The sequence below is a fragment of the Folsomia candida genome, unplaced genomic scaffold (genome assembly GCF_002217175.1).
Source record: "Folsomia candida strain VU population unplaced genomic scaffold, ASM221717v1 Fcan01_Sc014, whole genome shotgun sequence".
Taxonomy (NCBI): domain Eukaryota; kingdom Metazoa; phylum Arthropoda; class Collembola; order Entomobryomorpha; family Isotomidae; genus Folsomia; species Folsomia candida.
In genome coordinates this window covers 3,230,590-3,302,678 of record NW_019091206.1, presented here as the reverse complement: position 1 = coordinate 3,302,678, position 72,089 = coordinate 3,230,590, and the positions used below count along the sequence as shown (strand labels likewise).

Sequence of the window (72,089 nt, the reverse complement as noted above, 5' to 3'; positions counted from 1 at the left end):
TTGAGTTCATTTGCTTTATGTAATTTTATGATTATGACCATATTCTTATTTATCATTCATTGTGTATGTAATTCAGATTTTGACTGTAGTTGACCATTTTCTCAACTTTGCCAGCCAATGCGCTCAGTTTAATTTGCCTATCTATCAGCAGTTCAACTCTCTTTTCCAGTCCAAATCATTCACTCTGCTCAAGTTTATTTTTACTTTTGTCCTTTTTGTAATATTCCATTACCTTGAGCAGTCTCCTATAAAAGGAGGTCATTTCTCCCTCCTCGCTGTCATTCTCTTTTTGTACGTACCTTGACCACGTCACTTTGTCACTCAAGTCCACAAGTCTCAATTTTGCCCCAATTTGTACATCAATATATTTTTAACTGAAGTAAATGTGACTATTTTGATTGTGATAACTTGTGCTCATCATCACGACTGATTCTCATCTCCAACACTCATCCACCACTCATTCATCCCCTGCTTCCACGGTCACCTACGGCAACATTTCCATCCAACGAGTTCATTCACACAAATCCCCACATTTTTTGGTCACGCAACCCGGATTCAAGATCCTCATCGTAAGTGTGCTTATAGTGAACTCTAACCTTATCAGTGCTTTGAATTTGTAAAGCCCATTCTCGTGTGGACTGCTGGACGGACGTTCGGAATCGGCCAGAGCTCATCAGCAGCAGGCGCGGATTGAACGCCAGCAGTAACAGAGACATGGCACCCTCAGCGCTCGATAAGGCCGAAAGCGACCGCGAAAGCGTCAGTGATACCTTAGACTATGTGGAACTTGAGCTGACTGATCATGCAACCACGCCCCTCGGTGAAAGATCGGTGATTAATCAAATCAACATCCTAAAAACTGCTCAAATCGACATTATGGAAACACACAAGAAAATCATATCAATTTCGCCCCCTGACATGAAACCCCATCAAGTAGAGTATATGAGACTCTTACGTAAAACAGATCGACTTCTCTCAGCATTCACTGGAATACGGATGAGTTTTCCAAATAGCTCAACCTCAATCCCAATTCCGATTCCAGGGACACCCGTTCAGCCCTCATCCGTGGACATCCGGCTCCCACGCCTTGAGCTCCCAACATTTGACGGGACACTGAACGATTGGGTATCATTCCGCGATTTATTTGTCACTGCTGTTCATGACAATAAATCGCTAAGTAAGTCTCAAAAACTTACTTAAAGTCGCAAGTCAGGGGTGAAGCATCACGACAAATTTCAAGCATGATAATAACTGATGGCAATTATGATATTGCGTGGAATTCTCTTCATGACAGGTACCAGAATGACCGGGAGATTTTATTCGCAATTCTCCGCAGATTCATGAACCAGCCAGTAGTTCAACAACAATCATCATCATCCATTCGCCAACTTGTTGATGTATCGCAGGAAAGCATCAGATCCCTGGACGTCCTAAAACTCCCCACAGATCAATGGGACGCCCTACTCTTATTCATCATTTTATCAAAAATGGATTCGACATCCAAGGAGTTGTGGGAGCAGTCGTTGAAGGACAGCTCCATCCCTAAACTCAAATCTCTCTTCGACTTCCTCGAGCAGCGCGCCCGAGCCCTCGCCGCAAGTGGTACGGAAGCCACACCCAGTAAGACCTACAACAAAAAGTCTGGAAATGGTAACAATCAAAGCAATCATCGACCCCTTGTTCATCATACCAATTCTCCATCTCATTCTTCTTCCCCATGCAAGGCTTGTAATAATGAATCGCATTATCTTTACAAATGTGAAGTCTTCCTGTCCTGGTCACCCCAACAGCGAATCGACTTCGTCCGGAGGAACGGTCTTTGCTACAATTGCCTCAAAGACAATCATCGCGTCACCGAGTGCAACAACAAGTTTGGATGCAAGACATGCAGCTCAAAGCATCACACCCTCCTCCATAAACCAGTAGCAAATCGACCCGTCAACCCCCAACCACAGCAGCATAACCCCACGGCAGCATCGGTCCCAGCCCCAGCCCGTGTCAACTTCACATCGATTCCCCAGCCAGTTGCAAACGAGTTTGATACTCTGCTGGCTACCGCATTGGTTCAAGTAGCTGATCGCCATGGTCAGTACCACACATTTCGAGTACTTGCCGACAACGGAAGTAACACAAATTACATCACGGACTCCTGCATCAAACGGATCGGAGCTCCATTGAGACGTTGCCACTGGGTTGGGAGGAGCATACGTCGCGAACGCCACAGGAATCACGCAGTTCACTGTGAGTTCACATCTTGATTCAACCGTAACTCATTTCATCTCCAGGTGTCTCGTCACGAGCAAAATCACAGAAAAATTGCCAACTTCGTATTTCGATCACACCAAGTGGTCTCATCTGCAAGGGTTGCAACTAGCCGACCCCCTCTACTACAAACCTTTAGATGTGGACATGCTCTTAGGCGCTGAATTCTTCTTCGCTATTTTGGAGTGCGGAAAAATAAGTGGACCACCCAACAGCCCTGTCGCTATCAAAACCAGCTTCGGTTGGTTGATTGGTGGTGGTTCATCCGACATCCCACTCATCCAGCCCAGAGTTAATGCCACACTCGCTCAATCTTTATCCTCGACAACAACAACAATTGGCTGTGATCCCACTGACGAGAACCTAGACGCCACACTACGCAAGTTTTGGGAAATGGACAGTGAGCCATCTCATCGACTCCCAACCCAAGAAGAAACTACAATTGAATCCCACTTCAAATCTACATATACCCGCGACCATGCAGGTAGATTTACGGTTCAGCTCCCTTTCAAGTCACCACGACCCAAACTCGGCTCATCACTCAACATTGCAATGAAGAGACTTCTTTTGCTTGAACGGAGACTTCATTCAAATCCAGATGCACGCAAGCAGTATGTGGATTTCATGAAGGAGTATGAATCACTCGGCCATATGCAGGAAGTCCACCCCATGGATTCCGACCCCAGCCTGGTCTGCTATGTGCCACACCACTTTATTTTGAAGGAGTCCAGCTCCACAACCAAGTTTCGTGTGGTTTTTGACGCCTCCGCGAAAACCTCATCCGGTGTCTCTCTGAATGATGGATTAATGGTTGGTCCAAATATTCAGGATTCACTTGTCGATATTCTCTCTCGTTTCAGACTCCATAAGATTGCATTCACGGCTGACATTAAGAAGATGTACCGACAAATAAGAGTGACCCCTGAGGACTCGAATTTGCAAAGGATCTTATGGCGAGACGACCCACCCAAACCGGTGAAGCATTACAACCTTCAAACGGTAACCTACGGCACAGCTTCAGCCCCGTATTTGGCTACCCGTGTGCTGGAGGAAACAGCAGTCGTCAGTCAGCAACAACTCCCTCGAGCCGCGGAAGTCGCAGGCAGGGATTTTTATGTAGACGATTTGATTTCTGGCGAACCCACCGTCCCAGAAGCATTCCAAACTCAACAAGAACTACTCAGCCTCACAAAGGATGCAGGTTTTGAGTTGTGCAAGTGGTCATACAATTCCCAAGATGTTTTTCCAACCCCCACAACTCATCATTCACAAGGCTCATCAGAAGCAATTGCAGAGGAGAAGCAAGCAACTTCACTCCACACCATTGTCAAAACTGATCAATTGCTACTTGACCGGTATTCATCATTTCCAAAGCTACTTCGAGTAACTGCCTATGTATTTCGATTCATCAAGAATCTCAAAGGTCACAAATACACCCCGTCTCCATTATTCACCGGCGGACTCCGTGCCATTAGTGACACCACGAACCTTAGTCCTCTCATCGCACCCACTGAAGTTACTTACTCTCCTCTCAGCCCAGGTGAGATCAATTGCGCCAAGCTATATTGGATAAGGCTCGTTCAACAACAAGAATTTCCCAGGGAGATTCATGCCCTCCAAGCCGGGCAACCTGTAAACTCTAAAAGCAAAATTGTTTCGTTCTGTCCTTTCCTAGATTCTGACGGTGTGCTGAAAGTTGGAGGCCGACTCAACCATTCGGATCTTCCGGCAAGCCAGAAGCATCCAATTCTCCTCACATCCCACAATCCAATTACTCATCTTCTCATCAACCATGAACACATTATCAATTTCCATGCGGGTCCCCAGCTTTTAATGTCCACTCTGCAGCGACAATACTGGATCCTGCGACTGAAGGATGCCGTCCGACGTCAAATTGGAAAATGTGTGACCTGCACCAAACTCAGAGCAAAAACCATGCAACAATTGATGGGAAATTTGCCCTCATTCCGTGTTATCCCTGCCAGAGCATTTCTCAAAACCGGTATCGACTACGCCGGCCCATTCCTCCCTCGACCCATTCAGTCCCGCAGCAAAACAACAATCAAGGCATATTTGGCTGTCTTCGTTTGTTGTACCACTCGAGCCCTACATCTTGAAGTGGTCAGCAGCCTCTCCACCGACGCTTTCCTTGCTGCACTTCGAAGATTCATCTCCCGCAGAGGCCGACCCACGGACCTTTACAGTGACTGCGGCACAAACTTTGTCGGTGCAAATCACGAGATGAAGGATTTTCTCAAACTGGTCATGTCTCGCCCCCACAACCAAGCCATATCCGACCATTTATCCAAGGATGGGATTGATTGGCATTTCAATCCCCCAGCTTCCCCCCACTTTGGCGGACTCTGGGAAGCCGGAGGCAAATCCGTAAAGTTCCATCTCCGTCGCGTCATGGGAACTCAACGACTTACGTTCGAAGAAATGACCACGATCACATCCCAAATCGAATCAATCTTGAACTCGCGCCCATTGACCCCAGAAAGCAATAATCCCGATGATTACAACGCTTTGACCCCAGGACACTTCTTGATTGGAGCCCCACTTAACTCTATCCCCGAACCCACACTTGAAGATATCAAGATCTCCCGCTTATCACGCTGGCAACTTCTCCAGCAAATGGTCGAATCATTTTGGAAGAGGTGGTCCAATGAGTACCTCACTCGTCTTCAGCAACGTCCAAAATGGATGTCCAAATCCCCCAACATTTCAATCGGTGCCATGGTGGTTATCAAAGATGAAACACAACCACCGCTTAAATGGAAACTAGGACGGATCGAATCTCTTCATCCTGGTCCCGACGCCATCGTCCGTGTAGTAACAGTCCGCACATCAACAGGCATATTCAAACTCCACTCTAACGCCTACCATCCCGTCAACTCCTACTTAATTTTTGTTGAAAACAGTTTTTCAAGGCGCCCGGAATGTTTGAGTTCATTTGCTTTATGTAATTTTATGATTATGACCATATTCTTATTTATCATTCATTGTGTATGTAATTCAGATTTTGACTGTAGTTGACCATTTTCTCAACTTTGCCAGCCAATGCGCTCAGTTTAATTTGCCTATCTATCAGCAGTTCAACTCTCTTTTCCAGTCCAAATCATTCACTCTGGTCAAGTTTATTTTTACTTTTGTCCTTTTTGTAATATTCCATTACCTTGAGCAGTCTCCTATAAAAGGAGGTCATTTCTCCCTCCTCGCTGTCATTCTCTTTTTGTACGTACCTTGACCACGTCACTTTGTCACTCAAGTCCACAAGTCTCAATTTCGCCCCAATTTGTACATCAATATATTTTTAACTGAAGTAAATGTGACTATTTTGATTGTGATAACTTATGCTCATCATCACGACTGATTCTCATCTCCAACACTCATCCACCATTCATTCATCCCCTGCTTCCACGGTCACCTACGGCAACATTTCCATCCAACGAGTTCATTCACACAAATCCCCACACAGTCATTCATCTGAAATGACGAAATCTTTCAATCATTGTCATTCAAATCACAGGAAATTCATTTTCATTCATTATCATAATTAGTCAAATGAATGAAAGTGAACAGGTATGCTTTCTGATGCAAATAATCTGCGCCAAACGTGCCCATTGGGGGATCGTGTCTTTCGCAAATTTCATCCTAACTAAATTAGTGATCGATTAACGTTATTTTGCACACAATTGGAGAGCACACGCTGGGAGACCTCCATTCTTAGGAAATATAATTTTCTCACAATGGCCGTAGAAGCTGCGGGGACATTAACATTGTAGGATAGGGGGTGGGAAAGGTTTACATAGCATGGGCAGATGATACGGACATCGATCAACCGTGGGGACATTGTCCCTCTGTCCACACCCTTCCGCGGCCGCTGTAGAGGAAGGAGTGTCAACGAATAAACAAGTGTAAAATACACATTTTACGAAGTCAGAGAGGAGTGGTCGTACACAGTGGACGCGGAAGCTGTGGGGTCATCTAGGGACATTACCATTGTAGGATGGGGAGAGGGAGGGGTTTGTATAACATCCGCGGCCACTGTGCAAGTCGGTGGGACAGTTACGATAAGCAGTACAAAAATGGAAATGAGGAGAAAAGTAATTATTAATTCGGTTAATCATTTAGCTGACAAAATTAAAATTCGGTGAAATCACTTACATTAGAATAATTAATCAAAATAAATAAATAAATAAATAATTTATTTTTTAACAAATATTGTAAACAAAATTTAAAATACACAAACATGATTACGTAACAAATTTGAAATTTTAAAAATTTTAAAAATAATTTTGAAAACCAACTAGAACAATTGCGAGTACACTCATATTTGATCTATTTTTCAAATAAATCTTCTCCGGCGACAAAAATTTGATGCGACGCGTAACATTAACAAATTCGTGTTAATTAAGAAATAATAAATTTAATAAAATTTTGAGTCATATTCATATTAAAAAAGATGTAATTTTTTATGGCAATTTTTGGTAATTATAAAAAGACGTTTAATAGTTTCAGAATTTTTAGTTTTAGTTGAAATTGAAGTTTTTAATTGAAATTTACTTTTATTCCAAAAAATAAATTTGATCTACGATCGATCTATCTATTATTTTAAATTAATTATCCTCGCTGACAAAAATTTTAATGCGACGCAAAATATCAACAATTTCGTTGTAATGAAAAAATAATTAATTGTAAACAAATTAGACGTACTATTTATTTTAAAAAAATTAAAAAACAATTATCGATTATTAGAAAAAAAAGAATTTTACTTTTTCAGAATTTTTTTATTTGTGGAATTTATGAAGAAATAATTAATCTTAAAAATTAAGAGGTACGATTTATTTAAAAATCTTAAAAAGCGTTAACAATTATTTATTATTAGAAACCAGCGTTTTACTTTTTCAGATTTTTTTTTAATTTTTGGAATTCATTTCTATTTCAAAATCGAATTGAAACCTATGCGAGAACTGGATGATTCATCTATTGTTTAAAATTAATGCTCCACATTTTCAAAAATTTTAGCGTGACGCATAATGTCAACAATTTCGTTGTAATGAAAAAATAACTAATTGTAAACAAATTAGACGTACTATTTATTTAAAAAAACAATTATCGATTATTTAAAAAAAAAGAATTTTACTTTTTCAGAATTTTTTTATTTGTGGAATTCATGACGAAATAATTAATCGTAAAAATTAAGAGGTACGATATATTTAAAAATTGTAAAAAGCGTTAATAATTATTGATTATTAGAAACCAGCATTTTACTTTTTCAGATTTTCTTAATTTTTGGAATTCATTTCTATTTCAAATCCACATTTGGACCTATGCGAAAACTGGATGATTCATCTATTGTTTAAAATTGATGCTCAACATTTACAAAAATTTTAGCGTGACGCATAATATCAACAATTTTGCTGAATAATTAATTGTTAAAAATTTATAGGTGCAATTTACTCAGAAATTTTAAAGAAAGAGTCAACAATTATCGATTATTCGAAAAAATTACTTTTAGAAATTCAAAACCAACATATGAAAAAACTTGATGATTCGTGTAAAGTTGATGCTCAATATTTAAAAAAGTTAGTGTGACGGATGATATTAACAATTTCGTTGCAATTGAAAAATAATTAATGTTAAAAAATTTAGAAGAACAAATTTGTTGCGCTTGAAAAATAACAAATTTTACACATTTAATGTTAACATTCGTACTTAAAAAACACATTTTTATAATAATTATTCTTGATTTGGAAAAGGGATTTTACATTTTCAGAATTTTTTTAAATTGTGCACTTGTAATTCAAAAATTTATTTTAACCTACAACATAACTAAGAATTTCATCTATAGTTTCGAAATAGTGCTTAACATTTACAAAAATTTGAGTATGACGCTTAATATTCACCAATTTGGTGAAATTTAAAAATAATAAATTTTAAAAAATTAGTCATATTTACGATTTGAAAATGGCATTCCACATTTACAGATTTTTGAAAAATTGCAACCTCAATTTAAAAAAATCATAATTTTTGCCTACGAACAAAATTGATTCACAGTGATTTATCTGCAACTTGAACTTGATGATCAAAATTTACAAAAATTTTAATTTGACATATTCGTTGTAATACTTGTAATTGAGGGTTAATAAATTTGCAAAAATTTCGTCTTATTAAAGTTTAAAAAAATAAATATTTTGTATAGCAATTATTGGTGATTAGAAAAAATGATTTTTTAGTTTCCAGAATCTTTCAATTTTTGATATTTACTTCTATTTTAAGGAATAATTTTCATCTACAAAACTCAGAGCAGATAGACATTATATCTTATATTTCAAATTGATGCTCAACTCTGATGAAACTTTTAGTGTGACGCGTAACATTAACAGATTTGTTGAAATTGAGAACATACCTGTTCACTTTCATTCATTTGACTGATTGTGATAGTGAATGATAGTGAGTGAGAATGAATTACCTATAATTTGAATGAAAATGAGTGAAAATTTCCGTCATTTGAAATGAATGACTGAGAATGAAGGATTTTTCACTCATCTCATTTGTCACCCCATGCTTAATACATGGGACGAAGTAAGATATGAAGTCAGATGAAGTGAAATGAAATGAATTTAAACGAAAATGACTGAATGTGAATGAAAATCTTCAGTCAGAAATCGGAATGATTGACTTTTGAATGAAAACTGTATTTTTTGAATAGGTATGGTATGATTGAGAAATAACAAATTTTACAAATTAAGAAATTTAAAAAAACTATTTCGTTCAAAAGTCAGTCATCGCGATTTCTGACTGAAGATGTTCATTCACATTCAGTCATTCTCTTTCAAATTCATTTAATTTTACTTCATCTGATTTCATTTCTTACTTCGCCCCATGTATTAAGCATATGTTTAAAACTGAAATGAATGAAAAATCCTTTCGTTCACAGTCATTCATCTGAAATGACGGAATCTTTCACTCATTTTTATTCAAATCACAGGAAATTAATTTTCTTTCACTATCATAATCAGTCAGATGGATGAAACTGAACAGGTATGACTATTAGAAAAAGACGGTTTATATTTTCAGTTTTTTTTGATTTTTGATGAAATTTCACATACTTCTACACATCTCAAAAACTAATGTTCACCTCCGATAATCAACTCAGGTGAATATTTTATCTGTAATTTCAAATTCTTGCTCAAAATTGACAATAATTTCGGTTCGGTGCATAGTATTAACAAATTTCGTAATAATTGAGAACTAATAAATTTTAAAAAATTAATTGAGAAATAATAAATTTAAAAATTTTAATTGAGAAATAATAAATTTAAAAAAATTTGAGACTAGAAATTGAAATAAATGCACGTTAACAATTATTAATTATTAGCAAAAAATTTTCATTTTCAGAATTTGTTAATTTTTGGAATTTATTTCTATTTCGAAAAATAACTTTGAGCTATAAAACAAACTGTTGAGGATCTCTTCATCTACAATTTCTAATTAACCCTCAATATTGACAAAAATTTAAGTGTGACGCATAAAGTTGACATTATTTGTGTAATTGGAAAACAAAAAAAAATTGAACAGGTGTGATTATACCTGTTCAAAAAAACTTTCTTCATTCAAAGTTCCGTCATCCCGATTTCTGACTGAAGACTTTCACTCAGACTCAGTGATTTTCTTTCTAATTCATTTCATCTCACTTCATCGGACTTCATTTCTCACTTCGTCCCATGTATTAAGCATATGGTGAAAAATGAAAAGAGTGAAAAGGCCTTCATTCATAGTCATTCATCTGTAATGACGGAATCTTTCACTCATTTTCATTCATTATCACTCACCTCCATAATCACTCAAACGAATTAAAGTGGTCAGATATGATTAGAAATCGGCATTTCAGATTTTCACAATTTTTTTCAAATTTCGGAAATTACTTCTAATTCAAAAATAATTTTCAGATTTCAAATAATAATTTTAAGCTACGAAAAACCAGTATCTACAATTTCAAGGAGTTTATGCCCAATATTGACAAAAATTTATGCATGACGCATAATGTTGAGATTATTTGTGTGATTGGAAAATAATAAATTTAACAAAATTCATGAAAATAAAAATCATTATTGATTATTACAAAAACCAATTTACTTTTTCTAAATTTTTGGAATTTTTTCTTGATTAAACATAAGTTTCACCTACAAAAGCGACATATCGATGATCTAATATTTTAAATTATTGATCAATGTTGACAAAAATTAGTCTGAGACGTTAACAATTTCGTCGTAATTCAGAAATAATTATTTTTGAGTTTTTAAATTTTGGTCAAATTCATACTTTAAAAAACACGTAATTTTTATAGCAATTATTGATGACTACTTTCAGAATTTTTAAATTTTTGAAATTTACATGTATTTAAAAAAAATAAACTTTTGCTCACGAAAATTTGCGCAGATTTACATTTCATCTATTATTTCATCATATGAATCCTTAACATTGACAAAAATTGATTGATTGATTGACTTCAATTTCAAAAATAAGGCATGTCACATTTTCAGAATTTTGTAAATTTAGTTAATTTTCAAAAAATAATTTACGCCTAAGAAATGCGTGCATAGATTTACGAATCACCTGATATTTCAAATTATTGCATAACATGGACAAAAATTTTGTGCGACGTTTAAAGTTAACATTAACTTTAATTGATAATTGTGTTGTAATTGACAATTAATTTTTTTCAATCTAAGATTGAAAAAAACACGTTGACAATTATTGGGGCTTCACGTCTAGGGGTTAACTACGTTAGATTTGTAAGTTTACACTCTTGACATGAGCGAATTTTTTAAATTGATTATTAGAATTTTTTAAATTTAGTTAATTTTCAAAAAATTTCTTCCAAAGAAAAGTCTACGTAAATATTTGAAAAAATAGTAATATCTTATCTTAAAAAATAGGTAATTTTTATAGCAATTATTACTGATTAGAAAATTACATTTTGCGTTATCAGAATTTTTAACTTTTTAAATCTTATTTCTATTTAAAAAGTAATAATTTTGACCAACAAAAAGAGTCGATATGAATGTTAAACCTAAAATTCCTAATTCATGCTCAACATTGACAAAAATTTGAAGGATACGCTTTACAACAACTAATTTCGTAGTAATTGAGAATTGATATAGATAAATAAAAAATAAAAACATTCATACGTCGGAAATTTGAAGGACGCGTTAGCAATTATTTATTATTAGACATTTTACGTTTTCAGAATTTTATGAATTGTTGGAATTAAAAACACATTCTTGACATAGACAAAAAGTTCTTACCCTAGCATCTAAAATTTCAAATTAATGTTCAACTTTGTCAAAAATTTTATTGTGGCGGATAAATTTAACAAATTATTTGTAGTTGTAAAATTCACAATTTAGAGTCAGAATCATATTTGCTTCAGAAATTTTAAAAAGATCCATTAATAATTATTGATTATAATTCATTTTCAGAAAATTTTTGGAATTTACTTTTATTTCAAAACACAATTTTTACCTACAGCCACAACATTTCAGACGCTTGCATTAATATCTTAATTCAAAAATGTTATTTCAAATTAGTAACCCAAATTTATAAAAATTTCTGTGTGGCGCATAATATTAACAATTTTGTTGTAATTGATAAATAATAAATTTAACAAAAGTTAGTGTCACATTTTACTTTTAAAATTTAAAAAAATCCATTAACAATCATAGATTATTAGACGTTGTTCAGAATTTTAAAATTTTTTGAAATTTACTTCTATTTCAAAAAATAATTTTGACCTTGCAAAAGTATCAAAAAATTCATCTAGCATTTGGAATTGATGCCCAACATTGACAAAACTTTCAGTACGACGCATTACATTTACGATTTCGTTGCAATTCAGAAATAATAAATTTTAAAAATTCATATAGTCATAAATATTCAAACTTTTAAAAAACACAAGTTTTACAGGAATTCTTCGTTATTACAAAATGCATTTATTAGTTATCAAAATATTCAAATTTTTTGAATTTATTTCTAATCCAAGAAAAAAACTTTCATCTACGGTATTCGTTTCGAAGAGGAGCATCATCTGTTATTTCAAATTAATATTCAACACTGATAAAAAATTTAGTGTGACGCGTAAGATTAACAATTTTTTGAAATTGATAGTAATAATTAATTCAGCTAATAATTTGGCTAACGAAATCAAAATTCGGTGAAATTAATTACATAAAAATAATTAATCAGAATACAAAAGCAATTTAGAATAATACTTGCATAAAAATAATTACCAAACAAATTTGAAATTAAAAAATAATTAAAAAATAATTTTTACCCACGAAAATAATCAGGAATCTCTTCGTACGTGACCTATTTGTTTAAATGAATCTTCCACATTGACAAAATTTGAGTACGACGCGTAATTCTAACAAATTCCCTTTAATTAAGAAGTAATAAATTTCACAACTTTTAAACTCATACTAATTTTTTAAAAAGACGTAATTTTATGGCAATTTTTGATAATTAGAGAAACAAGTTTAATAGTTTCAGAATTTTATTAGTTTATCGAATTTACGTTTATTCTAAAGAGTAATATTATCCTTCCAACAAGTGATCTATAATTTTAATTAAATCCTCAATACTGACAAAAATTTAGTGTGACGCGTAATATTCACAATTTCATTTTAATTAAGAACTAATAAATTTAAAAAAATTTAATCACATTCATACTTAGGAATATTTTGTATAAAAACGTTAACTATTAGACATTATAGTGTATTATTAGACATTTTACGTTTTCAATTTTTTTAGTTCTTAGAACCCTGTTCATGTTATTATAGATTTGTGAAGTCAACCAAACCTGTTCTAAAATTTAGTTTGTATTCAAAAATGAGTTAATTCTGAGTTAAGCTTCATTCACATTCAGTCATTTTCTTTCAAATTCATTTCACTTTACTTCATCAGACTTCATTTCTTCCTTCCCCCATGTGATAAGCATAGGGTGAAAAATGAAATGAGTGAAAAATCATTTCATTCATAATCATATATCTGAAATGAAGGAATCCTTCATTCATTATCATTCAAATCACAGGAAATTCATTTTCATTCACTATCATAATCAGTCAGATGAATGAAAGTGAACAGGCATGAGTCATACAAACGGAAATCCCTACCTAACTTTTCCTACTTATCCAAACGTGCAACTTTACATTTTATCTGAAGTAAAACGAGCAAAACTAAGTTATTACCAGACGGAGTATCTATGTGACTCCACCACATGGTAATTTATTTATTATTGAGTGGTAGAAAATTAGTTACCAACTGGTAATATTTTCAAATTTCGCGACCGGGGTTATTACCAGTTTGGTAACAAAATGTCTACCACTCAATAATTAATTAATTACCGTGCGGTAGAGTCACATAGATACTCCGTCTGGTAATAACTTACAATGCGATGACGCCAACGGTCTCGCTCCGATTTTTCCGATAGAGTCATATGAGGGCAGCGGGGAAGATGTATTTGAGAGTGACACCGATGGTTCGTTCTCACAAGACAAATCCTCTTCTCAGCCTCGTACGAAAAGAGTGAGGGCAAAAGCGTCAAAGCCTCAGAAAATAAGTGAGTGGGGTTATGAGAAATGGATTGACGCGAATCTATTAATTAACTCTGTCACCAAAGACAGATTTTTTCTATTTTTGCGGTCACTGCGCAGAGTGAATTATAGTATTAAAAGCAAATATCTTAACCTAGGGCAAGAGATTTTTATAACTACTAAATTCCCCCAAGATCTTGAAGTAATGCTCGAAGAGGTATCATGCACAATACCTAGTAGTGAGTCAGCTCTTCGAACGAAATTTGCCTCCCTTTTAAGCCAGGTCCGTGAGTTTTTAAAACTTGATACGAAAGAGCATCTTAAATTCCAAAATGAACTTGATGACAACTATAGGTCAATGGAGTGGCAAAATTTCTGCCACCTCCATTCAATCCCATTACCTGAGCGGGATAAGTACAAGCCCCCCTTTTTTAACAACAAATATGCCAATTAACGTATGGACTCTGAATTGCCAGGGACTTAATAGTTCTGTGAAGAAACAGGCACTAAAATCTTTGATCAATTCCTTTAACCCAACAGTAGTATGTCTCCAAGAGACAAATTTGAATCCAATTCGTCATGGTGTTTTCAATATTCAAAATTATACGCCATTTTATAACGCAAGTACCACTTTAGGAAGTGGTATTGCTTTTTATATACACCACAAGTGCGCAGTAACCAGCCATGATATAATCGTCCCTGGAAAAATGAGTAAAATTTTGCTCACGTATTTATCTCAAACTTTTTTGATTATTAACATCCATTTCCCGTTTTTAAAAAATGAATCCAATCAGTTTTTATTGAAAATCCAGAGAGAGGTCACGGCTGCGCCCAGTTGTGATGGCATTTATATGCTTGGCGACTGGAACTTTGTGGTAGACTCCAATAGGGACAGATTTGGCAACATAGAAAATAGAAAGGGCCTTGCAAAGCAATTCCAAAATTTTATCCAGTCGAACGGCTTTTTTGATACATATCGTCACCTGCGCCCACAGGGAAAAGATGTTACCTTTGTTTGTCGGATGAACGGTACTTCAGCTAGGTTAGATAGAATATACATTCAAAACTGTCAATTGCCCAATTTAATTGGTCAGGAAATTATTCCGTTCATGAGCGATCATATGATTTTCTCAGTAACCATAGCAACCAATAATAATAGGAATAAATGTTTATGGACATGTCCTACATCTATTTTTAATAATTCTGATTTTGTTTATACGATTGAGTCAATTTTAGAAAAATTTTTATTGTGCGATTTTTCTTTGGAAAATTACGAACTATTAAAAAGCAAAATTACCCGGGTTGCCATGGAGACAGATTTACACTGTAAAATGTCACTAAGGAAAGTTTTCAGATGCACTTATAATAAACTGATCCGTGTTAATAGTGTAAGTAGATCTGAGATTTTTACTAAATTTATTGATAATGTGGAAGCTGCAATTCGTGGCGACGGAGTCTGCAGCGATTTCCCTGACCGTAAAATCACTACCGTGCATAATGGCATCACAGTGAGCGAAGCGTTGTGCGACTTGCCATCTGATCAAAGATTGAAATTGGTTTGGAATTTTTTCAGAGAAAAGTTCTCCTCCCCCCTAATTAATTTATCTGGTCTGGATCTATTCATGGCGCAAATGCCAAAAATTAATTTCCCAGAATTTCTTGATAATGATTTATCTGAAAATGAAATTTTAGAGTCCATAACGAAATCCCCCAATAATAAGGCCCCCGGACTGGATGGGCTACCTTATGAATTCTACAAAGTATTTTCACTCCAATTTAGCAAAATTTTGTCCTTAGTAGCAAAATTATCATGCGAAGAGGGTAAATTTCCTAAATCTTGTCGCAGTTCGGTTGCAACTTTAATATTCAAAGCTAATGACCCCAAAGATCTTAAGAATTATCGCACAATATCACTTACAAACTCTGACTATAAAATTATATCAAGCGCTATAAAATCAAGAATAAATACAACGCTTCCCTCTGTAATTGGTCCATGGCAGACTTGTGGCGTGAAGGGTAGATCGATATTTGACAACTTGTCTTTTATTCGAGATGCTTTTCAAAGCTGCGAACTTGAAGGACTACTTTTTAGTCTTGATCAAGAGGCTGCTTACGACCGTGTCAGCCATGAGTACCTCTACCGAGTCTTACATAATTTTGGCTATCCAAAAAAAATTATTAATTATATTCGGTTATTACACACGGAGTTTTCATTAGTAATTTCTGTTGGGTCTGACCTAACTTCCCCTATTTCCTTCCGTGTAGGTCTGACCCAGGGTGACCCAATAGCATCTTCTCTATACTGTCTTGCGATCGAACCTTTTTTGTTCAATCTAGACAACAAGTTGAGAGATTCAGGTCCTAGCGCATGGCGCAGACACCCAAATATCTACCTCTCGGCTTACGCTGATGATACCAACGCTTTGTTGGGTAATCAAAATCAGATTTCGATTGTCGTATCCGAATATACAAAGTTTTCCGCATTTTCGTCCTCAAAACTGAACAGTAATAAGTCCAATATTCTAATTTTGGGAGCTTATAATCTTCAAATCCCGGTAGAATTCCCAGTAGTGTCTGACGGTTTGAAAATTTTGGGAATCTACTTTGGGCATGAGAGGTATATGGCCCAAAATTTCTTGACCATGATGACTAAATTTGACTCAAAACTAGAATTTTATACGACGAAATGCGCCCCTGTTAGTCATTTTTCCAGAGCTAAAATCGTGAACACTTTTTTACTCCCAATATTCTGGTATGTGCTAAAGGTATTAGATCCCCCAGAAAGTTTTTTAGGCTTGATTTGTTCGAAAATTGAAAATTATGTATGGGCAACATCCAAAAGGTGGGTAGCGCGTCCATACGTCTACCTGCCGATCTTAAATGGGGGTCTTGGCGTGCGCAGTCCAGCAGCGCAGATTGCCACGTTCAGACTTACATTTGTTCAGAAAATCATGGCCCAAAATAATAATACATATTTTTTAACAGAGTCAGAGTTGCAGACATCTAAATTTATAAATGGTGATATGAATTTGTCACCGTTTTTCACTAACATCCAGACCATGACCCAACTGCTTGGACTAAGGCTTACCTCTTGTAGTAAGGACATACTTAATGAGATTCATATTCATAGTAAAATAGTTTTCCATGATCTCAGCAATAATTATATTAGTCGATGTAAGGTAATTAAAATCAAAGATTTATTTGCAGAGCAATTTTTAACAAATTTAGACTCGTTGCCAAGAGCAACGCATAGACATGTATTAGCCGAGAGGGCGAAACATGTTAATGTGGTTGCCATGGTTACCGAGTCCACTAATACTCAACTCGCGTTATTCTCATTATATGACAAGTCCATACTAGTCAGTGTAGTCAAAGAGACCAACTACCTCCACTGTTTACGATCTCACGTAGGTATCAAGTGGGAAGAGCTAGATAATAATTTTTGCTCGCTTCCACAGTGGGAGCATTTAGTGACCACGCCGATATCCAACCCCGAAAAAGATACCGTTTTCAAAATTTGGCATAACGTGGGACTCACTCCATTACTTGCACAATCACTACACATTTACGATAATCATTGTTGCCCATTTTGTGCTTCCGTGCACCCTAAAGTCATACACTATTTATCATGTTCATATGTCACAGATTTGAGGCAAGTGGTTGCCAATCTGTTGACAAAGGTAAATATTTGCACACAAGCCTTCGATGAAGCGTTTCGGCATGGCACCAAGCATGTAGGTGCAAACATTCTGATCTTTTATGCCTATTATGCTATCTATCAATGTTTTATACATAAACTTAATAATTATTCTGGTAATTATGATTTAATCTCCAGTTATCGTCACATGGTCTATGGACGTATACTTATGGAATTCCATGCATGTTACTTAAATAAAAGTATACTTTCTAAGTTTTACAAGAAATGGGAGAAATTTAAAATTTACTCAATTGATAATAATAAAATAAACATAAATTTAGGCTTTTGAATAACTAACTTTCTTTTTATATTTTCTTGCCTGACTAATCCAAATAAATAAATTAGTTTAAGCAAACAAATTATGTATTAATAGAGTAATAATATCTTAAGAGGCCAGAAGATTGAGAATAACAGGCAGTGGCTTAGTTCCTACCCCTGACGGCCAAAAAGTTAAGTCCTGTTTAGAAGACGTCGCCTCAACATATTAATTAATATTTATTTTAATAATTTGATGTGAAATGTACTTAAATTGGAATAAAATTAATTTTGCCCTTGTTAAAAAAAAAACATTATGAAAAATCCCGAAACATGTGTTCAATTATTTACCTAAGGCTACATAATTATCGAAGTTTCATCAAAATCGGAGCGAGACCGCTGGCTTCATTGCATTGTGAGTTACCGGGTTTATTAGAGTAGGTATATGAAATGCATAAAATATACGTTATTTTACTTTACAAAGTTTACGGTGCAAATTTGCGAGAAGGTTAATATGCAAAAGATACAGTAAAATGGTTACGAGGCAAGATGCGACTAAATATGTAAATCATTATGGACGAAGTACAACCTAACTTTTATTACTCGTCGCAAAATGTAATATAAACATTCAAAACGGCGTCACGAGCATTGTCGAGCATACATACCTGTTCAAAAAAACCTTTTTCATTCAAAGTTCTGTCCCCCGATTTCTTAGTGAAGATTTTCATTCACACTAAGCCATTTTCTTTCAAACTGATTTCATTTCACTTCATCCAACTTCATTCCTTACTTCGCCTCATGTATTAAGCATATGGTGAAAAATGAAATGAGTGAAAAATCCTTCATTCATAATCATTCATCTGAAAGGACGGAATCATTTTCATTCAAATGACAGTAGTTTCATTTTCATTCACTGTCATTTACTATCATAATCAGTCAAATGAATGAAAGTGAACAGGTATGGTCACGTCACGAGTATAAAACCCACGCTGTTTTGCCTCTTTGCAAAGTTCACTGGGAATCGGAATTTCATGGAATAATTAATTAAGCACATTTTCTTTTATTAAACCGGTCCAAGCCTGGAAGTCAAATTCATTTCGTTACTTCTCCGACTGGACGACACAGTTCTTAATAATTTTGACCCACGAAAAGAATCCAACATGAGAATTTTATCTATTATTTAAAGTTGATGCTCTTAATTTACGAAAATTTCAATGTGACGCATAATATTGACAATTGCGTTATAATGGAGAATTAATTAATTTACAAAATTTTATAACATTCATGCTTTAGAAATTTGAAAACGTCAACTATTACTGATTATTAGACATTTTACGTTCAAAATTTTCAATTTCAAAATTTTTGCTAAATTTAATCGTGTTCATACTTAAAAGAACTTTTATAGCAATTATTGCTAATTATAAGTAGGATTTTAGGTTTTTGTCAATAATCTCAATAAATCATTTTTTCAAATTTTGATATTCCAATATAAAAAAACGTAATTTTTTGAGCAATTAGTGGTGATTAGAGAAACGCATTTTTTAGCTATCAGATTCTGTTTTTTTACTTTTTGGATTTACTTTTGGAATGTATTATTTTCAACTGCTCAAAATTAACAATAATTTTATTTTGACGTATTATACTAACAAATCCGTTGTAATTGAAAAAGAATAAACTTAAAAAATTAAAATCGTATTCAAACTGAAGAAATGTAACTTTTATAGAAATTATTGATGATTAGAAATACGAAAAGTCTGAAGATATCAGTACCGGTTGATCTTTTATTCCAAATTAATTCTCAACGCTGGTAACAACTTTAGTGTGACGCTCGATATTAACAAATTCGTTAGAAATAATGAATTTTACGTACAATTTTGTCATATTTACACTTAAAAAAAGACGTAATCTTTACAGCAATGATTTATGATTTGAAAATACATTCAACATTTTCAGAATTGGTTTAATTTTTGAAAATTACTTCTATTTCAAAAACTAATTTTTACCTACGAAAAACTCCTGGATATTTCACTCATACCTGTTCACTTTCATTCATTTGAGTGAATATGATGATGAGTGATAGTGAATCAAAATGAATTTCCTGTGAATTGAATGAAAATACTGACTGTGAATGAAAGGATTTTTCAATCTTTTATTTTTCACCCCATGCTTAATACATGGGGCGAAGTAAGAAATGAAATCAGATGAAGTAAAATGAAATGAATTTGAAAGAGAATGACTGAATGTGAATGAAAATCTTCAGTCGGAAATCCAGATGGCTGACTTTTGAATTAAAACTAAATTTTTGAACACGCAATGAACCTGTTTCGATGTTGCTGAACACATATAATATTAACAAATTCGTTGTAATTGAGAAATAATACACTTAAAAATTATTGAGTTATAAGAAAATTTAAGATTCCAAAAATTTGAACACAAAACTAACAATTGAAAAATTAAAATTAAAATTAAAACGTGCTAACTTTGCCTGGATCAAATGCTATCTGGATCTATAAGCTAAAATATTCTAAATCATTAAAAAATCTCCACAGAATATAGATTCTACCAGAAGAATCGATCTTATGTATTCGAGTGACGCTTATGGAGGAACGGGAGAGCCAACCAAATAACTCGGTGTACATTCGGGGTGGGCCAAATGCATCATCATCGCCACATATCCTTGCATCAAAAAAGATGATGAAATCACCATTTTTGTTACATAGGTGGCGGTGGCACCCCTAACTGTGCACCAGAACACACCCTCGTAGAGCATCAAGTTTGTGAAGACGCGGCTCAGAAACTGAAAAGCGTGTGTTCTACGACGGTGTGTTCTGGTGCACAGTTAGGGGTGCCACCGCCACCTATGTAACAAAAATGGTGATTTCATCATCTTTTTTGATGCAAGGATATGTGGCGATGATGATGCATTTGGCCCACCCCGAATGTACACCGAGTTATTTGGTTGGCTCTCCCGTTCCTCCATAAGCGTCACTCGAATACATAAGATCGATTCTTCTGGTAGAATCTATCTTCTGTGAAAAATCTCTACATGGCGTCTAAATTTGTAAATTCAAAAAATTTTAACACTGGAATGTTCCCTATATTGATTCCTTCTGATTTTCAATATTATCTAATTCTCCACAATTAAACAACATCCTTCATTTAACAATTTCTACCCGGCGTCAAGCTTTGCAATTATCGTAATTTCCCATAAATTTACGAAATTTTCGTACTATTCTTTTATTTTGCGTGGGACAATTAAAAATTTTCTGGTTTGCGTAAAAATTTATTTTTGGAATTTACTTTTATTAGTATTTCATGGAATAATTTTCACCTACGAAAACCGACATGTTTGGAATTTGAATCTAATATTTCAAGTTAGTGTTCAACGCTAATTAAAAAAACTTATTGTGACGCATAAGTTTAATAAATTCGTTGAAATTGAGAAATAATCAATTTAAAAAATTCGCTCTCGTCAAGAGTGTAAACTTACAAATCTTAAAACTTTGACGTGAAGTCGCTCAATAATTATTAACGTTTCTTTTCAATTTTAAATTGAAAAAGATTCAATTCAATTCAAAACTTCAATTCAAAAATTCAGTTCAAAATTCAATTCGTTGTCAATTTCAACGAAATTTTTAAAGCTAATGTTAACCGTCATACAGAATTTGTGTTCATGTTAAACAATAATTTGAAATATTAGATGCAACACAAGTTAGATTTTCTTAGGGGGAAATTATTTTTTGAAAATTAACTCCATTTTAAAAATTTTGGATTCATTTCACATTTGGACCTATGCGAAAACTGGATGATTCATCTATTGTTTAAAATTGATGCTCAAAATTTACAAAAATTTTAGCGTGACGCATAATATCAACAATTTCGCTGAATAATTAATTGTTAAAAATTTATAGGTACAATCTACTTAGAAATTTTAAAGAAAGAGTCAACAATTATAGATTATTCGAAAAAAAATACTTTTAGGAATTCAAAACCAACCTATGAAAAAACTTGATGATTCATTTATGGTTTAAAATTGATGCTCAATATTTAAAAAAAGTAGTGTGACGGATGATATTAGCAATTTCGCTGTAATTGAAAAATAATTAATGTTAAAAAATTTAGAAGAACAAATTTGTTGCGCTTGAAAAATAACAAATTTTACACATTTAATGTTAACATTCGTACTTAAAAAACACATTTTTATAATAATTATTCTTGATTTGGAAAAGGGATTTTACATTTTCAGAATTTTTTTAAATTGTGCACTTGTAATTCAAAAATTTATTTTAACCTACAACATAACTAAGAATTTCATCTATAGTTTCGAAATAGTGCTTAACATTTACAAAAATTTGAGTATGACGATTAATATTAACCAAATTTCAACATAATAATTTTTTTTTAAAATGGTGATATTTACGATTTGAAAATGGTATCCCAGATTTACAGATTTTTTAAAAATTGCAACCTCAATTTAAAAAAAAATAATAATTTTTGCCTACGAACAAAATTGATTCACAGTGATTTATCTGCTACTTCAAATTGATGATTAAAATTGACAAAAATTTTAATTTGACGTATTCGATGTAATACTTGTAACTGAAAATTAATAAATTTTCAAAAATTTCGTCTTATTCAAGTTAAAAATAAATAAATATTTTTTATAGCAATTATCGGTGATTAGAAAAAAAATGATTTTTTAGCTTTCAGAATTATTCAATTTTTGAAGTTTATTTCTATTTTAAGGAATAATTTTCACCTACAAAAGTCAGAACAGAGAGACACTTTATCTTTTATTTTAAATTCAAGCTCAACTCTGATAAAACTTTTAGTGTAACGCGTAATATTAACAAATTTGTTGAAATTGAGAAATAACAAATTTTACAAATTCAGAAATTAAAAAAAAACACAATTATTGATTATTAAAAAAAAGTTGGTTTACATTTTCAGTTTTTCTTTAATTTATGAAAGTTTACATATTTACTTCTACACACCTCAAAGACTAATTTTCACCTCCGAAAAGAAACCCTGCTCAATATTTCATCTGTAATTTCAAATTCGTGCTCATAATTGACAAAAATTTCGGTTCGACGCAACAAATTTCGTAATAATTGAGAACTAATAAGTTTAAAATATTTAATTGAGAACATCTAAATGTAACAAAACTTGGAGAGATTAAAAACTAAAATAAATGCACGTTAACAATTATTGATTATTAGAAAAAATACGTTTTTCATTTTCAGAATTATTTAATTTTTGGAATTTATTCCTATTTCAAATAATAATTCTGAGCAACGAAAAATCAGAGTGTGGTTGTGTATTTCATCTATTATTTCAAGAAGTTAATGCTCAATATTGATAAAAATTTTAGTGTGACGCATAACGTTGACATTATTTGTGTAATTGGACAATAATAAATTTAACAAATTTTTCTAAGGTGAGGTAAAAAACTATAGTTACAGTTACACCTTAGTATGCATTCCAACAGGTCTCGAAAACTTTGACCGCGCCCTACAGCCAAGGGGGTGCGTTTTAGAGAAAAAAATAAAGACAGAAAAAAATCAATTACGGACATAATCTAGTGCTATTGAAAGGGATTTTTCGATATGACCTCCCAGAAAAAAGTTTTGATGGTGGTGAATGGTTGCGTTTCGCAGTTTAAGTATGAAGGAGAGTACCTACATAGCTGGGTATTTAAATTTATGAAAGATCGCCCCCACTTTACTATAAGAGGGAACAAGAATTGGGTCGATTGGTTGAAAAACCACTGACTTTTTCTTATAAGGAAAAATTTCGAGTGGTTGCTATATATAGTAACTATATAGTTACACCCTCGCTATGGAGTAATTGACAGTCTTAGCCCGTGCCCGGGCTTATGGGGCCGTCATGTCTGTCCGTGAACACGATAGACTTACAATTTTACCATATGCATATTGGACAAGGTTAGGAAACAAGTTTGAAGGTGGGCGAAATCGGTGGTTGACCCGTAGGGGTCATCTAAGTGGGTGGGGCGCTATGCACCAGATTTAAAAATTGTCTCAGAAAGCTGAAATTTGGCTTATAGATTGTTAGTGGCTCCTAACGGAAGAATATGATATCAGAAAAATTTGCATCTGGAGGGACCCATACTGATTTCTCAAAATCATCAAATCAAGGTGTAATGTGGTACAGTGGTTTCTAGTCGCACCTAATGGAAGAATATGAACTGGAATTAGAAAAATTTGTATGTGGAGGGACCCTTTGAAGTCACGCACACCTTTTAGAAATTGTCACCATTCACTAATGGTCAGCTTTACACATAAGTCGAAGAGCAAATTCGAGTGGGTTAGGCATATTAGAACTTGACACCTTTCAAATGGCACTTTTAAAACGTAAATTTGAACTAATTAAATTGGCTACGATATATGCAAGGCTAACAGTGTAAATGTTTCTTTGCAAATAGCGTGTAATAATAGTGATATTCTATATTTGCTTTTAAAATTCAAACCTAAAAAAGAATTAAGTAAAATATAGCTTGAAAAAGTAAAAAGTTCTAAGGTGAGGAAGTGCACTTAAAAGTACTAAACAATCTCCCTCCGCCACCCAGATAATTTTACTTCACCTGGGCTGTCTATTGCATGCTAAAATATCGACAATAATGTTTCAGCGTCACGTAAATAAGGATTAGAATTAATTTCTTGGTCCAAAGTTAACTTTTTGATTTGGTTAATATCCAGCCAGATTAACATTGCTGGGTGGAAAGGGTATTGGGAATTATGATCATTGGGTGGTAATTATTACATAATACGGATGAACCATATTATGGTTCATCCGTCCCCAAATATTTATTTGTTATTTGTATAACTAGCATCGTGACATCGTGCTCGTTGTACTGATAAACCGATATATTTTAAACATATAGCATATAAGAGAACCATTGTTTTTAGATTTGTTGAGTGACTTATTTACAACAGATATTTTAGCATGGAATAGACAGCCCAAGCGAAGTAAAATTATCTGGGTGGCGGAGGGAGCTTGTTTAGTACTTTTAAGTGCACTTCCTCACCTTAGAACTTTTTACTTTTTCAAGCTATATTTTATACAGTCATGACAAAAATTAAAAAAAAACAAGTTAATAATTATATGAGTTGTAAATGAGTTGAAGATGAGTTGGGCTAAAATGCATTATAAATAGTCATCAACTTGCGCAAAATTTTACCTTTAAACATTTCCAGAAAAATTTGGGTTGGAATGCTACAAGTTTCAAAGAAATACAAAAATTTCGACCTTTCTATAAATAAAAATACATAAATTCTATATTTTATAAATTCTAAATTCTAATTCTAATTCTAAAATCTATAAATCCTATATTCTATTTCTATAAATAAATATATAAATAAGACCAAACTGTTAATGAATTATGAACATACCTGTTCAAAAAACTTTCTTTATTCAAAGTTCAGTCCTCCCGATTTCTGACTGAAGATTTTCATTCACATTCAAACATTTTCTTTCAAACTCATTTCATTTCATTTCACTTCATTTCACTTCATTTCTAACTTCGTCCCATATAGTAGGGTGAAAAATGAAAGGAGTGAGAAATCCTTTCATTCATAATCATTCATCTGAAATGACGGAATCTCTCACTCATTTTCATTCAAATCACAGGAAATTCATTTTCATTCAGTATCATTCTCTATCATAATCAGTCACATGAATGAAAGTGAACAGGTATGGTCATAAATGAGTTGTAAATGGGTTTGAGACAAGTTTTCCTGAAAATTATCAATTTACAATTTTTTCTTTCGTTGGAATTGATCTCCCATTTATTTATCTGGGAGTCCGGAGATGCTCAAAAACTAAATTTTGGTGACTATTTATAGTGCATTTTAGGCCAACTCATCTTCACCTCATTTACAACTCACGGGCAGCACTAAATTAATAATTTACAAAAAAGCATTTTATGTTTTCATATTTTTGAGTTTTTACTTCATTTCAAAAAAAAGTTTCACCTATTCACCTACAAATCAAATTGATCTAATATTTCAAATAATTGATCAACATTGACAAAAATTAGAATACTACGCATAATGTTAACATTTTCGTCGTAATTCGGAAATTTTTCAAATTTAGTTTAAAAAACACGTAATTTTTATAGCAATTATAGGTGACAGGAAATTTTACGTTTTCAAAATTTTTAAATTTTAGGAATTTACTTGTATTTCAAAAAAAATTATTTTCACTCACGAACATTTGCGCAAATTTATATTTCCTCTATTATTTCATCATGTGAATCCTCAACATTGACAAAAATTAATTGATTGACTTTAATCACAAAAAATAAGGCATGTCACATTTTCAGAATTTTTTAAATTTACTTAATTTTCAAAAAATAATTTCCGCCTAATAAGAAATGCGTACACAGATCTATTAATCACTTAATGTTTCAAATTATTGCTTAAGTTGGACAAAAATTTTGTGCGACGCTTAAACTTAACATTAACTTTAATAATTGCGTTGTAATTGACAACAAAAAAAAATTTTAGTTTAAAATTTAAGAAACGCGTTAACAATTATTGAGGGACTAGGTTTTAACTGCGTTAGATTTGAATGTTTACATTCTCTTGACGTGAGCATACCTATTGATTTTCATTCATTTGACTGATTATGAAGGCGAATGAAAGTGAATGCTAACGAATTTCCTGTGACTTGAATGAAAATGACTAAAGGATTCCGTCATTTCAGATAAATGACTGTGAATGAAGGGATTTTTAACTCATTTCATTTTTCACCCAATGCTAAATACATGGGGCGAAGTAAGAAATGAAGTCGGATGAAGTGAAGTGAAGCGACATGAAACGAACGTGAAGGAAGATTTTCAGTCAGATAGAAAAATGATTGATTTTTGAATAAAAAAAAAACAAGAACAAGTATGAACAAGTATGACGTGAAGTCGATTATGAGGCAAGATGAGACTAACTATGCTATTAACCGACGAGCCTAGTCAAATCTAACTTATATTCCATGATACAAATGTAAAGTTGAATGTGTAAAACGGCTTTACGAGTATGCAAAGCGTAAAATCTGGATTGTCTTATTTTGCCAAGGTTACAATAAAATTTTTAATAATAGACAGGTTGAGCAAGAGTACAATATTGTAAAAAAATGATTGTAGCTAGAATCACAATCACAATCTATGATTGTATGTTCTTGAGGTTGAGCAAGAATATTTTATGGGAGGATTGTAATTCTCATTAATTTCCGGCGGCAGATTTGAAATTCCTGCAAGTTGGGTATATGAGTACAATACAATGCTACCTGGAGACGGAGATTTGTAATCCTGAGTTTGACTAAAAGTTTGACTAATTTTGATTTTCCCGCTGTGTTTACAATCGCAAAATACAATCATGTACTCTTGCTCAACCTGTCTAATATGTAAAAGATGTATTAAAGTTTATTACGAGGCAAAATGAGACCAAGTTCACATGATAATTGTAACATGTACACCATCCTATAAAGCCAAGCACGAGGCAAGATGAGACTATCTTATTAATTCATGCTGGAGGAAATCCAGACCTAATTTGTATAAATTGATGCAAATGAAAATTAAAACATGCAAAACGGCGTCACAATATACGCAAAATGCACGTTGTCTGACGCGTAATATTAACAAATTCGTGTTAATTAAGAAATAATGACTTTTATCAAATTTAAAGTCATATTCATATTCAAAAATATGTAATTTTTTTAGTAAAATTTTTGGTAATTCGAAAAAGACGTTTAATAGTTTCAGAATTCTAAGTTTATTAGTTAATGGAATTTATTCCAAAAAATAATTTTGGCCTACGAACAATTGATCTATTATTCTAAAACTATTCTCAACACTGACAAAAACTTTAGTGCGACGCATAATATCAACATTTTAGTTGTAATTAATAAATAATTGAATTTAAAAAATTTAGAGATACATATGATTTATTTTTAAAAATCAAAAAACGTTGACAATTACCAATTTTTCAAAAATTTAGTATTCATTCAAGGTTCAGTCTTCCGGATTTTTGACGGAAGATTTTCAGTAATTTTTGTTCAAATTCATTTCATTTCACTTCATTGGACTTCATTTCCTACTTAGCCCCATGTTTTAATAAGCATAGGGTAAAAAATGAAAGAGTAAGAAATCCTTCCATTCACAACCATTCATCCGAAATGACGGAATTTTTCACTCATTTTCATTCAAATTACAGGAAATTCATTTTCATTCACTGTCATAGTCAGTCAAATGAATAAAAGTGAACAGGTGTGTTTAAATATGGTGATAAATATGTTAGTTGTGATAAAGCTGCTCCTGCTGGTTTTAAAAATTTACCATAAAAACATAATTTTTACTTAAATCATTATAAAAATGCACTATATATCTTCAGATTTTTTTTAAGTTTCAATTTTAATTGGATGGAAGCGTTACCTATGATTTAAAATAATGCTAAACATCGACTAAATTGTCAGTGTGACGCTTAATCTTAACAATTTCGTTACTTTCATGCTTCAGAAATTGAACATATGATTAAAACATTTTATACTTTCAGATTAAAACAAAAATTAGCATATCTGTTCAAAGATTTAGTTTTAATTGAAAACTTATCCCGATTTCTGACTGAAGACTTTCACACCCACATTCAGTCATTTTCGTTTAAATTCATTTCACTTAACTTTATCTGGCTTCATTTCTAACTTCGCCTCATGTATTAAGCATAGGGTGAAAAATCCTTCATTCACAGTCATTCATCTGAAATGACGGAATCTTTCAGTCATTTGCATTCAATTGATAGGTAATTCATTTTTATCCCTATCATAATTAGTAAAATGAGTAGAAATGAACAGGTATGGTTTATATTTAACCCTTTAATTCGTACGGACGATAATAGTCGTTTTTGAGAAATATCCATGGTGCGGGAGGACGACAATTGTCTTCCGAAAAAATAGTGCCATGGTGCGGGAGGACGACAATTGTCTTCCGAAAAAATAGTGCCATGGTGCGGGAGGACGACAATTGTCGTCATGCCAAAATTTTTCAACCATGCGGGAGGACGACAAAAGTCGTTTCATGGGAAAAAATAAATATGCCAATGTTCTAATTATTCGTCTTCGTCATCTTTGCATAATATTTAATTATTAATTAGTTATAATTACAATAAATTGTGAGAACTGCACAAAATCTATTCAAAACAAGAAAATGGAGGACGGCGAATCTCAAGACATGTTTGCAGACTTTGTGGACCAGCTCGGTAAGCCAAGGCAGAACAATAACTTTCTCATCCAGATTTTCATTTCTATTTCAATTTTAGAGTACAATATTGATTGCGATCGGGCTGAAGATTGTACAGCCGAAGGATCTGAAGAAGAGACCGATTCCGGCGAGGATGAGGATATGTCATCTGATGATGAGGATCTCGTGTCTCCTGATGATGCAATTGGTTCACCAAGCCAATGTAATTATTATCATTATCATTAGCAAGGTACGCATTATCACTCTGATTATATACAGCGGAAATCCTCACGACTGCACCTACTACACAAGCGGTACCTTGGATTTGGACACCAGGGTCTCATCACACTCCTGAAGTGCAAGATTTCGATAATTTAGCTTCTGGCTGGGCTCACCTTATCTCAAATTCAGATTCAGAACTAGATTTGTTTCTGAAAATGTTCGATGATGACTGCAGAGAAATATGTCTGTCTGAAACCAATAAGTATGCTGATCAAACTGGAAATTGTCGCACAAAACGATGGGTGAAATGGACTGATGTCACAGATGGAGAACTTCTGAAGTTTATTGCTGTCCGGATGTTGATGGGAATAAACAAGAAACCAGAAATGAAGAAATTTTGGTCGGAAGATCCCCTATTCCATTTTCCAATAATTGGTCAGATCATGCCCCAAGACCGTTTCTTCGAGATTCACAAGAATCTTCACTTTTGTGATAATACTGAGTATGTGGCTGGAAATAGACTCTTCAAGATTCAAAAAATTTGGGATAAAGTGAACGCCAACTTCAAATCTTTTCTCATACCCCATAAGAACTTGAGTGTTGACGAATCCCTCATTCTCTTCAAAGGAAGGCTCTACTTTCGTCAGTTTATTCCGAGCAAGCGATCAAGATTTGGAATAAAAACATACTCCATAGTTGACGCTGAAACTGGGTTCATTCTATTTTCGTACATTTATTCTGGCAAAAACGAAGACCTACCATTCTCGGCAAAAGATTATGGATACGGTGGTGCAATAGTGCTGGAATTGGCGAAGCATTATTTGAACAAAGGGCATCACATCTACTGCGACAATTTCTTTACATCCCCAAATCTTGCTCAGTTTTTACTACAAAACAAGACGTATCTTTGCGGAACTCTTAGGAAAGGAAGAAAAAATGCAGCAGTACCACCACAGAGAATGCAACGGGGTCAAGTTGAAGTTTTCTCGTCGAACGGCGTTTTGAACGAATTTTGGAAGGATAAGAAAGTAGTGCGTATGATCTCAACGGTACATGAACACAACATGGTAGATGTCGAAAAACGTGATGGAACAATTGTTCAAAAACCAAAAAGCGTGGTTGATTATAACAAGAATGCCAGAGGAATTGACCAAGGAGATATGCAAATGCACTTCAATTCGACCAAAAGAAAAACAAGGAAATGGTACAAGAAACTATTTTTTCAACTAATTGACATGTGTCTCTACAATTCATTCAGAGTCTTCAAGTACCTTCACGGAAATGCAAAATTCTTGGATTTCCAACTGCAAATTATCCGCCAGATATTGGACAAATTTGGACTGAAGAAAACCATTGTTCAGGTACCATCGCGAGATTTGCAGCGCTTAGGGGGCCGTCATTTTCCTGAATATAATTCAAGTACAAAAGGAAAGACTCATGGCTCCAGAAAATGTCATTTGTGCGGAATGAAGGATGTCACGGGTGGCAAACGTAAGGAGACTAGGTTTCAGTGTGATACGTGTCTTGTTCCGTTGTGCATTATTCCATGTTTTAAACTGTATCACACGCGTAAAAATTTATAAGTTAATTGGTTGATTCATAAATTGTTGCTAAATTTTCTTAGTTAGTTTTATGAATTTAATGTTACACGCTCAAATGTTCATAAATAAAATGTAAAATTAAAAGTTCGCATTAAAACAATATGACTAAGTTAGTAGAAATATTTTTCTATTGAAAAAATTAAAAAATTCCATGAAAAAGTCCTCCCGCATTGAGGGCAAAGTTGACCCTGTTTCCTCCCCGCAGTAAAATATAGCGACTTAATTTACATCTCCGCATCAAAGATAAGGATGCTTAGAAACAACTTCCAGTTTAAAGCAAATTCATGTATCCAAGTCCACGAATTAAAGGGTTAAAAAACCGCAACTTTTATAGCAATTTTCGCTAATTAGAAACATATCTGTACACAAATTTAGTTTTCATTCAAAGTTTTCAGTCATCCCGATTTCTGACTGAAGATTTTCATTCACGTTCAGCAATTGTCTTCCAAGTGCATTTCATTTCACTTCATCTGACTTCATTTCTTATTTCGCCCCATGTATGAAGCATAGGGTGAAAAATGAAATGAATGAGAAATCCTTTCATTCACAATCATTCATCTGAAATGACAAAATCTTGCACTCATTCAAATGACAGAATTTTCATTTCCATTCAGTATCACTCAAACGAATGAAAGTGGTCAGGTATGATTAGAAATCGGCATTTCACGTTTTCCCAATTTTTTTCAAATTTCAGAAATTACTTCTAATTCAAAAATAATTCTCAGATTTCGAATAATAATTTTGATCTACGAAAAACCAGTATCTCGTCGTACTAATTCTATAAAGACCGAAGTGCAGTCGATAGTTAATTTTATAAAGACCGAAGTGCAGTCAATGCTTAATTTTATAAAGACCGAAGTGCAGTCACTTATTAATTTTAAAAAGACCTAACTGCACAATAAAAACGAGAAAAAGACCTAACTGCAATTCCAGAATTATAACGAGTTAATTGCTTATTCGAACTTGTATTTTAAACTGAAATACGAATACTTTACCAAAATGAGGCTAGTCCTGATATAATTTCAAAATTTGAAACCCACACCCTCAGGGGGTGTGGTTCTTGGCGCCTTAACTAGGTTAAAAAAATCCTGGTAATTAATATATCATTTTTCTCAGCCCAATCATGGAATTCCAAGGGAATATTCTGATCAAAAAACCACACCCAAAGGGGGTGTGGCTCTTGGCGCCTATTTTGTATTAAATAAAATATTACATGCAATATATCATTTTTCTCAGCTCCATGAGGCAATTTCAACAGAAGATTCCAAATTTAAAAACCACACCCAAAGTGGGTGTGGTTCTAAATTTAGCCAAACTAACAGGACATGTTTTCGACGTTGGTCACCTTTGGCGTTGTCCACATCGACACTGAAGTGTCAAAAGTATAAACGGGTGTTATGTTCCTGTTTTGCGTTGAAAATCCGTTAAAATTAATATGTTTGACGCGTTTTCTCATTTTACCCCAATTCCACACCCGCTAGGGGGGAAATGGGCGTGGCAATTATTTCATATTGGCTTATAGTTTTTATTACCGAAAGTGGATTTAAAAAATATTTAGCCGCTCAAAGGTATCATTTATTTTCTCATTTTGTTTTTGGCACACCCCTTGGCCGCGCCCTTCGAGATTAATCACTTTGGAATACTTTACTTATCATAGGTTACCTGTAGTAATGGGCATGCTAAGACAGAAAAAAATAATCCGAAGACTGTCCTGACCACACCCACTATGTTTAAGTTTAAGGGGAATGGTCTGGCACGCCTGTCTTCGAAGTTAACCTTTGCTTTTACGTGAAATGTTTATGTTCGAAATTTCGAGCGAATATCTCCATCCGTTCTTAAGTTATTGCGCGGGCAGACAGACGGACATATCAATCTTATAAAGGGGTTTCACCCAGTAATGATGGACACTACACTTTACAACTTTACATATGTGGAACCATCTTTCAAGACATACCTATGTTTTCTTCCCCTGGAAGGAAAGGGAGAGAAAAATAACCGAGGACTTACCGTCAAGGGTTTTCTTCGAAGGGGCCATTCAGCGGAATGATAAATGGTTTTTAAATTTGGAATCTTCTGTTGAAATTGCCTCATTGCGCTGAGAAAAATGATACATTGCATGTAATATTTTATTTAGTTCAAAATATGCTCCCAGAACCACACCCCCTTTGGGTGTGGTTTTTTGATCAGAATATTCCCTTGGAATTCCATGATTGGGCTAAGAAAAATGATATATTAATTACCAGGATTTTTTTAACCTAGTTAAGACGCCAAGAACCACACCCCCTGAGGGTGTAGGTTTCAAATTTTGAAATTATATCAGGACTAGCCTCATTTTGGTAAAGCATTCGTATTTCAGTTTAAAATACAAGTTCGAATAAGCAATTAACTCGTTATAATTCTGGAATTGCAGTTAGGTCTTTTTCTCGTTTTTATTGTGCAGTTAGGTCTTTTTAAAATTAATAAGTGACTGCACTTCGGTCTTTATAAAATTAAGCATTGACTGCACTTCGGTCTTTATAAAATTAGTACGACGATCTATAATTTCAACGAGTTCATGCTCAATATTGACAAAAATGTTGAGATTATTTGTGTAATTGGAAAATAATAATTTTAGCAAAATTCATTAAATTATAAATCATTATTGATTATTACAAAAAGCAATTTACCTTTTCTAAATTTTTTGAATTTTTCCTTGATTCAAAATTAGTTTCAACTGCAAAATCTAATATTTTAAATTATTGATCAATGTTGACAAAACTTAGAGTGTGACGTATAATGTTAACAATTTCGTTGTAATTCAGGAATAATTATTTTTGAGTTTTTAAATTTAGTCACATTCATACTAAAAACACGTAATTTTTATAGCAATTATTGGTAACTACAAAAGGAAATTTTACGTTTTCGGAATTTTTAAATTTTTGAAATTTACATGTATTTAAAAAAATAAACTTTCGCTCACGAAAATTTGCGTAGATTTACATTTCATCTATTATTTCATCATATGAATCCTCAACATTGACAAAAATTTATTGATGGATTGACTTCAATTTCAAAAATAAGGCATGTCACATTTTCAGAATTTTGTAAACTTAGTTAATTTTCAAAAAATTATTTCCGCCTAAGAAAAGTCTACATAATATATATTCCATCTAATATTTCAAATTATTGCTTAATATGAGCAAAAATTTTGTGTCGCGCTTAAAATCAACATTAATTTGAAAAATTCCGTTGTAATTGACAACTAAAAAAAAATTTTAGTTTAAAATTCAAAAAACACGTTAACAATTAGTGAAGGGCTAGGTTTTAACTACGTTAGATTTGAAAGTTTATACTATCTTGGGGTGAGCATACCTGTTTACTTTCATTCATTTGACTGATTATGAAGGTGAATGATAGTGAATGCTAATGAATTTCCTGTGATTTGAGTGAAAATCACTGAAGGATTCCGTCATTTCAGATGAATGACTGTGAATGAAAGGATTTTTCACTCATTTCATTTTTCACCCTATGCTTAATACATGAGGCGAAGTAAGAAATGAAGTCAAATGAAGTGAAATGAAATGAGTTTAAAGTAAAATAGCTGAATATGAATGAAAATCTTCAATCAGAAATCGGGATGATTGAACTTTGAATAAAAAAAGTTTTTTTGAACAGGTAATATTTGTGATCGATTGACGCTAGTTTGGTTCAAATCTAACAAGGGACACTCACGACCTGTCGTTTGAGTCCAGGGTACCCACTATGTTTTTTAGAATCTACTAGGACCCCTGATGAAGGATTCCTTCATATTTCCGTGTAAAACTCATATTTGGCGCCATGGCGTGGCGCTAAACTTAAAAATTTGCATTTTCGACCAATTTCAAACCCTCATAACTTTTGCAGTTTATGTCGGATTTTAAAAATTTTATGCTTAAAATGATCACAAAAGTCGAAATTTTAGAGAAAAAAATAAAAATAAAAAATTTTAATTTTTGAGATATTTTAAGCATTTTTTCGACGAACCCAAAATTTCGAAATTTTGCGAAAAGTTAAAAGCGATAATTTTGGAAAAAATTTCATAGAATACGAAAGTTGAACTCCTTGTCATGATTTTTGCCAAAAATTTTGAAAATCCGTCCAGGATTTCAAAAGTTATGGCGGTTTTAAAATGTAAAACCATCAAATTTGGCGTATTTGGCGCCACGGCACGGCGCCAAATATGAGTTTTACACGGAAATATGAATGAACCCTTCATCTGGGGTCCTAGTAGATTCTAAAAAAACATAGTGGGTACCCTGGACTCAGACGACAGGTCGTGAGTGTCCCTTGTGAGCAAACGTTGGGAGACCTCCATTGTTAGTTTACAATAAAAATTTGAGTACAATATGTAAAATGAAGTAAAGTTGAGATATATAACGAGGCAAGATGAGACTATGTATGATCTTTGATTCCAATTAGACCTAGATTTTATTACTGATTGCAAAAATAAAGTTAAACGTGCAAAACGGCGTCACGAGTATGCAAATAAACACATAAAATACAATCCACGTTGTTTTGCCACTTTACAAAGTTCACGGTGAACTGGAATTTCATGGAATAATTAATTAAGCACATTTGATTTTAGTAAACCGGTCCAAGTCTGGAAGTCAAACTCATTCCATTAATTCTACGAATGGACGATACAGTTCTTCTTATCAAAAAATAATTAAGTCTTCTCGGAAATAAAAATATCTGCATAATTTCCTTAAAAAATGGATATATTTCCATTTGTACAAGTTTCTGCGAACCAGAAAGACAGCAAATTCTCCCAAATTCTCGCCGTTTTGCTGGAACGCCTGCCAAAATCTTGCTTTGTAAGTAAAAACGAGTTTATTATTTTCGTGTAAAATTATTATAACAATTTTGCAAATATCTTTTTTCGCGAATCTAATCTCATAAATATTTGCATATTTACTCACATAGGTTTACAACGCGGTCAAAATATCGCCCCGATTTCCGAACCACTCAAAATTATTCTACGTCAATCTACCCGGTGGTGACAATAATAATTCAATTTCTTCTACTTCTTGGATCTTTGTCACCCATTTTACTGAGGTCTGTACACTCTCATTTTCTATAAAATGGAAGTCTCCCAGCGCATGTTCTCCGATTTTGAACAAATTAGTGCAAATTTAATTGGGATGAAATTTGCAAACGACACGACCTCCCAATGGGCACGTTTGGCAGAAATATTTGCATCCCAAGAGGAAAAAACGCGTCCTAAAGTCCACAAATTTTACACGTCCGAATTTCCGAATTTACTCTGCATTTTACCCTCTTCGGATGCAAATATCTCTGACAAACGTGCCCATTGGGAGTTCGCACTAGTACTAGTTAGTACAATTAGTACTAGTTGGGCAGAGATATTTGCATCCGAAAACTTGTAGTAAATTTGGAAAGTGTAAAATTTGTCGACTTTAACTCACATTTTCTTCTCTCCGGATGCAAATGTCTGCTAAATGTGCTCATTGGGAGATCGGATCTTTCGCAAATTTCACCCTAATCAAATTTGCGATCGATTGACAACAATTTGCTAAAAATTGGACAGCATACGCAGCGAGACCTCCATTATGAGTCTCAATTTTCGAAATAAAAAAACTACCATATTTTTGCATGTTTATAATTAGGACCACGGTCAGAACATCTTAATTTCCTCCCCACTTCGACCACAAGATGCGCCTTTTTCCCCCTCGGAGAAAGCCGTCCTTGTCAAACTCTTATCGCCCAGCGTTATCTTCGCGTGGGACGAGCCACACTGGTTCGTCGGCCTGGACATTCCTGTAGGACGACTCATAACTGAAATCTGTGTCGAGGAGAAAGGTCAAGTCATCGAGATCCAGCCGGACACCTTGATGTACATGGATTTCAGAGATGAAGAAGTGCTGCCCGTTCTGGACAAGGATTTAACAACGGAAGCAGAGTTAGTACTTAATACTTCGAAATTAAATCCACGCAAGACTTGATGACGTATCACCAAATTCGTAAAAATCTCCACATTTTGCAATTAATATTATAGTATAGTATTTATTGATATACGGCCTGCAGCCCTGATCAACATGTCATCATTGATTATTACAAAACATCATTACATTAATAAGTCATAAAAATTGAATACGTCAATCCAATAGCAAAATACAGATTTAAAAAAGTTGCGATTTGTTATGTTATCGTTGTCATTATACATCTCACAATGGAGGTCTCCCAACGTATGCTCACAGATCTGAACCAAACTAGCGTCAATCGATCACAAATATAATTAGTATGAAATTTGCAAATGGAACTATCTGCCAATGCGCAGGTTTGGCGGAGATATTTGCATAAAAAGAGGAGAAAACCCACTCAAATGCAGGGAAATTTTTCAATTTCCAAATTTGCTGCGCATTTTTCCCGCTTTGGATGCAAATATCTCCGCTAGACTTGAGCACTGGCAGATAGTACCATTTGCAAATTTCATACTAATTATATTTGTGATCGATTGACGCTAGTTTGGTCCAGATCTGTGAGCATACGTTGGGAGACCTCCATTGTCAGTGAAGGTAGTAAAATCTTGGGTATACGTACACAAATGTTTAATTCTGCTAGGGGTAAGAATTTTGCAGTGTAAAGTAAGGTGGTCAACGGTGGCGTCAGACTCGGAAGTGCAGAATGGACACTTCGTGGTGATTATTATTTTTCGATCACCCAATTTTATGGAGTATAGTCCATTTTGCAATTAATTATGCCCACACTTGATTGACACGTACATAGTTTTAGCTATGCTTGTAGAAAATTTAGATTGGTATAGTCAATTGCATGCTTTAAGCTCATATGCTACGGGTATTTGAACCATATTTGGAATCGAATATGGTGATTTATTAACTTTTTAGCATGCAAATCGCATTAACGAAATATGTACCTATGTTGTATTTCCGATGTGAGAACAAACGCAGTTTGAGAAGCAATAACATTACCAACACCACCAAGAGGAGAGAATAATCTGTATTCTTCATCAATTAAATTCCACTGTGTCTCTGAATTATTTATTGCTTGAAAGCAGTCAAGATTCTCCAAGATTCTCATTTTTGATCATTTCTCGTCTCTAAATCATAAGTCATACAGGAAAATGTAATCAGAAATTCATCAATACCAACTTCAATATCAGAAAAGTATTATCTGACATTCTTTGAGGAATATAATACTTTTTCCAAAATACTACATTCGTCCTTTGACTTATTCAAGAATAATTAAATTTAATTACTTAAATTGAATTAATTAAATTGAATTACTTAAATTGAATTAATTAAACTTTAATAATTTGGATTAATCCAGTAAATTTTTAATCATTTCCCATCTCTGGGAATTTATTTTAAAATTTTGGAGGACAAATTTGCAGTCAGTGAGTTGCTTAAAGGAATGGCGTTGAGTTTTTTGAGCCAGTTTCGACGAGTTCCAATTTTTCTGAAGGTTTCTTAAACTTGAGATCTCCTCCTTTAAAAAGTGTCAAAATCTGAAGTGGATATTTCTTAAAAAATTGGGAACGACCTAACTTCTAACAAAGAATTAGCTTGCAAAATATTATGAAAACATACGCTCCTTATGCCTTGATTGCATTTTTATTAATTTGTATTTTATTCTATCTTCCTCCACCTTCAACATCACGGAGTGACACAGTAGGTTCCGCCCAGGAGCCGGAGACATCTGCCTGACTTAAAATAAAAAACTAAAAGTACCTCGTGCACCTCGCATACCACTTCTTCCTCACAGTTCTTTCAGGCAGCAAAGGAGACGGATGCCGTGAAGAAGATTCTTAATTATTTTTTGAATCTTGTATTTAACCCACACCTCGTCGTTGACCTGCACTTTGTTTGACCTGCACCAACCGGTTCGGCACAGGGTAAGTAAGGATTTTGCTTATTACTGGGGGAGTTGGAGGTAGAAGAGAGAAAATAGGAAAAGACTTATAGGTAGCTTTTTTATTTGAAGTCCAGACTATTAAATTCATTATTTGCTCGCCTAGAGAATATCTAAAGTACTCGCAGACACTCTGAATGAGTGACGAGCTCTGTGGTGACCTTGTTGAGGCCCACGCATCGGAACTTTTCAATAGAATCACAATTTATTTTCACATTTTGTAGATGAGCAATAATAATGCAAATGCTGCTGCGCCCCCACAAGTGCCCTCCTGGTCCTTAGGACTCTCAGACGAAGAGGAGGATGAGAACAATCATGACGATGGTGGCTTGAATGTTAACGGGATAATTGGAACAGATACAGGGGATAGTGATAGAGATGAAGATCCTATCATTCAAAATATTTTACAAGATTGTCAAAAGGAGGTCGAATATGGCCCAGATTTGTTATCGATTCCAGCCGTACGCAAGAACACCTTCTTCCACTTTTACATCAAGCTCGGCGAATTTAAACTTCAATCGCCCGTTCTCCAATTATCATCAACGGGGGAATGGGCAGCCTCGATTTCGCCCGAACTTCAGCCAGAGTCAGCATCGACCTCGATTTCAACAAGCGTCGAACCGATTTCAACGGCGATAAGTAGAGATAGGTCAATGGTATGTTATCAAGCAGGAATATTGTCAAATTACATTAATGAGTGGCGTAAAATTACTAAAGATAATAGTATATTAGAGGCTATAGTAGGGTACAAGCTCCCATTTAAAGAGATTCCTTTTCAATTGACAGAACCAAGTGGTACTAAACTTTCGGAAACTGAGGTCAGATTAGTTGATGAAACAATCAGGAAATTAATGTTAACGGAGGCAATTTCAGAAGTATGTGATGAGCCTGGGCAATTCATTTCTAGTATTTTCACGGTAGCGAAACCTGATGGTTCTCGTAGACCAATTATTAATTTAAAAAAGTTGAATGATTATTTAGACTGTCCTCACTTTAAAATGGAAAATATAAAAACAGCTTCGCAGCTTGTTTCGCAAGGTTCATATATGTGTGTCGTTGACCTTAAAGAAGCTTATCATGCCATCCCTATAGCAGCAGATCATAGGAAATTTCTTAAATTTAGATGGCGAGGGAAACTTTACAAATATAATTGCATTCCTTATGGGCTCTGTACAGCCGCACTATTATACACAAAGTTATTAAAGCCAGTAATCTCTCTTTTCAGGGCGACAGGTATTTTGTGCGTTTATTATCTAGACGATTTGTTAATTATTGGCTCATCTTACTCGGACTGCATGAAACATTTAAACTTTATATCCAATTTTCTAGAAACGCTAGGGTTTACAATAAATAAGGGAAAATCTCAATTGATCCCATCGCAAAGAGTCAAATATTTAGGTTTTCTAATTGACTCAATTATCATGAGGCTTATTTTACCATCCGATAAGGTAGCTCGAATCATAACTAAATGCAAGGAAGTTTTAGCGACCAATCAAATTAAAATTCAGACTGTTGCTGAGTTGGCAGGATGGCTTATCTCGGCTTGTCCAGCGACTAGGTATGGGTTTCTGTATACAAGAAGTTTGGAAATTGATAAAACTCGCAGTCTGTTGCATAGTAAGGGTAATTATTCTTCAAAAATGTCTATCATCCATGAAACAAGATTAGATTTAGAGTGGTGGATAAGTAATATTGGTTCAGAATGGCAATATTTACAAAAACCAGTACCAATATTTAAGATAACTTCCGACGCGTCTCTGTCAGGATGGGGTGCTCATTGTGGTGAACTGAGGGCAAAAGGTCGATGGGCGACCGAGCATATCGATTTGCACATAAATGTTCTTGAACTATGGGGTGCTTTTTATGCTTTAAAATCATTTGTTAATAAAACTAACGTGCATGTATTAATTAGAGTAGACAGCTCAACTGCAATGGCCTACATTAACAGGCAAGGAGGCTGCAAGTCAACTCAGTGTTTCTCAGTAGCAAAATTGATATGGCAGTGGTGCGAAAATAGAGGCATAATAATCACCGCAACTTGGATTAATACGAAGGAAAATTATACTGCTGATAAATTGTCTAGAGCAGAGAAAGATGCTTCCGATTTCATGCTAGGTACTAATTATTTTACAAAATTAACTAAAAAGTTTGGCTGCCCGAATATGGACTTGTTTGCATCATATCAAACTAAACAATGCAATGAGTTCTATTCTTGGAAACCTGATCCATTTTCTATAGGGGTAGATGCATTTACTTATGAATGGGAGGATGGTTTTTATGCATTTCCTCCATTTAACATGATAGGTCGTGTTATTAACAAAATCATTCAAGATAAATGTGAAGGTATTGTGGTAGCGCCCATGTGGCCAACTCAGGCTTGGTTTCCATTATACCAAAAAATAGCCAAATCGAATATTATTGAACTAGGCCCTAACAAAAATTTATTGTTTGACCCTTACTCCAGGAAACCTCATCAAATCAATTCCAAACTAAAACTAATGGCAGCAGTATTGTCTGGAAGGCCTTAAATAAGTTGAATTTGCCCGCAGATACTTTACAAATTATGGAAGCATCAAAGTCAAAGGGAACCTGGGCGCAGTACGAATCAGTCTTGAAGAAATGGGAATCTTTTTGCAATTTAAGCAATTTTTCAATGTGGGATGGAAATGTGAATAATGTCCTTCGGTTTCTTACATATTTATTTAATCAGAATCTAAGTTATTCAGTTATAAATACCGCTAGATCCACTTTGTCTACAATGTTCGGAAATGTCGATGGGGCCCCATTAGGTGTACATAGATTAGTTGTAAATTTTATGAAGGGAGTGAGCAGATTGAGGCCTCCAGCTCCGAGATATCATATTACCTGGGACCCCGATAAAGTTTTAAGGTTATTATCGTCGTGGTGTACGGACGAATGTAATCTTAAACAATTGTCATTCAAATTAATTGCGTTATTAGCCTTAGCCACAGGGCAAAGAGTTCAAACCTTGAGTTCGATTGAAATATCTAATATTGTCTGGGATGACAGCATTCAAATTAAATTAACAGGTAGCCTTAAGACAACTAGTGTAACAAGAAGTAATCCTATTCTGATTTTACCACCCTTCCATGATAAAAATTTATGCCCCGTATATTCCTTAAAGAAATACGCTAAATTAACTGAATTGTTAAGAAATAATGAACCTAAGTTATTTATTAGTTATGTAAAACCTCACAAAGTTGTTTCTTCTCAGTCAGTAAGTAGATGGCTAGTAGATGTATTAGATTTAGCTGGTATTGACACCAAACTTTTTCATGCACATAGTTATAGACATGCCTCCACTTCGAAGGCTGCTGCGGTTGGTGTAAATATTGATACCATATTTAGCAGAGCTGGGTGGACACCCGGATCTAAAACTTTTGCCAAATTTTATAATAGGCCAACTAGTAATGTCAGTGAATTTTCTGAGAAAGTCCTTGAAATTAGAAAATAATAACATACATTTACATAAATATTAATGATAATTAATAATGTTTTATTTAACTATGATGATGATGATTGTCCTATAAATAAATATATATAACTAGCCACTAATGACTGGTGTTTTTGGTTAAAATTATTTCCTCATCAACTTGACTTTAAAAGTCTACTGTGTCACTCCGTGATGTTGAAGGTGGAGGAAGATAGAATAAAATTGGAGATTTTGCGAGGCCGAAGGCCGAAGCAAAATCGGAATTTTGTAATATCTTCAGACATCACGGACCCTCCAACCCACCCCCAGTAAATTACAAGTTGATTCGGCTTTGAAAACTGTGAGGAAGAAGTGGTATGCGAGGTGCACGAGGTACTTTTAGTTTTTTATTTTAAGTCCGGCAGATGTCTCCGGCTCCTGGGCGGAACCTACTGTGTCACTCCGTGATGTCTTCCGGTTACGGAAGATATTACAAAATTCCGATTTTGCTTCGGCCTTCGGCCTCCCAAAATCTCCAATTTTATTGATACCGTCAACAGGAAACATTCTGAATTTCTCATCAAATCCCTCAACGTTTCCGACGGGACGGAATTCATTTCCAAAAGTTGGAAATATTCAAAACCCGACGTGACCAATCTCTCGGTGGAACGATTCCTCCAAGAAAACGAGTCCGGTGGGGTGTACCTTACCGGAAGTGACGAAACGCCCGTGAGCGGGATCATCCTGCATGCCTTCGGTCTCCTCAGGTTCGTTCTGTGGCTTCAATTTTTCTCAATTTTCTAATGTTTCTTATTTTTGTAGTTTCCTAAATTTTCAATTTTCTAAATTTTCTGAATTTTACGTATAAATTTCTAAATTTTGCCTGTATGTTTTTAAATTTTGGGAATAAATTCTCTAAATTTTGTCTATAAATTTTCTAGGTTTCGCGTATAAATTTTCTAAATTTTGCGAATAAATTTTATAAATTTTGCGTATAAATTTCTAAATTTTGCGTATATATAAATTTTCTCAATTTTCCGTATAAATTTCTAAATTTTGCGTATATATAAATTTTCTAAATTTTTTGTATAAATTTCTAAATTTTGCGTATATATAAATTTTCTCAATTTTGCGTATAAATTTCTAAATTTTGCGTATATATAAATTTTCGAATTCTTTATTCAGCATGCTCTACACTTCGGAGGGTGAACGGGGCAAAGGTCTTGCCAAGCTTGCCATCAAATGGGCGTCACGAGAAATGATCAAATCCGACCTATTTCCAGCCTCTTCGATTCAAAGTTTGAATCAGGCGTCGCTCCGAACTCATGAAAAAATCGGGTTTAAAAATGCCGGGTCGTTGTACTGGATCGTGTATGCGCCTCATTAACAATTAATGAATCAATTAATTGGTAGTTAATTATTATTAATTAATTATTAATTCCTGCAAATTCATAATTTCGTGTTACATAAAAAATAAAAATTTCTTAAATGAAATAGAATGGAATATCATAAATAATTAAATAATTAATAGTTAATTAATTATTATCCTGGGTTATGAATAATTTTTGGAAGTTCATAATTTCGAGTTTAAAATTATTTCTAAAAATTTCCTCGTATTTTATGAACAATTATGATTCTGTTATTAATATGAGAAATAAAGGTTGCAATTTCTAAAATGATTTGAACAATTTAAAAAATTGTAAATCTTAAGAAGAAAAATGTCAGAAAACTTACTTTTGAATATAATAAAATAAATTTAGTATTTTGCAGAAATTTAATTTATGAATATGGAAATATTTTAGGTTAAAAAAATATATGTATACATGAAAATGGATTTATGGAGCCGGTATCATATCACCTGCTAAAAACTCGCATAAAATATGTACCCGTGCAAAATAAATAACCAGAATTACGTGTGATTGGGTCCAATCCGGCATAATTTTTGCAACTTAACTCAAAATAAGGTAGTAATGAATCAATACCATGGCGAATCACTACATGTCCTACCACGTCAGTTACGATTTGTCGTAGAACTGGTAATAAGTTCAGGGAAATTCAAATTCATTACCAAATATTAAGGAAGTGAATACCATTATGTATCAAATTTGAATTTCCCTGAACTTATTATTACCATTTCTACGACAAATCGTAACCGACGTGGTAGAGACATATAGTGATTCCGCATGGTGATGATTCATTACTACCTTATTTTGAGTGTTCAAGGTTAACTGGGTTGGATTTACATCATAAAATAAATTCCATTCCATCAGTAAAACCGGTCGACAAAAGTCCGTGACAATTCCACATTTTGAGACAAACCAGTGGAATGAGCTGCCAAAATTCTTGTTAAAGTTTCGCACAAAATTTATTTACAAAACGTCTCCCCTCGAAATGACTACCCCCGAAATTCCCCCCTTTGTCCAAGTTCCCAGTGGGGACGGGCAGAGTGACGAAATTAAAACAATTCTCACCATTTTAGAAAAAAGATTGCCAAAATCGTGTTTCGTAAGTGAAACATAAATTTTGCATGGGATTTTCTAAAAGTTTTAAATTTCCTTCTTTGTCATTTGCTAAATTTCAAATGTTCTTAATTTTCAAAATTTTGCATGTAAATTTTCTAAATGTTTTAATTTTCTAAATATTCGTGAACCTCTTGTTTCTCAATTTTGCTAAGGAGGAGAGTACGCCAACCAGATAATGACAGATCTTGATGTCCTTTGGATATATGGTAGTACCCCCTCTGAAAGTAAAAAGTGTGAAGCGGTTTGATGCCATGGCCCAATTTACGCCCGTCACACCCCTTTGAAGGCACGCCCGATGCCAAACTAACTGCACTAAAAAATTCGCCAAAAATCCAATTTTGTTCGGATTTTCATAATAGTTACATATTTATGATCCCAAATAGTTAAGGTAATATAGTCTACGTCTATGTCACCACCACATCTCCTGGCATTAAAAAAATGATGACGAAAGCACATAGGTGGCGGTGGCACCCCGATTTGTGCACCAGAACACACCATTCTGAGCTGCGTCTGTACAAATTTGATGCTCTACGAGGGTGTGCACAAATGGGGGTGCCACCGCCACCTATGTGCTTTCGTCATCATTTTTTGATGCCAGGAGATGTGGTGGTGATGCGGAGGTGCCATCCCCCAGGTGGGCCAAATGTACACCGAGTTATTTGGTTGGCTCTCCCGTTCCTCCATAAGCGTCACTCGAATACATAAGATCGATTCTTCTGGTAGAATCTATATTCTGTGCCATCCACCCAAAAGAGCTTTGGATCAAGCAAGTCCGACGTCGAAAAAAGGGGGTCCAGGCACGACGTCCAAAAATTATATTAGCCGAGAAGCCGAATTATCCTATTATTTTACACCAGTTTATTTTATTTTGACGTAGAAGTCATTCAATTACCCAAATTCTTGACACGAATTGAATAATTTGAACGCCAAAATAAAATAAGCTGGTGTTAAATAATAGAATAATTCGGCTGACTCGGCTAATATAATTCTTGGACGTCGTGCCTGGACGCCGTTTTTCGACGTCGGACTTGCTTGATCCAAAGCTCTTTTGGGTGGATGGAGAGTCTGAAAGCAATAGTACGCATGTGAAAAACCGGTCGAAAAAAGTCTGTCACAATGAAAATGCCACATTCTTGGATACTACACGAACCAGTGAGTTCAAAATTCTGACCAAAAGTTTCCCATAAAATTTATTCAAGTAATTGCAAAGTTTCTTTCCACTGATCTTGAGAAATGGCTACCCACGAAATTCCCCCCTTTGTCCAAGTGCCCAGTGGGGACGGTCAGAGTGACGAAATTAAAACAATTATCACCATTCTAGAAAAAAGTTTGCCAAAATCGTGTGTTGTAAGAGGAACATAAATTTTGCACGTAATTTCATAAATTTAATTTTAACGTTTTGCAATTTGCTAAATTTCAAATTTTAAGATTTGAATCGAATTGCGAATTCTCAATTCTCAATTTTTCATGTAAATTTTCTAGGTATCTTAATTTCCTAAATGTTCTAAAAAAATTTCTAAACTTTGCTCGTCAATTTGAAATATTATATTTTAAAGTTTATTTTTCTAAAATTTCGTAAAGTTTCATTTCCTAAATTTCCTAAATTTCCTAACAGATTTACAACGCTGTCAAAATGGCTCCTCGATTTCCTCATCACACGAAAATATTTTACATGAATCCGAAATCTTCCTGTGCTCGGACGGAAGTTCACTCACATTCTTGGATCCTCTTAACCCACGCGACTGAAGTAATCAATTTACATATTTATTTAATTAATTAAATGCTAATCAACTGATAATCCCCTTATCTACCTCCATCCGTCAGGATCACGGCCAAAAAGTTCGAATTTCATCGCCATCCTCGCACAAATATTCGTCCCTCGAGAAGGCCGGCCTTGTCGAAACGTTCGCCTCGAGTACGGCCTTCAACTGGGAAGAACCCCACTGGTTCGACGCCCTGGACGCCTACGTGACCCGAATTATCACCAAGGTCAGCACAGAGGTCAAATTGCGCCACTTCATATTACTCTTTTTTCTGCGAATAATTTATTTCTTTTTTGGCACAAAGTCGCCAAATATTTTGACTTATAATTAATCTTATTTTTAAAAATTTACGATATCAATATTATGTATGGAACCATTCATTATGTGCAAAGTCTGGCTGCTATGATTATACCTGTTCAAAAAACTTTTTTCATTCAAAGTTCAGTCATCCCGATTTCAGACTGAAGATTTTCATTCACATTCAGTCATTTTCGTTCAAATTCATTTCATTTCACTTCATCTTGATCGAACTTCATTTCCTACTTCGTCCCATCTATTGAGCATAGGGTGACAAATTAAAGGATTGAGAAATCCTTTCATTCACTGTTGCCCATCTGAAATGACTAATCCTTCACTCATTTTCATTCAAATGACAGGAATTTCATTCTTATTCACTATAATTCTATATCATAATTAGTTACATGAATGAAAGTGAACAGGTATGGCTATGATGCAATAAAGCAACTATTAATAATTAGGTCAGCACCGAGGTCAAATGTCACAACATCGAAACCTACCCGTACACCCTAATGTACATGGAAAAAAATGATGATGATCACGCCATGGAGAAAAAGCTTCAGAGTGAGCTGGACGAGGCGGAACGGTAATAAAATTAGGTTGATAGAACAATTCAAACTCAAATTCAAACTCGCATACAATGCCACCTTAAGTTCTTACCAAAAAAATGGACATAAGTTTAATTAGTATTGTGAACTTTGCCACCCAACAATTGCCACCCACCAATTGTCACTCGACAATTCCCGATCTATTCCCAAATTCCCACCCTTGCATTGTCTGTGTGGCATGAACTGACCCTTCAAATAATACCACCTCACACAGATATGCAGGGTGAAAATTTGCATAGAACGGGAATTAATAAATGTAAATTAATGGATGGCAATTGTTAAGGGAAAATTAGTCGGTGGCAATTGGTGGGTGGGAATTAACACCTTAATTTTGTGTAACATTTATCCTCAGAAGTCATCCCACCCTCGAAATTAAACCGTTAGACGTCTCCCACGGGACACAGTTTATTTCCTCCACGTGGACCTACGCCACACCCAAGACGCACCTCCCCGTGGCCAGAATTTTGCAAAAAAATCCATCCGGTGGGGTTCACCTTGCCGGAAGTGAGGCGCCCCCCGTGAGTGGCATCCTACTCCATGCGGACGGCTTTCTCAGCATGCTCTATGTTTTTAATCGTAAATAAATTCCTAAGAGGTGCGTGAGTTGTAAATTCACGTTAGTTAATTATGAGTGTGTGTTTGTCGAGTGTAGCGCAACTTGAATTACTGTGCACCAAATTCTAGCATAAAGCTCTATGGCTGTGTAAATGATTCGTAGACAACTTCAATTGGTTAATTTTATATTAATAGTAACTGGTTTATTTCTGGTTTAATTCATAAGTACATACAGACTTGCATGATACTATTTCTATTATTAATGGTTAATATGGGGTAATGTGATACGTTAATTTCTTATGGGTAAACTGATACAATTCCTATGGGTAATTTGATACTAATAATTTTGCAATCTCAATTTCTCATTTGAGGCAATGTGAGACTTGCGATTCACTCTTGTGCAGAACAACCCTGTGTTACAAAAATATTAAATGGGCGTTACGCGGGCTCTGGTCCGTGGCTACCTTTATACTGCAGAGCGGACGGAAAAGCACCCGTGTATGCTAACTAATACATTCCATTTTCCAACTAAAAATAAATCTATTTGCAAGTTATGCAAGTTATGTAAGTTACATAAATCATTGTTTGTTCAACATTGTAACAAATACATGCATACATAAATTACTACCATTTTACCTGTTTAGCAAACTGCAAAACTGGACAACTCAATCTACATAAGATGAGTTTGGAAGATGTGAAAGTGATGCAGCGTAACATACCTGCCATCACTTCCGCATATACATTGATTTGCATGCTTCTACTGAAATACCTATGTAAATTGCGCTAAATCTGCATCTTAAATGCAGACTGACAAAACAATGCAATCTACACATTCCAACTCCAAATACATTAATATTCCTACATATTAGGAATCTGAACACTCTACACTTCGGAGGCCCACCGGGGCCAAGGATTCGCCAAACTGGCCATCAAATTAGCGGCGAAAGAAGTCCTTAAATCCGGCCTTTTTCCCGCCTCTGCCATCGAAGCGTGGAACACGCCTTCGCTCAAGACGCATGCGCAGCTTGGCTTCAAAAATGCCGGCTTGGTCCTCGCGATTATGTATGAACCGAGCAAGGAAAAATTGGCGGTGGTTAATCAGAAATGATTCATCATAAATATGTAAATGTGATGTAAATACACAAAAATAAATATCTAGAAATTTGCAAAAAATAATCAGAAAATTTGCAATGCTTAATCAATAATGATTGATCATGTATATGTAAAACTTGCAAAAATACATACGTATGTATGCCAATAATAATCACGCATATAATGACTTTGTCTCATTATTTTAGAAATTTTCCACTTCAATTTGACAAAGAGTTTCAATTCATCAAAAATTATTTGAACAACTACAAAAAATTAAGTAAATCTTAAGAAAAGTGTTCCATCAGAAGATTTTTTGAATAAAATAAACTTGGGCATCTAAGTTTTACCAAAATTTAATTGAAGCAGGGCATCTGGAATCGGTATATCTATCGTTACTGTTAAAAAACACGCATAAAATATGTACCACAGTGACATTGCAAAATTAACAACCAGAATCACATGCGGCATAATTTTGGCAACTTCAAGGTAAACTGGGTTCCATTCACCTCATAAAATTTTTCCAAACATACAAATGTAAAACCGGTCGACAAAAGTCTGTCACAATGACAATGCAATATTTTGCATATTCTTGGATACGACACCAATCAGAAAGTAACCCGTTCAAAATTCTGGCTAAAAAGTTTCCCAGAAATTTATTCAAGTAATTAAAAAGTGTTCAAAGTGATCCTGACAAATGGCTACCCCGGAAATTCCCCCCTTCGTCCAAGTACCCAGTGGGGACGGGCAGAGTGACGAAATTACCACAATTCTCACCATTTTAGAAAAAAGATTGCCTAAATCGTGTTTTGTAAGTGGTACATAAATTTTCGGAATTTTATAAACCTTGTAAATGTTCTAAATGCTTTTAATTTCCCAAACGTTATGAAATATATTTTTCTTAATTGTCTAAATTTACTAAATATTATTAAATTTATTTTTACAAATTTCCTACATTTTCTAAATTGTCTAAATATTCATAACTTTCTTTTCAAAATTTCCTTAATTGTCCAAATTTCCTTAAAATTTGAATTCTAATTTTCTAATTCAAATTTTCTAAATTTCAAACATTTTTTTCTCTTATCCACATGAATTTTTCCATCCCACAGATTTACAACGCTGTAAAAATGGCTCCTCGATTTCCTCATCATACGAAAATATTTTACATGAATCCGAAATCTTCCTGTGCTCGGACGGAAGTTCATTCACATTCTTGGATCGTTTTAACCCACATGACTGAAGTAATCAATTTACATGTTTACTTAATTAATTAAATACTTATCAACTGATAACCAGAGGGCGAGTTTATCAGAAAAATTTCAATATACTTTTACATATTGTCACATATTTCTTACGACATATATGTCGTAGCTTTTCGGAAATATAAACATCTATAAATATTTCCACTATTATTTGAAAAATACGGAAATCTTTTATATATATATTTTTTACTAAGCCAATTTTGTCAATATTACAAAGAAGTGAGACGATTTTTTTGTGCCAACTAAAATTGGACCACAAAAAATTCAGACCATTGCACAAATAATTTTAGAAGATACAATTTTTGCGAAAATTCTAACTTTTTACACATTTCGTAAATATTTTGGTATTTTTTTTACAAATATTAAATTCGATTTTCCGTAAATATTTATATATCCACCCTCCGCTGATAACCCTAACTTATCTCCATTTTAACGACAGGATCACGGCCAAAACATTCTAATCTCTTCGCCATCCTCGCTTAAATATTCGTCCCTCGAAAAGGCCGCGCTCGTCGAAACGTTCGCGTCATGCAGCGCTTTCAACTGGGAAGAGCCGCACTGGTTCATCGCCCTGGACGCCTACGTGGCCCGAATCATCACCAAGGTCAGCACAGAGGTCAAACGTCACAACATCGAAACCTACCCAGATACTTTAATGTACATGGAAAAAGATGATGACGCCATGGCGCAAAAATTGGAGGGTGAGCTGGACGAGGCGGCACGGTAATCATACATGTTCACATTCATTCATTTAATGATGAATGAATAAATTATTCATTCAATATTCAAAATTTGAATTAATATTGAATGAATATTTTATTCATTCATTTGTCGTTTGCACATTTGTCATATCCGGACTTACATATAGGTAATTTTATTTTTGAAATAATCCCAATTTTGTGGGGAATTTTTGTAATTAAAAAAATAGCTTTTATTAAAAAAAATAATTTTTTTATTAAAAAAATTGAAAATTTAATAACGTATGTTATGTTATCAAATGCTTTACAAAATCTCAATTTTTCTTACACCTTTTCTTACAGCTTTCTCCTTCAAGAACTTTTAAACGGGCAGAACTACGAATATTTTTAAAATAATTTTTATTTTTGTGTATATTTTTTACCAAAAAATCTCTACGGACGTATCCGCCAAATTGATAATACTTCTTAAATAAATGCTTGTCTTTCACGTGTCGAATATTGTAATTAATTTGCGAATTTTCCTTGCAGAAATTATCCTACCATTCAAATCAAACCGTTAGACGTCACCCACGGGACACAGTTTATTTCCTCCACGTGGAAATGCGCCACGCCAAAGACGCACCTGCCCGTGGCCAGATTTCTGCAGAATAACGTATCCGGTGGAGTTTACTTGGCCGGAAGTGAGGCGCTCCCCGTGAGTGGGATCCTCCTCCACGCGGACGGCCTGCTCAGCATGCTCCACACTTCGGAGGCCCACCGGGGGAAAGGATTCGCAAAATTCGCGATGAAATTAGCGACTAAAGAAATCCTCAAATCGGGGCTTTTTCCAGCGTCTTCCGTCGACCCGTGGAACACGCCCTCGCTCAAGACTCATGACCAGCTTGGGTTTAAAAACGCAGGCTTGGTCTTCTGGATTATGTATGAACTGAGCAAAGAAAAATTGGCGGTGCTAAATCAGCAATGATTTAATCGACAAAATATGCAGTAAATAAACATGCAAAAATATGTACGTACATTTGTAAAATATAATTGGAAAATTTACAGTCATGAATCAACAATATAAGCAAAAATAACTATGTACAAACACGTATGTAAAAACTAATCCGAAAATTTAAAAATATGTGCAAAAACATGTATGCAAAAAATGTACGTATATTTGCAAAAATATGGGGAAAATTGGCAGTCATTAATCAACAATATAAACAAAAATAAATATGTATGTACAAACACGTATGTCATATGTATGCAAAAAATTACCTGAAGATTTAAAACTATATGCAAAAATAAGTATTCAAAAATATATGTGCAAAAAATTATCGGAAAATGGGTACTCTTGAGTCAACAATATGTGCAGAAATAAGTACGTATGTTAGAAATAATCGGAAAATTACCACTTCCGATATAAAACCATGTGCAAAAATAACCATGCAAAAAATCATCATCGGACAATGACTTGTTCCTCCTCATCATTTAACAAATTTGTCACGTTTAATAAACAATACAATTTGTTAGGTGATTTGATTACCGTGAAGACGACGACGACGAATGAATCATGACACGTGCCCCACGTCAAATATCGACATTAATACTTATTCATTTTTTTAATAGTGAGTGCATCTGTTTGCCATCACGTACATACGTAAGCCAACCAGTGGCCGCGGAAGCTGTGGGGACATCGGGGGACATTGCCATTGTAGGATAAGGGAGGGAAGGGTTTGTATAACATGGGCAGATGATGGAGACGTCGAACAACCGTGGGGACATTGTCCCTCTGTCCACACCCACGCTTCCGCGGCCACTGATCGTCAATATCCACCGCACAAGGGAGACAACCAGTGGCCGCGGAAGTCGTGGGGACATCGGGGGATATTAGCATTGTAGGATAGGGGAGGGAAGGGTTTATACACTCAAAATAAGATAGTAATGAATCATTACCATGCGGAATGACTATGTGTCTCTACCACGTCGGTAACGATTTGTCGTAGAAATGGTAACGATAAGTTCAAATTTAATACATAATGGTATTCACTTCCTTAATATTTGGTAATGAACTTGAATTTCCCTGAAATTATTATTACCATTTCTACGACAAATTGTAACCAACGTGGTAGAGACACACAGTCATTCCACATGGTAATGATTCATTACTACTTTATTTTGAACGTAGAAGATGGGCACACTCTTAGAAACCTGGTTTTAAATCATTACCGACCGGAGTACATATATGACTCTACCGGCACTGGTATTAACGAGAATTACCGTTCGTAATGTGGTGGTAATGAACAATTTACCACTTAGAAGCAATTTACTACCAATCCGGTAGGAAATTATTACCAAATCAATACCAGCACGTGACTCTACCAGATTTTTAACAGTGCAGATTATGCTGACATCGAACCACCTTGGGGACATTTTCCCTCTGTCCCCTCCAACGCTTCCGCGGCCACTCGTCATGAAATTGCAGGGGTGGTGGCTGACAGTGGCCGCGGAAGCTGCGGGGACATTTGGGGACATTAACATTGTATGATGGGGGGAGGGAGGGGTTTTTATAAGATGGGCAGATGATGGGGACATCGAATAACCGTGTGGACATTGCTTTTTTGTCCCCACCCTTCCGCGGCCACTGAATCCAACCCTATGCGTAGCATAGCACATACCAAATTAGGACTGATTGGCACATTATGGCTACTATGTACCTATCTACATTTCGCGATAATATTAATATTCGCAATCATCGTGAATATCATCCAACTGTCTTCTTGATCATCTTCTTCTCTTCCCCGTAACCGGTTCCTTCACCTTTATTACGAATGTAATCCGTGCAAAAAACAATACATCCTTAATGTCGGGTAATAATCATCATCAAACAAAAACTTTGTTTCGTCTCCCATCCTATTTGACATATGCGAAATTTTTGCAAAAATCTGCAAAATTCTCAGACAATCCTCCCCTTACATATGCACATAAATTCATCTCTCCTCTTACATAATATCAATTTTTGCAAACAATCTGCAAATTCACAAACAATCTTCTCCACATATTCGTCTCTCTTTTACATACGAAATTTTTGCAAAAATCTGCAAATTCTCAAACAATCCTCCCCATACTTATATTCATCTCTCCTCTAACATAATATCAATTTTTGCAAAAATCTGCAAACTCTCAAACATACAGATTCTCTCCCCTTTTACAATACATATAAAATTTTTGCAAAAAATTTGCAAATCCTCCCCACATAACGGGACCTTTTATGACGCAGGCACGCATAATAAAGCACAATTAGCCGACAACTACCTATGCACATACACTCATATGCAAATACATACGCAAATAAAATGCAAATTAACCCTTTGCCCAGAAATCATCATCCTTCTCATGGGATTCCCACGAACTTGGTGGAAAAGCCATCGCAAAAAATGGCTACATTTCTCGGTAAGTGCACCACAAGGGGCACACACACAAACAATTTAATCAATCTGGGATCGCCAAACTTAGCAGGAAAAATTACTTGGATGGAGGAATGAACGGGTAAAATATGTATGCAAATTATGTACCACCACCACTACGCTCCGATCCGGATGTATAAAAGATCTTCAAAACCATCAAATCCGCATCAGTCGCCTGATAACGAACGATCTTATCTCAACTACTTCCTACTCTTAACCAATTCCGCAAAAATGAAGCCTGCCGTCGCTATTTTCGCCATTTTTCTTATCTTCGCCACCACGTGCCACGCCTCGTACGCGCCATACGTTCGCCCCGGTCACACGTGGGGTGGGTGGTCCGTCGCCACGCCGGTACAGCAACAGCCTCAACCAGTTGCATGCTTCTACCAAAATCGCTACTGTCAAGGTAAACATTTCAAATTCCTTGTGTATTTGGTAATAAAATTGTCACCGAAAAAATTCAACGTTGTCAGTACCACGCTGATATAAATTTCATGAAAGTTCATGACACATTATGAACAATTATTAGCAAACAAAATCGGTACCGTATATCCATGATAAATACTTAGTGTTACCTAAGTTTGTTAACGTATATATGTAAAAGTTGATGAATCGCTAAAATCAGCACATTTTTAATCTTTCCTCTGGGAATTTATTTTAAAATTTTAGACGACAAATTTGTAGTCAGTAAATTTATAAATGGAATAGCGTTGAGTTTTTTGAGCCAGTTTTGACGAGTTCTAATTTTTCTGAAGGCTTCGCAAACTTGAGATCTCCTCCTTCAAAAAGTGTCAAAATCTGGAGTGTATATTGTAAAAAAAATTAGCAACTTCCTGCTCTACAAATTTGTCATGCAAAATTAAAATATAAATTCTTGTGAATTTGTGTGAAAGACTGCTCCTTATTCGTGCACTACACTCCAACCTTCAGTTGATCTTGAAAATTCTTAATTTTCACTATTTCATAAATCGACTTTAAATCTCGGCATTAAAATCATCCAAACCAGCACGTTTTTATTAATTTCTTCCCTGTAGGAATTTATTTCTAGGAATTCACTAATCCATTTCTTACAATGGAGGTCTCCCAACGTATGCTCACAGATTTGGACCAAATTAGTGTCAATCGATCACAAATATAATTAGGATGAAATTTGCAACTGGAACTATCTGCCAATGCGCAGGTTTGGCGGAGATATTTGCATAAAAAGCAGAAAAAATGCGCAGGAAATTTGGAAAATGAAAAATATGCAAGCCTTTTGGTTCGTTTTCTCCTCTTTTCATGCAAATATCTCCGCCAAACCTGCGCATTGGGAGATAGTTCCATTTGCAAATTTCATACTAATTATATTTGTGATCGATTGACACTAATTTGGTCCAAATCTGTGAGCATACGTTGGGAGACCTCCATTGTCAGTCCATTTAATCCAGTGAGTTGATTAATGGAATGGCGTCGAGTTTTTTGAGCCAGTTTCGACGAGTTCCAATTTTTCTGAAGGCTTCCTAAACTTGAGATCTACTCCTTCAAAAAGGGTCAAAATCTGGAGTGTACATTTTACAAAAATTGACAACTCCCTGCTCTACAAATTTGTCTTTCAGAATTTTATAATAAATTCCCGTCAAATTATTAAAAATGGGCTAATTTTATCAATGAATCATCGAGTGCTAAATTGTCAATAATCTTTCTGTGCACAATTATTGTTACCATTCAGTGACAAAAAAATCGGTGTCAACTTTACCATAATTTTCTTGCATATAGGATCCCGCTACACCGTTCCGATCGGTCGTGGCGAGTGTCAAACCCTTCCCAGAGAACTTTGCGACTGGAACTTGTCCCTGGAAACGGGCAATTCCTGCATCCAAGTCTTTTCCAGTGACAACTGTTCGGAAACGTCGACCTTTCGAAAGTGGGGGCTCGCCTCGTCCGCCATTTTCCGAGCGAATCAGTGCACCTCCACCAAACTCAATGGCTTCGATGTCGTCCGATCTTTCAGGAGGTGTGCCTGCTAAAAATGAAATACAAAATTTTAAACTTTATTTATCCTCAGTTTATATTTATTAGAAATAAAACAAAACAATTTTTAGGAAACTTTACTTTTTATTTAGCATTTCATACTCGAATTGTTTATGAAACCGGCCAAAAATATGCTGTTAAAAAAATGTATACAATTGTAAAAATGAAAACTTTCGTTTATATTCATAAATTAATTCACAAGGGGGCTCGGAAACGGGGAACTTATCCACTGGACCAAACACATTTTATGATTTCTTACTTTTTATGTCTATTTAGAAATTTCATTTTTTCCAAAATAGATGAATTAAAAGTTATAAATGCATCCTATTGAATTGTTAAAAGTTAATTAATTCAATTTAATTATATTTAAATGAGTTAAGCGACGAATGGAGTATTTTGGAAAAGTTAAAATTATTTAAAAACTATCGCAGATGGTCAACGCGTGAGCTGTTTGTATCATTTCCGAAACATATTTTATGATTTTTTTCATGTTTATTCAGAAATTTCATTTTTTCCAAAATAGATTAATAAAAATTTATAAATACATCTTATTTATTTTTTTCTTAATTTGATTAATTTACTTATTCTTGAATGAGTTAAAAGACGAACAAATTCTTTTGAAAAAGTAATAATTTTCTGGAAACAATTGCAGATGATAATGTCGTATGATTGAATTTCAAATATTTCTGAACTAATTTTATGATTTATTTTGTACGCAATTTTATCCTCATTCGTATTTACAAAGTTAAATTTTTCTCGGGTAATCATCTTTCTTGGACAAACAAACAGTTGAAAATTTTTTATATTATATTTTTATTTCTTAAAAATCTTTGGTTCGTGAGCATATCCAAATTCAAGAAATTTTCAGGAAATTTTCGGTTTTATTTGTCATTTCAAACGTAAATTGTTCGTGAACCTGGTCAAAAATCCTGATCATTCACGTCACGGGTTAATATTCGTTAAAAATAAAAACAAAATTTGAAAAATATGTATCTATATAAGTGCAAAAATTGGAATTTCATTTCGCACGAATTGCTTATGAAACTGTGCAAAAATGTGCTACAAAATTCATTCTCATTTACACATTTTTGTTAAATAAAACAAAATTCAAGAAATTTTGAAGAAATCTTGGAAACTTTCGTTTTCATTATCTGTCGTCATTTCATACGCGAATTTGTCATGAAACTGCTCATGAATGTGGTACAAAAAATTCTTCTTATTTACAAATGCTGGTAACGTTTTAATATCTTTTTAAGAGATACAAATTAAAATTAAGAAACTTTCAAAAAATCTTGGAAACTTTCGTTTTTATTTGTAATTTCATATCAAAAAACAACAATCAATCAAAAGTTCACGTAACTTCACCAAAATATGGTATACAAACAAATCCCGCATTTGAATCATACCTGTTCACCTTCATTCATTTGAGTGATTATGATGGTGAGTGATAGTGAATGAAAATGAATTCCCTATGGTTTGAATGAAAATGATTGAAGATTCCGTCATTTCAGATGAGTGACTATGAATGAAAGGATTTTTCACTCATTTAATTTCTCACCCTATGCTTAATACATGGAGCGGAGTAAGAAATGAAGTCGGATGAAGTGAAATGAAATGAATTTGAACGGAAATGACTGAATGTGAATGAAAATCTTCAGTCAGAAATCGGGATTGCTGAACTTTGAATGAAAACTGAATTTTTGAACAGGTATGATTTGAATATGCTCAATTTTTAAGAAATAAAAACGAAATGTAAGAAATTTTCAAATGTTTGTTTGTACGAGAAAATGACTATCAAAGAAGAATTGAACTTTGTATTGTAAATACGAATGAAGATAAAATTGCGTAGAAAATAAGTTATAAAATAATAAAATATGTTCTGAAATAGAAAATAAGTCATAAAATAATAAAATATGTTCGGAAATATTTGAAATTCAGACTGATTCATTATCTGACATTATTTCCAGAAAATTATTACTTTTTCCAAAACAAATTACTCGTCGTTTAACTCATTCAAGAATATTTAAATTAATTAAACTAATCAAATTTTAAAAAATAAATAAGATATATGTATAAATTTTTATTAATTTATTTTGGAAAAAAATTAAATTACTGAATAAACACGAAAAAAAATCAGCGTGGAGCTACCTGTTAGTATTTACAGCTAATTTTTTTTTCGAAATAATCCATTCGTCGTTTAATTCATTCAAAATAATTAAATTGAATTAATCAAATTTTGACAAATTAGTCTTCTTCATTTAATTTTTTTTATTATTTAGGCAGAGAAAATTGAAATTTCTAAATAAACATACAAAGTAAGAAATTATAATTAAAATGTGTTCGAAAACGATTTGATTGGTCGCGTTACCATCCATCACTTGGCCCGGATCATAGCTCGCAGGGGACCATGGTCCCCGGGACCAATATGGGGGACCATTTGGTCACTGGTCTCTCGGGGACCAGGGGCCAGGGGCCAATTTTTTAGATGGTCCCCCGGGACCATGGACCATTTTTTCAGATGGTCCCCCGGGGACCAGGGACCAGGGACCATTTTTTAAGATGGTCCCTTGGGGACCAGGGACCATTTTTTCAGATGGTCCCCCAGGGAACAGGGACCAGGGACCATTTTTTCAGATGGTCCCCCAGGGAACAGGGACCAGGGACCATTTTTTTAGGTGGCCCCACGGGGACCAGGGACCAGGGACCATTTGAGGGACCATGGTCCCTGGTCCCCAAATGCGAGTTTAACATGGTGGTCCCTGGTCCCTCGGGGACCAGGGACCATTTTTTTAGATGGCCCCCGGGGACCAGGGGCCAGGGGCCATTTTTTCAGATGGTCCCCCGGGGACCAGGGACCAGGGACCATTTTTTTAGATTTAATCTTTAAAATTTAATCTTTTCCTCTTTACATCATTTCATAAATAAAGTTGGCGTTTTTTCAAAGTTAAAAGTGTGCATGAGCTTACTATTGATCTGTAATTTTTTCTCAATGATTTTCATTTTTTTCAAAATCCTTCATTCGTCGTTTAAGGTGGGCTTCGGTGAGTCATTCCCGCGCGTCTTATTCCACCCCATATGTCATGTTTCCTTATGGAGAACTTAAAATTAACTTTAAGGCGTTAATATTCAATGGAATTTAAATGTTATTACCTTAAAATATTCTATATTTTTAACTTAACAAAACTGTAGCTTAGATTTTTGGAAAAAAATTTCCTTCCTGTGAGGGGCAATAAAATATTGAGGAAGGAATATGTTTTCCAAAAATCTAAGCTACAGTTGTGTTAAGTTAAAAATATAGAATATTTTAAGGTAATAACATTTAAATTCCATTGAATATTAACGCCTTAAAGTTAATTTTAAGTTTTCCACAAGCAGACATGACACATGGGGCGGAATAAGACGCGCGGGAATGACTCACCGAAGCTCATCTTAAACTTGCAAAAATTACTATCGATCTGTAACTGTTTCTTAATTTTTTCATTTTTTTCATTTTTTTCATTTTTTTCAAAATCCTTCATTTATCGTTTAACCTTGCAAAAATAATTTAATTTAATTTACATACATATTTATCTCGAAAGTAAGCCCACAAATTTTTGAATAATCAGGATTACAAAATTTTATATATTTTCATCTTATTTCAAACTTAAAAATTTCCTAAAATGTTATTTCTGTCATTTTTCCAAAAATTAATCTTTTCATCTTTTCATTTTCATTTTCATTTTGTAAATAAAATTCGGCGTTTTTCTCTCAAAATTACAAATGTGTAAATTATATAATCTGTTTAAAAATGCTCGAGAAATGTGGAATTGTTTCCATTCATCTGTCCCTATTTTCATGTTATGAAACTTTTTGAAAAACTTCGTCATCGTTTCGTCATCGTTTGAAAAACTTGGTCATCGTTCTTCTCTCGCGTAAAGTATAATTACATTCATTAATTTTTTATTTATTCTTTGTTTCAAATACCTAAATCTAAAAAATTAAGGGCAATTAATAAACTTTGAGGAATTTTGAATTTTTATAGTTTATAAATAGCTTTATAAAGCTATTGTTTCAAAAAATTAAGAAATGAAAAATTCAAAAAATTATCTATAGATAACAAATAAACTTTAAAAAGTTAAGCATCAAAACTGTGTTCGAAAACTGATTTGAAATAAAAACATATAGATTTGTAAACATAAAGATTTATAAATTTATAAAGCTTTTTTGTTATTCAGTCTTTTGTATTAATTTTGTTATTCAGTCAGTCTTTTTGTTATTCAGTTATTTGAAAAATTGAAATTTCTAAATAAATATGAGAATAAAAAGAAATAATCATAAAATGTGTTCGGAAATTATCTTAAATACATATGTCCTTACATTTTATCTGCTAATGTTTCCAGAGGATTATTTGTTTCAAAATACTCTATTCGTCGTTTAACCCATTCAAAAATAATTAAACTGAATCAATCAAACTTAATAATAAAGACAAATTAAAAATTTGTTATCAATCCATCTGCGAATAATTGAAATTTCTTTTTTAAAAGTTGAATTTTCGCAAACTAGTTACTTGATAAAAATTGAAATTTCTACATAAATTTGAGGATAAAAAGAAAGAAGTCATAAAATTTGTACTTAAAGCTTGTTTCCTACTCATCTAACATTTGATCTAAATTACTATTTCTTCTTTAAAAATACTTTATCCGTCAGTTAACTCATGCCAAAATAATTACATTTTATTTCTGTGATCCCAGATACTAGTGTGATCATATCCAGTAGCAATCTCAACTTTTTTACACGACATAAATCATAAATTGTGCTTGGAAATTATTTCAAATTATTACCGGTTCCTATCCTATCTGCCATCGTTTAGATGTTTTTCAAAATATCAAGGGAAATTAATAAAGCTTTGATTAATTTCCTCACCCGGGAAAAATTTAACTTTTTAATTACGTATGCAAAATAATTGCACAAGAAATAAATTATGAAACGTTTTCTGAACTACTGTTCAGCAGATATTAATAGTCTCAATTCCTTGGAAATTTTTCTGAGAGGTTATTTGGCTTTTTGAAAATAATATCAATTATCTGCCAGGAAACCTCTCAGATTTCTTTCAGACTATTAATATCGGCTGAACAGTAATTTGAAATTGTTTACATTTTAAAAGACAAATACTTATATATGACCCATTAATAAATTTCGAATGAAAAGTTCCACTTTGCGGTAAACTTGTGTACTAAATAAATCCTAAACGGTGTTCAGAAATTCCGAATGGTTTCCAGTATTATCTGTCATTTTTTTCTAAAATTATGTTAAAATTATAAATACTTTATTCGTCGTTTAACTCATTTAAATAACATCTTAAAAATAAATAAGGTGTATTTAAAAAAATTATTATTCAATCTTACCAAAATTAAATATTTAACAATAATTAAATTTAATTACTTAAATCTTTAAAACAGTATGAGTAATTAATAAATTTTTGACTAAATAATTTATTTATCCAAGAAGATTGAACTGTGTTAATACGAATGAGGGTAAAATTTCGTACAAAACAAATCATAAAATATGTTCGGAAATAATTGAACTTCAATCATATGATATTATCATCTTCCATTGTTGTTAGGTTAATTTTTCTTTTATTTCAAAATACTCTATTCGTCATTTAACTCAATCGAGAACAATTAACTTAAATTCATCAAATTTTAGAAAATGAATAATGTGAATTTGAAAATACTTATTCAATTTTGGAAAAATTGGAATTTCTAAACAATCGTAAAACAAATAAATCATAAAATGTGTTTCGAACTGATTTGTACTTATGGATGGTTTCGTCGCTATCTAACAGAACAGACGTCTAAATTATTGTTTCTTATCTAAAAAAAATCCTTATTCATCAGTTAACTTATTCGATAGTAATTAAATTTCATTAATTAAATTTTAAAAAGACGAGATGAATTAATTAAATTTGTTTTATTTAACTGAACTTTGTTAGCCTTAATGAGGATCAAATTGCTTACGAAATTAGTCATAAGATATGTTCGGAAATATTTTAAATTCAACCATATGGCATTACTATCATCTGTCATTTTTTTCAAAACATTCTTACTTTTTAAAAAATACTTTATTCGTCAGTCAACTCACAAGGGACACTCATGACCTGTCGTTTGAGTCCAGGGTACCCATTATGTTTTTTAGAATCTACTAGGACCCCAGATGAAGGATTCATTCATATTTCCGTGTAAAACTCATATTTGGCGCCATGGCGTGGCGCCAAACTTCAAAATTTGCATTTTCGACCAGTTTCAAACCCCCATAACTTTTGCAGTTTATGTCGGATTTTCAAAATTTTATGCTTAAAATGATCACAAAAGTCGAAATTTTTGAGAAAAAAATAAAAATAAAAAATTTATAATTTTTGAAATATTTTTAGCATTTTTTCGACGAACCCCCGTTTGTAAGAAAATTACGAAATTTTGCGAAAAGTTGAAAGTGATAATTTTGGAAAAAATTTCATTGGATACGAAAGTTGAACTCCTTGTCATGATTTTTGCCAAAAATTTTGAAAATCCGTCCAGGTTTTCAAAAGTTATGGCGGTTTCAAAAATAAAAACATGCAAATTTGGCGAATTTGGCGCCACGCCATGGCGCCAAATATGAGTTTTACACGGAAATATGAATGAATCCTTCATCTGGGGTCCTAGTAGATTCTAAAAAACATAGTGGGTACCCTGGACTCAAACGACAGGTCGTGAGTGTCCCTTGTCAGTTAAATTTCATTCTTTACATATATACCTGTTCACTTTCGTTCATGTGACTGATTATGAAGGGTGAATGAAAATGAAACTACTGTCATTTGAATGAAAATTACTGAAAGATTTCGTCATTTCAGATGAATGACTGTGAATGAAAGGATTTTTCACTCATTTTATTTTTCACCCTATGCTTAGTACATGGGGCGAAGTAAGAAATGAAGTTCGATGAAGTGAAATGAAATGAATTTGAATAAGAATGACTGAATGTGAATGAAAATCTTCACTCAGAAATCGGGACGACTGACTTGACTTATGAATGAAAGCTGAATTTTTGAACAGGTATGATCATTCGTCGTTCTACTCTAGCATAAAATATAATTACATTCATTATTGTTTTATTTAGGTATTTGTATTCTTGCTTCAGATACTTCAATAAAAAACAAGGTTGATTAAGAAATTTTTAGGAATTTTAAATTTATGGGAAAATAACTTTAGACGAGGAGGATAAATAAAACAGAAAAAATTAAGAATGCAAAACATGTGTTGGAAAAATTAGTTGCATAATTGTCGGATTTTAATTTGTCACTAAAGTTGAGAATACTTTTAAATTTCAAATTTTGAAATGAAGATTTAAAATTTCAAAACTTAAGTAAAGGATTAAATTTCATACAATTTTATATTTGTAATAATAAATAAATTTCGAAAACTTCATTGAATTGCTTTCATTTTTTCATCATTTCGTAACTAAATTTTCGTTTTCTTCAAAATTTCAAATACACATAAATCATATTCTTTTGTGCATGTATTCGAAAATATTTTTTTAACATTTTGTTTTGATGGCACTGTACTATCTATCATTGTTTTCATATTAAGAAATTTTTCAAAACAAGTCTTTCGTCGTTTTCCTCACGCAAAAAATATCAAAATACATTAAATATCACAATGTGATGAATTACTGTTAATTTTATGCAGTGTGTGCAGAGCAAAAAGGCAGGCAGTGGAGATGAAATGAATGATACGGTGTCATAGTATTTCGCATCGATGCCACCGAATTTAATTTAAAAAATTGCAAACTGAACTGCGGTTGCATGGATCACCTTACCATAGCTATTTTTGAATTATATGCAACCACCCCCCCTTAAAAAATGGGGGTAAAAAATTGGAAAAAATGAGAAAGCTAATGTACACTCCGTAAAAAAAGAATTAGACCTCAAGTTGTATTTGACATTTTAATTCCCCCATAAATACAAACATTTTGATGCAGAAAAAGTTTCAAAATTCGAAAATTGGCGGTTTTTCGACCAACATATAAATCGTTAAAAAAGTGACCTTAGCGGTCATTTCTAGTCTGACAACCTGATGCCAGATTTTTCTCCTTGAGAAGAGCTACATTTTCAGCTTTTGTTGGCCGAGTAGAAATGACCGGAACAATGAGTTTTTGGGGTCAAAGTTTCTGAGGGAGGGGCTTATTTTGCAAGAGCCGTAACATATATACATACATAGTATGGCTGCTTGTGAAATACTACCCATAAAAATAATGATAAAGAATAAAGTAATTAAAGTAGCCTCAAATCGATCTAATTGTTAAAATTAAGCTTTTCTGAATTTATAATGGTGATATTCACTCAAAAATTAACGCTATAGGGCTTACCTACAGACTTATCAATTTTTCAGATAAGCAAATTTAGTTTATCCAAATCGCCCCAAATTTAAAACTTAAGCTTTTCTGAATTTATGATGGTGATATTCACTCAAAAATTAACGCTATAGGGCTTAACTCCAGACTTATCAATTTTTCAGATAAGCAAATTTAGTTTATCCAAATCGCCCCAAATATAAAACTCTTGAATTTATGATGACGATAATAGGAGGTATGGTGTCTACTAGACACTGAACGGTAATTTCGGGTTACATATATAATTAAATGAAAGGTGCCTAGTTGGATGAAAAGTTTGCATGGGAAAAGATTTCATACGACCCTGACTCGAAATGATGATGGATACCCACCGCGAACTACTTTTCTCACTCTGTCTCACATTCCCATGCGAAATATGGAAAACTGTTTTGTGAAACACTTGACGTGGTATTCATCAGTGTCTTTTTGCCCTTTCGCTAATTGGGGCGAGATGAGACGAAAATTCTGAGATAAAATTAAAAGCAAAATTATTTATTGCGTTTTTATACAATTCCCAAATATGATCTTACGCCCAAAACATACCTGTTCAAAAAAAAATTTTTATTCAAAGTTCAGTCATCTCGAATTCTGACTGAAGATTTTCATTCACACTCAGTCATTTTCTTTCAAATTCATTTCGCTTCACTTCATCTGACTTCATTTTTCACTTCGCCCCATGTATTAAGCATAGGGTGAAAAATGAAATGAGCGAGAAATCTTTCATTCAGTCATTCATCGGAACATACCTGTTCAAAAAAACTTTTTCATTCAAAGTTCAGTCATCTCGATTTCTGACTGAAGACTTTCATTCACACTCATTCATTTTCTTTCAAACTCATTTCATTTCACTTCATCGAACTTCATTTCTTACTTCGCCCCATGTACTAAGCATAGGGTGAAAAATGAAATGAATGAGAAATCTTTTCATTCACAGTCATTCATCTGAAATGACGGAATCTTTCACTCATTTTCATTCAAATCACAGGAAATTCATTTTCATTCACTATCATTCTCCATCATTATCAGTCTAATGAATGAAAATGAACAGGTAGGCATCGGAAATGACTGAATCTATCAATCATTTTAATTCAAATCACACGAAATTCATTTTCATTCACCATCATTCTCTATCATAACCAGTCACATGAATGAAAGTGAAGGTTTGGCCCAAAATGTGACTAATTTAGCTGATGACAATGTAGAAACAACTCTAAAAACATGTGGAGAAAAGTATTCAACTAATTTTTTGAAGTATCGATGAAAGCCAGAACCTTCCAATCCTGTTTGAAAAACATTTATATTTTCTGTAATGCCGTTAGCACGTTATAGACAACAAGATATAGGATTCAATCGTAAAGAATCGAACAGAAGGGCATGAAACAGGCAAAAAGGCATGAAACAGGCAAAAAGGCATTAAAAAGGCAAAAAGGCATGAAGAAATAGCAAAACGGCTGCCCTTTTGCACGCACTGATTTTAAGTAGCTTCACTGTTTTTAAATCATGAAATTTGAAATTAATAGAAACTTGAAATGTAAAAAATTTCTGTTACCCTTTTTATGCTAATTTCTGTCATTTCGAAATCTCGTAAATTGTCGCAAAAATTCACAAGTTGTGGTGCCATGCTTACTGTTCGAAGGTTGACGTGTAAGCTTATAATGCGAACACACCACCACAATAAAGACATTCGTAATTCGGAGCTCGTATCATCCACATTATTCCGCATCTCTCTCAACCGCTACCATCATCATCCTCACCCCCCCCCCGTAGCTCACATCTGACAGTGGTATTCACACCAGGGTGTTTTCTCAAAATACGAGAAGAGCGGGGACCAATACATGAGGTGGAGTTATGGGGTGTAAGCTAAGTGTGGGAGGATGTAACGAGTTCTAGTGGGGGCAGTAAAATATTGTCCAGGGACGAATACCGCAGACGCGAGACTGATGAGCGCCTTAAGGACTCAGAAAATGACCAAGTTAAAGAAACTCCAGTGGGCATTGTGAGACGCCAGTGCTAATTCTTACCAAGGGTAGCAACAATTATGTAGTATCGGAAATTAACTGGCGTAGTGAGGAAATATGCCACACATTTGTCATCACCGTCCTGTGGAGGAAAATGACCGTCGGTTTTACAAGATTTTAATAACTCGACCTCCAAAGTACGGACAGAGTGAAATTGACTTTGTCAAAGATAAGTTCCAGTTCTTTGTCGATATGTCAAAATTAATGTGGTTGGACGAGAAACAGGTAGTCGACAGTGTGATTAGTTTGTTGCCAGTTAGATATGTATCGAAATTACGCCACCACGCGTTAAATCATCCACAATTTAGCGACTCGAGTTTTTCCTCGTTCCGAGAATTATTAAAATTAATGTCAAGTCTACATAAAATTCGTTAATCGCGACTTGAACTTCTTGCGTGATAGTTGGTGTACTACCAATCTCGATGACCAGTGACTGACGCCAAGTTTAGACATTTGTGCGGTGTGTTTTTAAGGCAAGTGTAACATTGACAATGAATTCGGATATTAGAGACAAAATCCGTCAGCAGTTTAGAAACCTAGAACGTGAATATGCAGAACCAATAGAAACTTATTTAAGAAGGGCTCAGTTATTGTTTCGTACCACCAAAACTAAGTTTCCTTTCAGTTGTATCACTGAGGAGGAAGCACTCCGTCTGTGTCTCTCTTTTTTTCATAACAGTTACCACAAGTATGAGATATCAGCAGGAGCTGCGTTAACATTTGAACTATTAATTGATACTTTGGAAATTGATGACTTCATGAAAAACTTTAAAATTCTGAAAGATAAAGGGGTTTTCTAAGTGCTGACAGTTCAACCATAATGAATTTTCGAACCCAACCCAGCAATTATCAATCACCTGAAGAAGACATTCAAAGGACTAAAATTTAAACCAGGTAAACACATGAACGACTTTATCAAACGAGCGCATCTAAAATATAAGGACACCTTAGTAAGCTTTCCCATTAGCAGAATAGCGGAAAGAGAAGCAGTGAGATTAACAATTCGTGGGATCGATAATCCTCAGTTGTCTGTAGTTATTAAAAAGTTATTTAAAAAACGCGTGATTACATTTAATGAGCTTATGCGCCTATTATATGAAGAAAGTGAGGTAACTATACTGGAAGAGGAGACGAGTTAACTTTTAATTTGAATGAAATATTGCCACGAACTCAACAATTTTGTGAACAATGAGTGACAATAAATATTTCACTTCCGAAAGAAACGATGCATTGGATGCATTAATTGGGACCTTTATGAGGAAGATGCTAGTTGTATTAACGATTAGTGATCAACCCCGTAATCAAGACCGCAAGGAGCGACGACCGGGCAATGCACGATCATCTGAAGGAATTCCGGGTCAGAAGTTTATATATTATCGAGGTTCGTGCCAACAAGGATCATCAAAGAGAAGATACAATGTTGAACGGAGCCGCAGCGAGGGTCAATCACATCAGGATCGCCTTTCCTATTGCAATTTCCACAGGATGGCTGGGCATTTTGCAAATTAAATTTTGTAAATTAAATAATATGTGCAATAAAGTTCGTGGGCTTGCAAATAGATTTAAATCTATCTCTAAATTTAATACATTTTCATTTTATTTAGTTCTAATTTAAACTTAAAGATTAAAAAAATTCCTACAATTGTATGTCTGCAACAATAAATATTTTCAAAAGTTTCTAAAAAGTAGTCATTCGTTTTTTTCAAAATTGTAAATACGAAAATTATAAAGCATGTTCGAAAATGCTTGTGAACTGTGTTGCCCAATCAAATTTTGGGAATTAATCTTAGCTGTTTCAAGGATATGAAATTTTTCAGAACACGTCAATCGTCGTTCTTCTCTCTCATAAAATATAAATAAATACATTAATTACTTTTTTACTCTTAAAAGGGAATAAATCGTAGAATGTGTACGGAACAAACATGTTCAAAAAATATTTATTCATTCAAAGTTCATTCATTCAAAGCCTTGAAAAAAAATTCATTTCTTATTCAACATTTATTCATTATTCACCTTTCCTTCATTATTCATGTTATTCAAAATTCACAGTATTAGATGAATTTCTCAACTTTCCGTATGTATTAAGCATTGAGTTAAAAATGAATGATAAAAAAAATTTTCATTCACACGAATTGAATAGATGTTCACTCAATATTCATTTATTCAAAAATCAGAATAAAATATTTATTCAATATTCATTCAAATTTTAAATATTGAATGATAATTTATTCATTCATCATAAAATGAATGAATGTGAACATGTATTGTTCGGAATCGACTTGTACCCGAAGTAATCTGTTTGCTATCTATCATTAGGTCTAAATAATTATTTTTTTCTTTTGAATACATTATTAGTCGGTTAACTCATTCAAATTTTATTAATTACAACCAGATCTGTTCAACAATTTAGTATTCATTCAAAAGTCAGTCATCCCGATTTCTGACTGAAGATTTTCATTTATACTCGGTCATTTTCTTTTTCATTCAACTCATTTCATTTCACTTCATCTGACTTCAATTTCAAGGATGAAGAATTCAGTTTCGTAAAATTTTACATCTGTAATAACAACGAATAAATTTTTAAATTTAATTGAATTTAATGTTTTCAATTTTTCGAAAAACTTTAGTAGTTGTTCTTCTCTCGCATAAAATATAATTACATTCGTTAATTTTTTATTTATTCTTTGTTTCAAATACACTCTTAGAAATTGGGTTACGATTATAACCAAAAAGTAAACGTATGTGACTCTACCGCTGTGGTTATAAATTTCTCATCGAGTGGTTATAATTGTCACCTACTAACTATAAAGTTTCACCGACTTGGCATTAAATTGTCACCAGAGCTAATAAATTTGTAACCAGTTGGTGACAAATTCATTACCACTGCGGTAGAGTCACATACGTTTACTTTTTGGTTATAATCGTAACCCCATTTCTAAGAGTGTACTTAAATCTAAAAAATCAGGGTATAATTAATAAATTTTGATGAATTTTGAATTTTTTGAAACAATAGCTTTAGATAACAAATAAACTTTAAAAAATTAAGCATCAAAACTTTGTTCGAAAACTGAAATCAAAACATATAAGATTTATAAATTTATAAATTTTTGTTATTCAGTCTTTTGTATTTTGTTATTCGAAAAATTGAAATTTCTAAATAAATATGAGAATAAAAAGAAATAATCATAAAATGTGTTCGGAAATTATCTCAAATTCATACGTCCTTACATTTTATCTGCTAATGTTTCCAGATGATCTTTTTTTCAAAATACTCTATTCGTCGTTTAACCCATTCAAAAATAATTAAACTGAATCAAACTTAATAAAAAAGCTAAATACAAATTTTTTTATTAATAAATCTGAGAATAATTGAAATTTCATTTTAAAAAATTGAATTTTCGCAACCTAAATCATAAAAAATTGAAATTTCTACATAAATCTGAGGATAAACAGAAAGAAATCATAAAATGTGTACTTGAAAAGCTTGTTTCCTACTCATCTAACATTTGGTATAAATTACTTTTTTTCCTTAAAAAATACCTTATTCGTAAGTTAACGTATGCAAAAATAATTACATTTTATTAGTTAATTCCCAACAATGAATCAATTCAATTTGATTTATTTATCCGACAAAGATTAACCTTTTCAGATAAAAATTAGGATAAAATTTCACTCCAAATAAATTACAAACTGTGCTTGGAAATTATTGCCGGTTCCTATCTTCCATCGTTTCTAGATTTTTTTCTTCAAAATATCAAGGAAAATTAACAAATTTTTGATTAATTTACTGACCCAGGAAAAATTTGACTTTGTAATTATGTATATGCAAAATAATTGCACAATAAATAAATTATAAAACGTTTTCTGAAATTATTTGAAATTATTTACATTTTAAAAACAAATACATATGACCCATTAATAAATTTGGATTGATAAGTTGAACTTCGGAATAAAATTGCGTATTAATGAAATCGTACAATGTGTTCAGAAATTTCTGATGGTTTCCAATATTATGTCATTTTTTTCAAATTATTTTTAAATTATAAATACTTTATTCGTCGTTTAACTCATTTAAATCGTTTAACTCATTCGTCGTTTAACTCATTTAAATCGTTTAACTCATTTAAATTCAATTAGTTACATCTTAAAAAATAAATTAAATGTATTAAAAAAATTATTATTCAATCTTACAAAAATTAAATATTTCACAATAATTAAATTCAATTAATCAAATCTTAAAAAAAGAATGAGTAGTTGCTAAATTTTTGACTAATTTATTTATCCAAGAAGATTGAACTGTGTTAATACGAATGAGGGTAAAATTGTGTACAATACAAATCATAAAATATGTTCGGAAATAATTGAAATTCAATCATATGACATTATCATCTTCCGTTGTTTTTAGGTTATTTTTTCCTTTTTTCAAAATACTCTACTCGTCGTTTAACTCATTCAAGAACAATTAACTTAAATTAATCAAATTTTGACAAATAAATAATACGAATTTGAAAATTTTTATTGTTCAATTTAGGATAAATTTAAAATTTCTAAATAATCATAAAATGTGTTTCGAACTGATTTCTACTTATGGATGGTTTCCTCGCTATCTATTATTAGACGTCTAAATTATTGTTTCATAACTTAAAAAAATCCTTATTCGTCGGTCAACTTATTCAAAAATAATTAAATTTCATTAATTGAATCATTTAAATCTAAGAAAACGAAATGAATTAATAAAACTTGATTTTATTAATTGAACTTTGTTAGCATGAATGAGGATCAAATTAGTCATAGAATATGTTCGGAAATATTTTTAATTCAACGATATGGTATTATTATCATTTGACATTTTTTCCAAACCATCCTTGTTTTTTTAATACAAATACTCTATTCGCCAGTTAACTCATTCAATAAGAATTAAATTTCATTCACTTTTAAGCATGTGAGAAAATAACTTTACACGAGGTGTAAAAAAACTAAAAAACTAATTATAAAACAGGTTCGAACAATGATTTGAAATTGGTTTTACACTTGTTGAGATTGGCAATGTGATCTGACATTGTTTTTTTAGTTAAAATTTTAATTTTTTTGAAATCTTTTATTCGGCGTTTAACTCTTATAAAATTTATTATTATCATTTTGCCAACACATTATGAAAATCACACATTATACATCAGAAAAGCTGGCAAAAGGGGAGT

At 33.6% G+C, this 72,089-nt stretch overlaps 6 protein-coding genes across 8 annotated transcripts; all 6 read left to right on the top strand.

Moving 5' to 3' along the window:
• Positions 1-29,020: 29,020 nt before the first annotated feature.
• Positions 29,021-30,858, top strand: LOC110855836 (piggyBac transposable element-derived protein 4). The gene is made up of 3 exons (XM_022104230.1): positions 29,021-29,072; positions 29,133-29,276; positions 29,333-30,858. The coding sequence occupies exons 1-3, from the start codon at positions 29,021-29,023 to the stop codon at positions 30,856-30,858; spliced, it is 1,722 nt and encodes a 573-aa protein (XP_021959922.1).
• A 4,662-nt stretch (positions 30,859-35,520) lies between these two features.
• LOC118432871 lies at positions 35,521-43,727 on the top strand. The gene is made up of 5 exons (XM_022104229.2): positions 35,521-35,708; positions 35,818-35,949; positions 36,522-36,814; positions 42,778-42,984; positions 43,403-43,727. The coding sequence occupies exons 1-5, from the start codon at positions 35,607-35,609 to the stop codon at positions 43,602-43,604; spliced, it is 936 nt and encodes a 311-aa protein (XP_021959921.1). The 5' UTR covers positions 35,521-35,606; the 3' UTR covers positions 43,605-43,727.
• LOC110855835 lies at positions 38,297-42,781 on the top strand. Of its 2 annotated transcripts, XM_035856696.1 has the most exons (3): positions 38,316-38,767; positions 39,009-39,440; positions 41,249-42,781. In XM_035856696.1, the coding sequence occupies exons 2-3, from the start codon at positions 39,009-39,011 to the stop codon at positions 42,257-42,259; spliced, it is 1,443 nt and encodes a 480-aa protein (XP_035712589.1). In that variant the 5' UTR covers positions 38,316-38,767; the 3' UTR covers positions 42,260-42,781. The 2 variants fall into 2 exon arrangements, with proteins under 2 accessions (XP_035712588.1, XP_035712589.1); XM_035856695.1 differs by having other exon boundaries at positions 38,297-38,767; positions 39,009-42,781.
• Positions 43,728-45,745: 2,018 nt separating the features above from the next.
• Positions 45,746-49,095, top strand: LOC110855987. 2 transcript variants are annotated; one of them, XM_035856692.1, is made up of 6 exons: positions 45,746-45,891; positions 46,355-46,486; positions 46,564-46,728; positions 47,261-47,385; positions 47,760-48,002; positions 48,832-49,095. In XM_035856692.1, exons 1-5 carry the CDS (start codon positions 45,856-45,858, stop codon positions 47,989-47,991), a joined length of 690 nt encoding a protein of 229 aa, XP_035712585.1. In that variant the 5' UTR covers positions 45,746-45,855; the 3' UTR covers positions 47,992-48,002; positions 48,832-49,095. The 2 variants fall into 2 exon arrangements, with proteins under 2 accessions (XP_035712585.1, XP_035712584.1); XM_035856691.1 differs by lacking the exon at positions 48,832-49,095 and having other exon boundaries at positions 47,760-48,033.
• A 515-nt stretch (positions 49,096-49,610) lies between these two features.
• On the top strand, positions 49,611-52,264 carry LOC118432914. The gene is made up of 4 exons (XM_022104426.2): positions 49,611-49,862; positions 50,161-50,292; positions 50,753-51,036; positions 51,540-52,264. Exons 1-4 carry the CDS (start codon positions 49,749-49,751, stop codon positions 51,973-51,975), a joined length of 966 nt encoding a protein of 321 aa, XP_021960118.2. The 5' UTR covers positions 49,611-49,748; the 3' UTR covers positions 51,976-52,264.
• Positions 52,265-54,623: 2,359 nt separating this feature from the next.
• Positions 54,624-56,547, top strand: LOC110855989. The gene is made up of 2 exons (XM_022104427.2): positions 54,624-54,863; positions 56,213-56,547. The coding sequence occupies exons 1-2, from the start codon at positions 54,689-54,691 to the stop codon at positions 56,461-56,463; spliced, it is 426 nt and encodes a 141-aa protein (XP_021960119.1). The 5' UTR covers positions 54,624-54,688; the 3' UTR covers positions 56,464-56,547.
• The last annotated feature ends 15,542 nt before the right edge of the window (positions 56,548-72,089 follow it).

Excerpts from the sequence above, each read along its gene's own strand:
- LOC110855989 (XM_022104427.2), top strand. The coding sequence starts at position 54,689 with ATGAAGCCTGCCGTCGCTATTTTCGCCATTTTTCTTATCTTCGCCACC. Across the intron at positions 54,864-56,212 it reads CCAAAATCGCTACTGTCAAG|GATCCCGCTACACCGTTCCG; the intron begins GTAAACATTTCA and ends TCTTGCATATAG.
- LOC110855835 (XM_035856695.1), top strand. The coding sequence starts at position 39,009 with ATGAGCAATAATAATGCAAATGCTGCTGCGCCCCCACAAGTGCCCTCC.
- LOC110855836 (XM_022104230.1), top strand. The coding sequence starts at position 29,021 with ATGGAGGACGGCGAATCTCAAGACATGTTTGCAGACTTTGTGGACCAG. Across the intron at positions 29,073-29,132 it reads AGACTTTGTGGACCAGCTCG|AGTACAATATTGATTGCGAT; the intron begins GTAAGCCAAGGC and ends TTTCAATTTTAG. Across the intron at positions 29,277-29,332 it reads AATTGGTTCACCAAGCCAAT|CGGAAATCCTCACGACTGCA; the intron begins GTAATTATTATC and ends GATTATATACAG.
- LOC118432871 (XM_022104229.2), top strand. The coding sequence starts at position 35,607 with ATGGATATATTTCCATTTGTACAAGTTTCTGCGAACCAGAAAGACAGC. Across the intron at positions 35,709-35,817 it reads GCCTGCCAAAATCTTGCTTT|GTTTACAACGCGGTCAAAAT; the intron begins GTAAGTAAAAAC and ends TTACTCACATAG. Across the intron at positions 36,815-42,777 it reads GATTTAACAACGGAAGCAGA|GAAACATTCTGAATTTCTCA; the intron begins GTTAGTACTTAA and ends TACCGTCAACAG.
- LOC110855987 (XM_035856692.1), top strand. The coding sequence starts at position 45,856 with ATGAAAATGCCACATTCTTGGATACTACACGAACCA. Across the intron at positions 45,892-46,354 it reads CTTGGATACTACACGAACCA|ATTTACAACGCTGTCAAAAT; the intron begins GTGAGTTCAAAA and ends ATTTCCTAACAG. Across the intron at positions 47,386-47,759 it reads GAGCTGGACGAGGCGGAACG|AAGTCATCCCACCCTCGAAA; the intron begins GTAATAAAATTA and ends ATTTATCCTCAG.
- LOC118432914 (XM_022104426.2), top strand. The coding sequence starts at position 49,749 with ATGGCTACCCCGGAAATTCCCCCCTTCGTCCAAGTACCCAGTGGGGAC. Across the intron at positions 49,863-50,160 it reads GATTGCCTAAATCGTGTTTT|ATTTACAACGCTGTAAAAAT; the intron begins GTAAGTGGTACA and ends TCCATCCCACAG. Across the intron at positions 50,293-50,752 it reads TTTTAACCCACATGACTGAA|GATCACGGCCAAAACATTCT; the intron begins GTAATCAATTTA and ends TTTTAACGACAG.